The 72,089-nt window shown below is 38.9% G+C and overlaps 1 protein-coding gene across 2 annotated transcripts; it reads right to left on the bottom strand.

Moving 5' to 3' along the window:
• Window positions 1-15,887: 15,887 nt before the first annotated feature.
• CCDC11 (Cilia- and flagella-associated protein 53) lies at window positions 15,888-37,456 on the bottom strand. Of its 2 annotated transcripts, XM_051210849.1 has the most exons (11): window positions 37,390-37,456; window positions 34,157-34,381; window positions 33,928-34,107; window positions 31,537-31,932; window positions 31,247-31,504; window positions 31,095-31,204; window positions 30,856-31,054; window positions 30,731-30,824; window positions 23,581-23,796; window positions 22,124-22,714; window positions 15,888-16,437 (listed from the first exon to the last, which is right to left on the bottom strand). In XM_051210849.1, exons 10-11 carry the CDS (start codon window positions 22,272-22,274, stop codon window positions 16,058-16,060), a joined length of 531 nt encoding a protein of 176 aa, XP_051070865.1. In that variant the 5' UTR covers window positions 22,275-22,714; window positions 23,581-23,796; window positions 30,731-30,824; window positions 30,856-31,054; window positions 31,095-31,204; window positions 31,247-31,504; window positions 31,537-31,932; window positions 33,928-34,107; window positions 34,157-34,381; window positions 37,390-37,456; the 3' UTR covers window positions 15,888-16,057. The 2 variants fall into 2 exon arrangements, with proteins under 2 accessions (XP_051070865.1, XP_035586500.1); XM_035729399.2 differs by lacking the exons at window positions 31,095-31,204; window positions 31,247-31,504; window positions 31,537-31,932 and having other exon boundaries at window positions 22,124-22,340; window positions 30,856-31,059.
• Between the last annotated feature and the right edge of the window lie 34,633 nt (window positions 37,457-72,089).

Genomic DNA, 72,089 nt, shown 5'->3' with positions numbered 1-72,089 from the left:
ATTATACGGCCCTCAAAGTAGCCATAGTAATTTGATACATCGAAGGAGTAATTCGCATTAGTTGCCGACCGCGAGGTGGTTCGTCACAACATTCCGTCTATCTCAATGTTGGGGTGATCCAGAAAACTTCTTGCAAAAGACAAGAAAGGCTCAGGAAACACTAAGAAGCATTTTATCCGATCAGCGTTCACTAGAAGTTTGGCCAGAAACATCAAGAAAGTGAAAAGTCACATTTCGAGTTTCTGATCGGCTGATTACTATACTGCTACTGTTTGGTAGCATTCCATAATTTTCGGGAAACCAAAGGTCACCTAAAATACTATAAAGGCCCTATATTTCTTGTACATAAACTAACCTTTGAAGTAAAGTGCTTTTCGCATACTTTGCCCCTTTTCTCTAGTGTTCCGGTCGCTCCGTAGTTCTGGCTTGAGGGTTACGAGAATAGCTTAGGAACCAAATATAGCGTTCAATTAGCAAGACTTATCACTCACGTAGACCCTCAATTACTCGACGTAGATCATCTTCGTTAGTGATCTACAGCACTAACAGAAAGACCTAGTCATTAACTCACTGGGATATCTGCATGAATATCCTACCTTTTATTTTCATTGATTTGATCTATTTAACAATCCTGCTTGTGAAACATCTTTTCTGCAAACCACTAGTGTATATTATTCATCATGCTTGCAAAAATGGCTCGTATTTACTAAGTCGGAAATATATATTATCAATATTACTATTAATATTACTAACTATAATCTTTCTGTACGTACTCCTGATTTTTCTGTACTAGAACGTAAATGATCTATGACCACTGCAAAGAACATGTCCTATAAATGTTTCTTAAGCCGCAGCAACTAACCTGCTGGCCAGTAAAATCAAAAGCCAGAAGCGAGATGTGAAGATATATTTGATTGACTATCAATATATCGAGGATCGTCTGATCTAATCTGGCTAGCAATTGCAGGGGATGTTGAGCAAGGCGTTCTCACTCGTGATCTGGTGCGGATGCATGACCGATCAGCTTCAGCTATGTGAGTCCATTAAAACTAATGTGATCAGCACCTAATGATGAAAACTTACAGAGCTATATATTTTGAGGATTGATTTACCGCTACATATCACTCCCCCCAGTGGGGTAGTAATGACTCCGAGACGTAACCAGACAGAAGTTGGTCGTTGGTGAACACTCTTCTGATAGCTTGCTATGTTTAGCAGCGTCTGGTCGTCCTTCCTTATTATAACGGACCACGAAGTACAATATAGTAATTAAGAAACAGGGTACAACGATAATTTCGGTTCCTCGTAAACTTCATCGTTCTTTTTATCTTCTTTTCCAGCCGTCCTGAAAGAGAAAAAAGGGTATGTAAGTGCATGTCGAAATACACTCGTGCGTGCGTAAAAACACAAAGCGAGTGAGAAAAGGAAAGTAAACTCATGCGCATGTGTTAACGTAAAAACGATTTTTACAAAATGGCCATTTTTTTCTTGAAATAAATATATAAATATATAAGCATATTAAAATTGTTCTTTTATATTATATATAATACGAAGAAAAATAGAGATGAAACAAAATGTTAACTAGTGTCTTACGTGCAATAACCGTTTAAATGTTCTGGATACCTTACTCTTCTTCCAGAACGCGTTGTTTTCTGTCTATTTTCAGATACTTCCAGAGTATCATCGTGCGTGTTGGCTGTCGGATGAGGTATCACGAATGTAGGAGTCGCGTCATTCGATTGTATCGAAGGAAAATGGATGTGGACAGTGTTTCCTTCTAAATACGCTACTTTGAGGCGATCAATGATGATGCTATCGTTGGTTCCGTTCTTATCGACTATATAGTACTTGGGTTCGCGTTGACGAACTTCGAAAGATCCCCGTATGCTGATTCGAAAGGTCCTCGATGCGAGTCTCGACGAACGAAAACGTGTGTACTATATCGTAAGTCAGGTTGAACGAAAACATCAGTTGATTGAGGTCGAGTGAAAGCACGTTTAACTGAACGCACTGCGTTTGTAAGCCTGTTCGTGTAGGAGGTTAAATCCATGTTCATTGAAAAGGATGAAGGATTCATGAATTCTCCTGGATGTCAAGGTGTCGTTCCATAAACGAGTTGAGCTGCAGTGTATCCAATGTCAACTTTCACTGCACTGCGAATACCAAGTAAGACGAGCGGAAGAGTGTCGGTCGACTGTGAAACGTTTGCAGCTGACAGTGAATCTTTTAGTTGTCGATGAAAACGTTCTACCAATCTGTTTGCTTGCGGGTGGTAGGCTGTCGTTCGGAAGAGAGTGATTCCTAATAGTATGGTCAGAAAATGGAAATGTCCAGATTCGAACTGGCGTCCGCAATCTGTAGTGATGGTTGAAGAGCAGCCGAAGTTTGCTACCCGTCGTTCGACGAAGGCGCGGACCACTGTTTCAGCAGTGATGTCCTTGATGTTTATTGCTTCCGGCCATCGAGTGGAACGGCCTACGCAAGTCAAGAGGTAAGAATATCCATTTGAATCTGGTAAAGGTCCTACCAAATCCAGATGAACATGGTCAGAACGAGCATTGGGAGTTCTGAAAGAGCCTAAGGGACATTTGTTGTGTCTAATCACCTTAAATTTCTGACAGCCTATACAGTAGCGTGCTCGCTCCCTTATGTCTTTATTCATAACAGGAATGCCAAACCGTTCTGCTATAAGCTTGATTGTTGCATGAACGCGTGAACGTTTGTGCAACGTATTGAAGACGTCGCGCCGTTAATGTTTTGGCACGATTGAACGATCCCTACCTGTAGATGTGCCTCATAATGGGCCTCCTTACCTATTCTCATCTGTTTGGTGCGCGGCTTAGGGGTTGTTGAGGATAACTCGTTCTGAAGATCAGTGTCTTCTTTTTGAAGCTGGGCGAGTTTGAGAAGGTCGATTCCTTGGAAACTTTTCAAGGAAGTTATGCGAGACAAGGCGTCTGCGACTTCATCGTTTGCTCCAGAAATATGTTGAATGTCTGAAGTAAACTGCGAAATGTAGTCCACTTGTCGAGACTCTCGAGGGGAGTATTTTTCTGAAGATAAGCCTAAAGAGCAGTTAAAAGGTTAATGATCAGTAAAAAGGGCGAATTCTCAGCCTTCGATAGAGTGTTGAAAATGCTGCACAGCACAATACATAGCTAGGAGTTCCGTACCGAAAGTGCTATACCTGGATTCTGTGTCTGGCAAGCGTCTCGATCAAAATGCTAAAGGTTGCTAGGGGTGGTTAAACCATTGTTGTAAGACTCCTCCGATCGCTTAGTCGGATGCGTCCACTCCAATACTAATGGGTGCTTAGGTGTCCTGATGGGCAAACATGGTTGCTTTGCGATAAGCTACTTAATTGCGGAAAATGCTTTTCTCACAATGTCGTCCAATTTGATGGATTTTGCATTTTCACGAAGTTGGTCGGTTTGAGGTTTCATAGGGGATACGCAGTTTGATAAGAATTGTCTATAGAAACTTACCAATCCGTTGAACGCGCGTAATTGTTTGATTGTGGTCGGTTCTGAATAATCCGGAGTGGCTGCCATTTAGGTTCTCAGAGGTCGGATGCCTTGAGGACCAACGGTATTTCCCAGAAGATGTGGACGCCATGCTATTTTGGAGGATATTTTGAATATTACTCAGTATATCTGAATAAATCAATTGATATTCACTTTTAAATACGATATTTATTTAAGATGCATGCTTTGAAGCAATAAATTTTGTAATTTATAGATCATGCCTGTAAAAATGGCGTGTACCTGCCATTGCAGAAATATATTATTGTTATTTATTATTATCTAGAGTCAGTTCCGATTTGACATTTCTGGATGCTTACGGCAATGCAGTGCTTTCGCACTCGTCTGAGGACAGAATTCACTGTCCGGACTTGCAATCAAGCAGTCATCAACGTGCGCGTGTGGAAGTTGGGACCTCAGAAAACGTCATCTATGAACATTATGAATGTTTGGGCAGCATTTCTTAGGCTGAAAGGCGTGTGATGATAGGGGTTTTAGGAATGTCGTCAGCAGCCATGGGAACTCGGTTATAGGCTCTGGCTAAGTCGATTTTAAAAAACACTTGTGCCTTTCAAGTTAGCTATCAAATCGTGAATATGAGGAAACGGGTAACAATCAAGAATGGTTTTCTCATTCAATCGCCAATAGTCACCAGTTGGACGCCAGTGGTTGCTGACCATTTTGGGGATCATATGCAGGAGAGATGCCCATGGGCTATTTGGCGACCGAATGATTCCTAAATCTATCATGTGGTCGAATTCGTTTTTAGCCAACCACAACTTTTCTGGAGCAAGTCGGTGCGCTTTACAGAATACAGGTGTCCCAATAGTAGTGATGTGATGTGTAACATTGCTGGTTTTATCACATATTCTGATGATTTGTGTCCTTCTAATTCTGAAAGGTTTATTCTAACCCTTTTTTCTGAACTAGAATCCGAAATCCCCGAAAATGGTTTTGAGTCCGCTACAATGGCTGATTTTCTGGACGCTGATGCACTAGGTTTTTCTGAAGTTGCGCCTAAAATGTTTGATGCCCGAAATGATGGCCAACTCGAACACTGATTTGTAGACCTGTTTGGACGCTGACCTAAATAATAATTGGAAAATTATTTTTGTATCTTGAGTGTATGGTCAAAAGTATGTCTCTTTTGACGTTTATAAACGTTTAACGCCTTCGTGGAGTGGCAATGCTTGTATTCACAGTTAAAACCATATATTCAAAGATATGTGATCTCAAATTTAGAGAAAACGTACGTACAAAATTTCGTATCAATACAATACAATTGAACATAAACTTGTGGTAGATAAGAGGAGTGAAATTAGAGGACCTTCATGCGAGTAATGTACATCAGTTGTGTGATCGAAAAGGCATAAACAATATTTATGCCAGGGGTTAAGTATTTTTTAGATTATTGCCAATTATTCTGGTTTACATATGACCTGATACATCGAGATTAAAAGTAACTACTAAGCTGTTCTATTGTTAGCATTACTGATATTTTCGTATATTTAGTGGCGAGTTAGAAATCATATTACCCAGGGTTTATTACATTTGGGGATTTAATGGAAAAAGGTAGTTTTATATTACAAATAAGTGGAAAATATCGCCCCAAGATATAGTATTTCCTGACAGCAAAACGATATGAACATTTTGGAGAAATACCTCAGAAATAACGTGAAACTAAATACGTAAATTAGATAGCATACTTTATTATTTTTATTTGAACATATTGGTACAAGAAGGCACCAAATACATATACGCCACACAAATCTCATATGATTTGTGCGAGGGCTGTGATACTGCCCGGGTGCCCAGACCGAAACAGATGGTTTTCTTAGGGGGCCACTCCCCGAGCCTTCGACCTACAGGTCTGATCCACAAGTCAGTGAAGCATCATAAGGAGATGCAATCCCATGGTAGCCGGTGACCAACGATTGGTTCATACGCCATTTGTTCACTCAGGATATTGGAGCCCATGTGCACCATTGGTTTGGAATCAGGGTTTTCCAACTCACCTAGGTGAACTCTCCGTGTCCACCAACCCGGTCAAAACGCCGGACATTCGCTTTTCGTCCTCTCAATTTCGTAAACAACACCCCCGCCACGAGAAGGCAGTGAGTAGTACTTCCCTGGCATAGGCTATATACGCGTAGGCATGTGAGAGCATTTCGAGAGGGTGAGCGGCCTCTGACCACTATTGGTCGTACCAGGTCATACACAACTGATACAACATTGTAACATACTGATCTTATTTATTTTTCAAGAGTCTTTGATCTCATAATCGTCTTATACGACTTATGATCACCAACAGGCTTTGTTTCAATAGACTGAAGCGATTCAAAACTCCACTGCAGTTGTATATATAAATTTGGCAGGTTGTAAGCTACTAATAAGAACCAAGCAGTATACAATGCATCCCCCGAATTATATCCTTCGGTTGTAATCAACCTAGGACATGATATAAATGTAAACCAGATGAATAACCAAGGAGTTAGAGCAACAGTAAGACAAAACATACAGAACATATTTCGGGAAGGAATGGAGTTAGGAGACAGACAGCACGGAGTGATACTGGAACTCGGGATGTAGGGGGAAGTAAGAAATAAATGCATCTGACCCTGTGAGACCAAAGTCACATTTAAGTCTGATCTTCCTGGTTTTCTTCTAGTCCACTCCTATCTAAAATAATATTGAAGACTGAGGTTGTTGGTGGTTAAGAATATGTAACACGTGTTCCGGTCAGCCCATTGAATGAGATAAACAACCTTGTAAACTATTCTGTCATATTTATCAAGTAACCTGTAACTGACTTCAGTATTGTTTACTCCGTTTTTCTATCATATCTGAGTAATGCTTTGAAGGAACATGTGACAAATACCGCTAAACTAGAGAAACATCACAATTTTAGAATGTCGGAGTAATATGAAGTGCATTCCAAAAACATTATACTCCCTGTGCGGTTGGCGGAGAGTTACCTCGCCTTACTTACTTACACCTGTTACTCCCAATGGAGGATAGGCCACCGACCAGCATTCTCCAACCCACTCCATCCTAGGCCTTCCTTCCCAGTTCTGTCCAATTTTTGTTCATTTTTCTTATATTTGTCTCCGTTTCTCGGAGTAATGTGTTTTTGGTCTTCCTCTTTTCCTTTGGCTTTGAGGATTCCAAGTGAGGGCTTGTCTTGTGACGCAGTTGGGTGCTTTCCTCAATGTGTGTCCTATCCATTTCCAGCGCTTCTTCCACTGGGATCTGTTTTGTTCTCTCCCGTAGTAGGTTGTTGCTGATAATGTCTGCCCAAAAGATCTGAAGTATTTTGCGTAGATAACTGTTAATAAACACTTGTATCTTCTGGATGATGGCTTTCGTAGTTCTCCAGGTTTCCGCCCCATACAGTATAACTGTCTTGACATTTGCATTGAAAATTCTGACTTTGGTGTTGGTTGACAGTTACTCTAAGTTTCAGATGTTCTTCAGTTGTAAATATGCTGCTCTTGCTTTACCGATCCGCGCCTTCACATGTGCATCAGATCCACCATGTTCATCAATGATGCTGCCTAGGTATGTAAAGGTTTTTACATCTTCCAAGTCTTTCCCGTCAATTGTGATTGGATTGATACATGCTGTGTTGTGTCGCAGAATCTTGCTTTACCCTTTGTGTATATTGAGACCTACTGTTGCTGAGGCTGCTGCCACACTGTTCGTCTTCTCCTGCATTTTTTGTTGCGATTGCGACAGGAGGGCCAGATCATCTGCGAAGTCTAGATCGTCCAGTTGCATCCTAGATGTTAACTGTATCCCGTGTTTGCCTTTAGATGTTGGCGTCTTCGTGAAGCAGTCTATCACCAGGAGAAAGATAAAGGTTGAGAGGTGTGCTCAATTCTGATATTAATAATTTCCCAAAAAACAGTTTGTTACTTGAGGCATGCCAGTTTACAGGCGAGATCAAATTGTTACAAATAGTACGATTTTCACTGCAGTAAATTACTCAGTTCGGTTGATATTTTATAAGACATGAATATAAATGCTTTTAGTCAGCATCACAGTTGGCGTGCTTAATGAATGTTGTGTTTCGGCGTGCAACCGACGGTCGAGAATGGTTCTATTGAAGTTGGTGGCTTCTAAAAATCGCGATTTAGTGAATTGTGTAGTTTGCTTGTAATAAGATTACTTGGTAGGAAGTGAAACCAATTCAACGTTCTAAACAGCATTTAATGAGGTATTTTGCATAATGAATCAGCATCAATACCATTAGTACGTGACATTCCACTAGACCATAAGGAGTCGTAATTGAACAAAATGTCCTGCCCTATAGACATGGGTGGATTGAAGTTATCTCCCCACCATCATGTTTGCTGGTCAGTAACGCCACCCTCCCTCCTTTTGTGATGTTAGGCTCTCTTACGTTTGTGGTAAGTATGAATACTGCTTTAATCAAAGCCTATAGTTGGAATACACCGTCTCCATTAGTTCCATATTACAAGCAAATCATATGGTTAAAGCATTTGTATTATGGGTTAAATGTTCATTCAGTATATCACAATCCTATGAAGATAACTAATGGTTTAAAGAAAGTAAGGACTAATAGTAAATCAAAGGATGTGAATGAGTAAATAATTGTAAAAATGTTTTCAGTGTAAGAAAAATAAAACACTGAGCAACTCACAAGACTTTAGAACATTTCGAGCTTTGTATGATCGGCCTTAGTTGATCAGCATCCACAAGATTAGTGAGTTATCTGTCTACTTGCAATAGAAAAAAAGGCATGACGCTTAGGAAGAATAATGTATATTCAACCTGTAGAGAGATTTGGGAACTGAAAGTGAGGGTTAGGAGCATAAGGCCATGATTAATAAACAATGAATAATAGGAAAGGATAAGCAATATGTTCTGTGATTTAGTTATATTCATATTAATAACAGTCGGGCTCGTTATATTCTTGTTCTGTCTAGATATTAGGCGGTCAATAATAAAGTGCCTAGTTGGTGGGCGGCAGTTCGAGGACAAGTTGAAGCGCTTTAGATTCTAGAAACAGGGTTACTAGCTTTTTGAATCTGGTAAAAGTGTCACAGTTACGGATAGGCATTGGCAGTCTGTTCCACAATAAACTATACCGTACTGTAAAAAACTTACAACGCACTTATTTTTGGTGTTTTACGGCAAGTAGTGTATATGCTTTTTTTTAGTCTGTAGGCTGAGTCGTGGGTCATAGTCAGGTAGGAGGTTAGAAACGAGAGTCCATATATCGCTTTGTAGAGAAATATTAAATTCTTCTTTAGCCTACGGTTCTATAAAGTTTCTAAAGAGAGGTGCTTACATCTATCTGTGTAACCGAGATTGGAGTTACATCTCAGCAGTTGACGTGTGCCCAACAACCTATTTTCATTTCAATGACAAAATCTACGAACAAACGAAAGGGGCACCAATGAGATCACCAATATCAGGGCTGATCGCAGAAGCAGTGATGAAAAGACTAGAAGCCGCGACATTACCAGTGATCAAGCCAAAAATTTGGATTCGGTATATAGGCGACACGTTCGTCATCATCAAAAATAATGTGCTGGAAAACACGTACAAGCTGATCAACAACGTCTTCGATGACATCAAGTTCACAATGGAACAGGAGTCAAACAACAAACTATCATTCTTGGATATCTTAATCACTAGAATCGACACAGGAAAACTGGAAACTCAAGTGTATAGGAAACCGACCCATGCAGATCAAATTCTCAACTACAATAGCAACAACCTAAGAGCTCACAAAATCAACTGCTTACACACTTTGTTCAAAAGAGCGAGAACACATTGAAGCACACTGGCAGCACGAAAAAATGAAGAGAAATACCTAAAGGACGTATTTCAAAAGAACGGCTACCCAATCAACTTTATCAAAAAACACCAAAAGCACGCAGCATCAGAACCTAAGTCAAGCACAGAAATCAACAAAAGGACCGCCCTACCATACATAAAAGGCATATCAGAAACAGCAACGAGACTGCTAAAAACCTTCGGAATAGGTGTAGCACACAAACCGACAAAATCTCTACAATCAATTCTATGCAAATCAAAGGATGAAATAACAAAGGAAAACAAATCAATTATCATCTAAAAAATAAATTATGCCAACTGCGAAAAACACTACACCAAACAAAGTGGATGCCCCCTTCACCTTCGCCTACATGAACATCAATTAGCAGTCAAACGCCATGATGCCTCCTCACTTACATCAATACACGCGGACAACTGCGGACACTCGTTCGATCGGAAAAATGTGAAAATCTTGGGCAGAGGAAATTCCAGAAAACCAGAGAATTTTTAGAAGCCTGGCACTCAGGTCATTCAGCAATCAACAAGCACATTGATATCGATCCAGTTTATCGACCAATCAAGAAAATTATGCACAAATATAGGAACAAAAATCAAACCAGTGGGGGCATAATCAAAACAAGGAAGTAAACGATGACAAATTTAAGGTCAATAAGGACCAATGAAGGTCGAGGTGTACAGAACAAGCTGTGAAACGCATATGGAGAAATTCGAACACTTCACTTCTATCTGAAGTTTGTGCTGATGATGTCGTTCAGAAGAACGATGAAAGTTCCACGACCAAGCCATCCAACTCAGAGAACAAAACTCAATCAAAATGGATCTATCCTCGACCACCAGTTGCACACTCGTAACGCAACTTTCATGAAGCGCGCCAACTGTGATACTGACTAAATCCGTCTACATTCATATCTTATAAATTATTAACCCAGCCGATTGATTTACTACAGTGGATATTGTATTATTTGTAACAATTTGATCTTGCCTGTAAACTGGCATGCCTCATGTAACAAACTGTTGTTTGAGAATTATTATCTCTGTTTTACTGAAGTTATTGGCCATGATTTGAAACTAGGTGAGTACAGAGCTCGTTAAACTAAATATAGTATCTGAGTATTAGTTGTTATTAAGTATTAACCCGGTTAATACAAGGATCAGAAACTATGAGTATATAATAAATTTCATATCTATTTAAGATTGAAGTCCGCGATAGGAATAATATGAACTGGTGTCTGTCAAAAAAAATTTCCAGGGTGAAATGTGCTCGATATACAAGATAGGATGACAGCCTCCGTATGATACACCCTAAAAATGAATTTCAAGACCACGTGAAATACAGTTACCACTTTCAAATTTCGCGATAGGATTGTGGTAATCTACAACCGAAAAAAAGAAGTTACGCAAACAGACAAATTGGTGTTTCCGTCTACTAACCTCCATTTGCGCTTTTCGATGAGCAGGTTGTGGTGTCATCGAAGGTCTATACTAATGATTGGTATAGAAACATCTGTAACAACGAAAATCCTGTGTATGGGTTTGCGTAAACTCACGTTAAGATAGACGTACCGTTTACCATATGTGGCGATAGGTTTTACGTTTTTCATCTCGACGTTTAAAACCAGCTCGTGCAGTCGATCGTTAAAATTCACTGGAAAAACACTAACTTCTGCCCCCGTGTCTGCGAGGTGGCGAAATTTCGTTATCAAATCAGTGACGTATAACAGACGGCTGGGATCGCCGAATACGGCTGCCGTTAACGCGTTAATGTTTTACTTGTTGGTCGAATTGGAGTTCGAAAAACTGCAGGGTTTTCTATAATTCCGAAAAGATTTACCGTACTGATTGTGACACCAGCACCAGTTGTGGTCTACAGACAGATCGTTTTCGTGAATAACTTTGCGGGGTTTCTGATCGTTTACGGTCATTACGAATTGGAAGGTAACATGTCAGCGTATGACATAGTTCCGTTATGTCATTTTGTGTCGCTTGAGGTTGTTCTTTGTCTGAATAAACCTCGGTGTTAAAAGATTTGGTAATCTCTAAGATGCGGTTGGGCCGAGATCAGAACAGCTTGCACCTGTTGAGGGAGTTTAGACAAGTAAGTTGTCTAAATAGGCCATCATCGAAAGTTCTTTAACCAATTACTTCTCTCGTTCTTAACAACATGTCTGTCGCTGAACCGTGGTGCAGATCGATATTATTAAGGTGTTAGTCTAACCTTTGTCGATTGGTTGGGTCTCCGCGTTTTAGAGTTTTGTAGGGTTCCGAAACACCACTAATTAACATACTAGGTGTTACGTACTTGTTAAGTTCGGGCGGTAGTGCCTTGACTACTGCTAGGAATTATGCAAGGGTATCGGTTTCGCAGTGCTCGTAGTCTCTAACTTAAATACCTTAAGTGTCTGTTCCATCATGGAGAATATGAAGTACCCGAATGATATATCCAAAAAACGAAAAAATATCACAATATATAAACATTAAAGTAAAGCAATGATATATGAAATTCCAAAAAGGAACAGACAGTTTGCAAGTAATTGTACCAGATCACGTCAACTCACCAATGAAGATGTCACAGGTATTCGTAGTTTGACAACTCTTCAACCGGTAATAACTTATATAATTGAATCGTGCCCACCCAGTAAAATCAAAGGCCAGAAGCGGGGAGGTTTGAAGATATATTTGATTGACTATCAATATATCGAGGATCGTCTGATCTTATCTGGCTAGCGATTGCAGGAGATATTGATCAAGGCGTTCCCACTCGTGATCTGGTGCGGACGTGTGACCGATCGCCTTCAGCTATGTGAGCCCATTAAAACTAATGTGGTCAGCATCTAATGTCGAAGACTGACAGAGCTATATATTTTGGGGATTTATTTGCTGCTACACTGTAGACTGGGTGTTTTCCTCATCAGGAATGTTAACCACCAGAGTTTCAACACTTCAGTCAAGGGTAAGAACTGAGCTAACAATATCTGTAATTCACAGTGTCCTCTTCATATAATATCAAACTCAATGAGGGAACACTAGCACTTGACAACTTCTTTATCAGAATTAGAAACCCAAATACTTTATCTGAAAAGTTCATTCTCTACACAGTCAGGATGAAGCTGGTTTTCAGTAAAGTTTAGATGTTCCTAATGACAGATTGATACACATTTTGTGAAACCATCGCTTACATAAAAATATATACGTTAATAATTCGATATGCTTGAGTAATGAAATGTTCATAGTTGTAGATAGAACGCTAGCACTTGTTATTAGGTACGATAGAGGCGGTTGCCTACATATGGGACACGACTCGTATAAGGTAGAAGCCACATAACTGCAAATCTGTTGCTTAAAACAAAAGAGAGAAGTCCAGTGGCTGAGAGAATCTATTTTAATAATAAACGATCCTTAAATTTTTGCAATGCAGAAACAGGTGTATTCCTGATTATTGTGTCAGGCTCATACTAATTACTGCCACTAAACTATAGTTCGTAAATCTGCGGAATAATTGCAAAACAGTTAATAATAAACTGCAAATTGTAACGAAGTGAAATGATTCTGAGTAGGAGGGCGAAAACTGAATTAGAAATCCAGAAACCTACTGAATAAATTCCATAAATCATCATATGGATGTGAAGTGTTTTGAAACGCTAATATTTTTAGCACATTCTTTATTATTTGTTTACTATTTCTGTGACCAAATGTCAGGATTTTAGTCGTAGAATAAAAGTCGGTATCAGAATGTACTATGTTATCTTAGTAGTATATCATAGCTAAAGCGATTCAAAACGTGAGTTTGAGAAATAGCATGCATGAGAGAACAACCTAAGTTTCATTGAATAGTCGCCTCGCATCCAATTATAGAGAGCCGGAGACAAAAAAATTATCTCTTACACAAGCACGGATGAATTTAGTTTGCTAATAACTAACCCCTAGTGGTCAATGAAATCACCTTTTCTCAATTTTTCGATGCTAGGCTATTTCACGGTCATTGTTGAATAGATTATGTTCTACTCAAGGCCTTTTCTTTTATACCTAATTATGAAAACTATTTCTTCAAGTACCATGTTTTAGGTATATCAAACGATTATGGCTTACGGGCTACGGGTTGAACATCGATGCAGTGTTGTAAATTTCTACGTGATAACGTATGAGTTTTCGGATAAAGTATTAGTTATCAGGAAAACATGATGATTGATAGGTGTATAATGGAGTAGGTGGAACGATACGGGGATGTAATACCTAACAATAAGACAATTAGCAACGAGATCAACACAGAAGTGAGTTAATAAAATGAATATGAAAGCATTAAACTAGTGGAACATTGACAAGAACAGAGTCACACCACTTTGGAGTTGATAATGTTTTTGGTCATCTGTTTAAGTGATAGTATTAAGGCTTAACAAACGTAAGACCTTTATTAGTTGAACGGCGTATCCGTATATCATAGTAATTTATGAAAAGACGATGTATGATATCTAAGGAAAGCATGGCATATAGTGTTTGAACTTGGAAACGTATAATATGAACTGCAAAAATTAATGTAGGATCGGAAAACTGTGAGGAGATTGTGCGGCAGTCTTGAGCTACCTGACGTTTACTGAGTTACAATATCAGATCCAACGTGGGTATATCAGTAAAAGTAGCTTAACTTAAATATGGAACAATACGTAGGAACGAGAAACTTAGTAGCCTTATTTGTAAGAATTAAGATATACTGGGAATCAAATGTAGCAAAATCAATTGCAACTCGAAATGTCAGGAAATGAGACAGATGTACATACAATGACTTTGAGACTTAGTCTTTGTTAAATTATAGTGATAATATGTCGATAAAAGAAAAGCTTCATCTTGCTAGATGAAAGCGCCAAGGACAAGAAGCCTCAAGCTGTGGTGCATACGCGTGGTTAGATGATCACTCAATGTACTTGATCAATTATTAATCGAAAACTTATTACTAGGTTCAGTAAATTCAGATCAGATAGTTGAGTATCGAATGAAATAGGTAAACTATTCCACGATTTCTGTATTGAACAACAAAGTAATTAAACCTTAAGAATAAGTGGTACTAAAGGGACAGTGAAATTTCACTGAGCCCTATCCAACTCCTCCAGCAGTTGGGTCACTGAATATCGACAAATCGTTGCTCTCGTCAAGGTCGATGACATTCAACGCGCACTAGTTAATCGTACGCCGTTGTAACGGTATTTAAGGTCATCGTGTATGGTGTTGTTGATGTATTCTGTTTCCTTTTCTATTGCAGGGCAACCGAGAGTAAATGCTTTAGAAGAAGAGCAAGCTCCGCATGCACTGAACCTTCAGGGTGACTCATTAGACTGTTTTGTAAACTAGCTCTCCCTTCTGTACATAACCCGCAAATTTTAATTTTCATATAAACAACTGGTGGTTTCCATTCTGTGTTCTCTCTGGTATGAAGTGCTCGGTTAACATTGTGTGTGTTGTGATTTTAGGTCTTCCCGCCTATCAGTGACTGCTGATTACATGTGTTACACCATGGACTGGCCTGTGCGGTAGTGATCTTACATTCGCTTGTATCTACCTTAACTAATGTATTTCTGTAATAACGTCCTCTGTGTTGTACAGTCTTCAAAGCATCTACAATGCCTTGATACGTCAATGGGGTAGTCCACGTATGGTGCTGACCACGAGTTGTGACTTCGACGTTAGCTGGTTCGTCGCACCATTCTCGACTAACTTGAGTAGGCCACCGATATAATATTCTGAATATGGATTTAAAATAAAGCTTTTCTCTTCCAAAACACAGTTTTTGAAGATGCAATAGTTCAGATAGTACCCCAAAAATATTTCTACTTGATCCAAACGCATTTTATTCACTCAGAAGGTATCATATCTTAAATACCAAAAACAAAAGATTCTCCGGATACAAAAATGACTTGAGGGGGTTGAAAATTATCTAACTAATATAAAACGAGGGAAAGTCAAAGGCCTTAAGTAATATACAGGATTCTACAATGCTCTTGTCTGTATCACTTTTATAATTTAAAGATATCAACCCAGACAAATCAGAAGTCAGAGATGGATGCGTTCAAAGATACATCTGTAAGGTTTTCGAGACGTGGAGAACCGTTTGATCTAAGCTGGCTAGTAGTTGCAAGGGATCCGTAGCACGGCGTACCCACTCGTGATCGGGTGTGGGTGCGCTTTTAGCTAGGGTGTGTTCAGTAAAACTACTGAGGCCAGAATCAATGTCGAAGACTCACGGAGCTCTTTATTTTGAGGACTCATTTACTGCTACAGCCGGACCGCCAAGTTAGGTGAAGTCAAGCTAAACAGTTATTGCACATTGTGAATCCAACGTAAGATTGCGTACTTTGCGCAGTCACACTATTCATGTACAACCCCAGGATATTAACACCCACACTAAATCTCATCCGGCTAATGAATATGGGATGACACCATTTTGAATTTGAAATACGGCCTGTGACTGAGATCGTACTATCACTAGATATTCGGTCGATACTTCACCTATAACATAGTGACCAACCATTTATAGGTATGGAAAGCAGCATATAGAATAAATGATCTTTTTTCATTTTCATTGAGCAAATTACTCAATGATGCTTTAGTAAAATCACGTGGTTTAACATGTTTCAATTACAACAACAACGGCAATAGTAATAATTCCTCTTAGATTTATGGTGAAAACAGTCAAATACGTTGGATAATATTAATTTTCTGGTTTAATACCTTGCACTTGCAAATTTCGATATTTGAGGTTCACCATCCCACACTGGAATAGACCAGTGACCAGTAGTCAACAGTTTTTGCCATAGATGTCTGTTGTAGTCAGTTTCATTTGAATTAACGATATTATGCACAAGTTCGGTGAGCTGTTCCTCTGTTTTCTTATTCTTCTCAAACTCCCGTGCATTGTCAGCTATTAGTTGTTGGTATCTAGTTCGCTGGTCAGCAATTTGTCGTTCTAAGGCGTTACGATATGTCTCAACATTCTGGCGTCGCAACTGCAGCTCATACTTAGAATCTAACTTCATTCGTTCAATAACTTCGTTCAGTTGTTTCACTTCTATGTGTTCAAGTTTTTCTTCATCCTGCCTTTTTCCTGAAAAAAAAAAAACCAAATAATAAGACATTAAAACAATTAGTCCCTTTGATGAATTTCGATAATGATATTAGAAGATGTCTTCTAATATCAGCTCGAATAGTATTTCAAACCAGATCACACCTTTAGCGTGTGACTAGCGGAAGTAAAATGTGATTGGCCAATGAGAGCAAACAGACACTAAGATTGCCAACTATCAAGTATGTGGTCTCCTTCCTATTGTTAATTTTACTATGCAATCACTGCCCGACCGAAGATGCTACCTTGACGCGGTGGTCGGGCTTGCCTATCGTGATGACCCAACCGAGCTATATTGGCTAGAACATATGTTCCTGTAGGTTCTACCATGCCAAGCAGGTTGATTGGTGAACGGTAAGACTAAAAGCAGCAACTCAAGGTCTGAGGGCGAAGTCCTACTGCTGACTGTAGAGAGGTGTGACAGCAGTAAGGTGTTTCCCTCGAACAACCAGCATGGCAGCGATGCTGCCTTCCCATAAGGAGGGTGGGTTAGAAAAGGTCGACACTAAAAATGTCACACCTCACCTTACCTCACGGATTTCCGTCTCCGGCGGTAAGGCCCTTTGAAGAACGGAGCTAACACATTAAAAACCCTCCACGAAAAGGCCGTGCGAGACCGGCCTCAAGCAGTTGTCCCTTGGGCTCTGCGGTCACGCTCCCAGGTCTTTAAGACCAACACTAATCCAATTTCCATTTCAGGTTCCTCAAGAAATACCCTTCCACGGTGTGGGCAGCCGGGAAGTGACACCAGCCCTCACACCCGTAACAACACACGAGACCAAGTTGGTCACATTCAAATCCTTCATACACCTCCTAATACCTCTCTTATCTCCATGACTAACCCTCCTCACGTCTCTTTATCACCTCCCACCGCTCGAGCAAACGATTCGTGTACGCGGAACTTTATTCCTGGTCTCCTGAAACCACGCTCTAAACTACACGTAGGAGCTTTTAACGTCTGAACACTGTGCCAAATAGGACAACAGGCTTCCTTAGCTAGGACTTTAGAATCTTGCGCCATCGATGTGTGCTGCGTCTCCGAAACGCACATACAGGATCCAAGTAGCGTCATTCACTTGACCTCATCATGCCAAAATAAATAACCGACTCGATTCACATTTCGTGTATCTGGAAGCCCTGATTCTGCTTCCCTTAGCCTCGCCGGCGTAGGTATAGCATTGAGTCTTAGGGCAGAACTAGCCCTCTTAGAGTGGATCCCAGTAGACAGTCGTTTGTGCGCTGTCCGACTGAACGGAACAGTAAGAATCTGGAAAGATAGGGACACTCGTCATTGCCTCTTCGTCGTCTCTGCCTATTCTCCCACTGACTGCAGCTCAGATGATGTAAAAGATGAGTTTTACAGAAAGCTTTCGGACCTTCTCCGAAAAGCTAAGTGCTCGGATGTAGTAATAGTGTCCGGTGACTTTAATGCTCAAGTAGGTAAACTAAGCGATAGGGAAAGACACCTAGGTGGATCTTATGGTGTCGTGGCTCAAAGAACAGGTAATGGCGACCGTCTGTTGCAGCTATGCTCAGATAACCGCCTGTTCCTTGCAAATACTAACTTTAAGCATAAACAAAAACATCTTTTAACGTGGCGACCCCCTAATTCGTCCCAACGTTGGACCCAAATAGATCACATCGCTATCAGCCACCGATGGAGGGGCTCGATAGAAGACTGTCGCTCATTCTGGAGCACATGCTTACATTCAGATCATGCTCTAGTGCGAGCGCGTATTTGCTTGCGTCTTACTGGACGTAGGAAAGACACTGCAAGGAAACCTCTTATGATCCTGCTTAATGATAGTCAAGCTGTGAGTATATTTCGGGAACAACTAGGAAAACAGTTAGGCAGTCATGTATGTGATGCCCCCCCCCCGATGCAGCATGGAATGATATCCGAAAAGCTGTGGAAACAGCAGTGATATCTGCTATTAAGGTAAACCAGAAGGTTAGGGAGCATCACTGGATCTCAGCAGCATCTATCTCACTGATAGATGCTCGGAAACTCATTCCACCTGGCTCTGAACATAATGAGGAGCGGAGTTAGCTTAAGCGCAAGCTGACAAGAAGTCTACGCAATGATCGCGAACAGTGGTGGGTAGCGAAAGCAAGAGAGATGGAAAAGGCAGCGGCAATAGGTAATAGCAGACAATTGTTCAGACTCGTTAAGGAAACCGGAATTAGGAACCCGACCGTTAGCGAAACAATCTCAGAGAAAGATGGACATATTATTCATTCTCAATCTAGGAGATTGGATCGATGGGCAGGACACTTTAGGGATCAGTTCAACTGGCCTTCAGCCACACTTCGGTTTCTCACGATCTCCAGTCAACCTGAATGGCAAGTTAGTGTAGATCCTCCGACTCCTTATGAATTTGAAAAAGCCATAGGAAATCTGAAACGAGGGAGAGCAGCAGGCCCTGACAGGTTTACTCCTGAGATTTTTAAGGATGGCGGTCCAGTATTAGCAATGAGATTAACCGAGGTCTTAGGTAGAATTTGGGAACTGGACGTAGTCCCATCTGACTGGTCTCAATCACTGATTGTGCCAGTCTATAAGAAAGGACAAAAGTCCTCTTGTGATAATCACAGAGGAATCAGTTTGACAAATATAGTGTCTAAAATATTAGCTTCAATAATGCTTCGACGCCTAATCAAAGCTCGTGAAGAGCAGATTAGAGAAAACCAGGCCGGTTTTCGACCTGGACGTGGTTGTATAGATCAGATATTCACACTACGTCAGGTTCTAGAACACAGACACACATTCAGACGCCCCACAATGGTAGTATTTCTCGACCTTAAGGCGGCATTCGACTCTGTTGATCGTGAGGTTCTATGGCAGTGTTTGTCACTGAAAGGAGTACCAAAGAAGTACATTGACCTTATAAAGGCTCTCTATTTGAACACAACTGGTAGAGTGAGAGCTTATGGCGAGCTGTCATCAGAATTGATTACCTCAAGTGGTGTTCATTAGGGCTGCCCACTCTCCTCATTCTTGTTCAACTTTGTGGTCGACGTACTTTTAGAGATAACACTCTCCTCATCTAAATTTACAGGGGTTGAACTTCTACCGGGAGGTTCACTTGTTGACTTAGAATATGCAGATGACATAGTTTTATTTGGTGAAGACGCTGACAAAATGCAGAGTCTTCTGACCACTCTAAGCAACAATGCAAGCATGTTCGGGACGCGATTCTCCCCCTCGAAATGCAAAATGTTGCTTCAGGATTGGGTTACATCGACACCCGAACTAATGATAGGGAGTGAAGTAGTTGAGTGTGTCGACCGCTTCACTTATCTTGGAAGTCTCATCAGCCCTTGTGGTTTGGTGTGCGACGAAATCTCAGCACGGATACAGAAGGCTCGACTAGCTTTTGCCAACTTGCGTCATTTATGGCGTGGGCGAGATATCCGTCTATCAACCAAAGGACGTGTTTACTGCGCAGCAGTTCGTCCCGTCCTACTTTATGGGAGTGAAACATGGCCGGTAAGAGTAGAGGATATTCGTAGGTTACTAGTATTCGATAATAGGTGTCTTCGAAACCTTGCTCGTATATCATGGGACCATCGAGTAAGTAACACAGTTGTTAGGAAACGGGTACTAGGTAAGGATGGCAAATCAATTGAAGTAGTGAAACTTCATCAGTTGAGATGGCTGGGACACGTGTTACGTATGCTCAACGACCGACTACCTCGACGTGCTATGTTCAGTGGTATAGTAGATTGGAAGAAAGCTAGGGGCGACCAGATCAAAACATGGCACAAGTCCATGAAGTCACTGACAAGTGAACTGAATCATGTTGGTAGGTGTAGACTACCTGATTGGGGACCGCGAGATGATAGCAACCGATGGTTAGAGACCCTGAATGGCATGGCTCAAAATCGTTTGCAATGGCGCAGGTGCATCCACTCTCTGTGTTCTCCCAAATTCTAATCTTCTGAATTCTTCATGTCCCTTTTTTCCTCTTTCCAAATTTATTTCACTGTATTATACTCTTTAAATAACATCTCCAAACCCTAATCTTCCCGATTACTGCTTATACTGTTACTACCTCTACCACTACGGGATTTGAATCGACAACTGCATCTCTGTGCCAAGGTGGTGTGGCAACTCGAACTGATGTACGTACGTACGAAGTTCTACGTTGTTACTGACTGACTGATGCAATCACTGACTATTGATTGCTTGTAATTGTGTTGAGTAAAGAATTGTTTAGCTCGTACTATGGCTTCCTATTTTTGGACGTAAATCGTGTATCTGGTGTAAATTGATTCAATTTATGTATAAAGTATCGACCGAATATCTAGTGATAGTACGATCTCAGTCACAGGCCGTATTTCAAATTCAAAATGGTGTCATCCCATATTCATTAGCCGGATGAGATTTAGTGTGGGTGTTAATATCCTGGGGTTGTACATGAATAGTGTGACTGCGCAAAGTACGCAATCTTACGTTGGATTCACAATGTGCAATAACTGTTTAGCTTGACTTCACCTAACTTGGCGGTCCGGCTGTAGCAGTAAATGAGTCCTCAAAATAAAGAGCTCCGTGAGTCTTCGACATTGATTCTGGCCTCAGTAGTTTTACTGAACACACCCTAGCTAAAAGCGCACCCACACCCGATCACGAGTGGGTACGCCGTGCTACGGATCCCTTGCAACTACTAGCCAGCTTAGATCAAACGGTTCTCCACGTCTCGAAAACCTTACAGATGTATCTTTGAACGCATCCATCTCTGACTTCTGATTTGTCTGGGTTGATATCTTTAAATTATAAAAGTGATACAGACAAGAGCATTGTAGAATCCTGTATATCTGTGTCATCTTTACGGCTATTCAGCTTGTATAGGAAGATTCAGAAAGCGAATAAAGTCTTGCCACTTGAACGTTTTGCTTAGACACATAGAGTATGAATCTGGACGAGAAGCAATCGACTACTGCTTGTATTAGTACTGTAGTTTGTAATGGTCAACCCTAGTTGTCTATATTTGACTTGAATGTAGGTCGTCAAACAACCTAATCATTGACAAGTCCTCCAAAGTAGGGATAAGTTCAGCTTCATAGACAATTCAACAAGGGTCCAGTGATATTTTACACGTCCTACAAATTGATCACTTGAGACAGTCAGAAGATGCATACCTATTTTTATTCATGAAATACGTAGAAGTGTTGTGACTGAAATAGATTTGATACCTTTTAGCCAGATATTTAGTAAAATCTGTAACCATAGTTTTTCATCTTTTGGCTATATTTTAAATGAACGCTAAACTAGTGCAGTCATTTATGTTTTCCAAAACAAATAGTGAGTCACCAGTACCCTGGATAATTAATGGTTCCATTTTCTCAAGGACTTAACAAAAAAACTCAGACGTTTATCCATTGGGATTATTATTCCTACTCAATGAAACCTGTGTCATCCTAGATCCACTGATATTATTTTTGCAATATGATTTGTAACCAACATGTTACTTTTACCAGGAAGCTTGAAACTGATGGCAATATCATGGAGTAGTTGTCAATATTTGTTGAATCTAGAAAACGTTTCTGCACATTTACAAACATTCTAAGGATATTTTAAGGCACACAATAGACAAATTAACAAATATTTATCTAATACCATTTTGGGATAATATAATAAAATACTATATAAAGACATACAACTAACTTCTTTCCATTATTTGTTGTCGACATACTTCGTTTACATCATTTTTCAAATTTTCTCTAGCTACTAGAAGCTGCATTTTCTTATGGTGACCAAGATTTTGTTGCTTTGCAATATGTTCGTCAATACTTCTGCTAATTTCTTCCTCATACATCTTTTCGGCTTCTTTTGAATTACGAACATGCTCTAAATACTGTAACGCCTCTTTCTTTAAAGTAACCTAAAAGTCGAATGATTGAATTGGTTTTTTTATTTGGGCTATTTAAAACCAAGGAAATTTTTTTTCAGTAAATCCTATTTCTGATTACCTTCACATTGTCAGGTCAGCAATTTGTAATCATACTTTAAAGAAAAGAAACATCTCTCATTCAGCACGTTGTCTTCAGTAATCGAATAAAATAGTTTGCTAACACAATAATTAATTTCCGGTCTTGTTTACATTATGATACTACTTAAGAGGTAAGGTCCCCCTGGAATTTGCCGCAAGATTTTCTTCCATTTGCATAAGACATTGACCATACAGAATCTGGGCTAAACATTAGAACACCATCGACACCGAATTTCATATTTCTCTCTGACTAAGATACAAAACGTCTGTGGTAATTACAAAGAATAAAGAAATCAATAGAAAACGAATAGAATTGTCATAACAAGCCAAAATTAGTAGTGTTTGACTACCGACTACGCCTAGTAGTGTATAAATAATGAATCACGAACCGGATTTTCCCAAACCTACAATAGACGGTCTCTAAAGATCACTGATTTGTTGAATTTAGAAACAACTGGGAAAGATTTTTGGTGTGAGAACATCCAGTTAATTTGCCGGGAAGGTAAGTAAATAAGTCCAACAGTTATGATGGGAATGGATCTGAGCTAACGATAAGAAAGTTAAAATCAGTTCATGAAGTGTAAACAATTAATGTGATGGTGATTTTACCTAATCTGTATTAGCAATCATGTGATAGAAGTTAATAACCGATAGCTATATTTTTGGACGTTGAGTTGTAATATTGATCGAGGTACATAGTGTTATTACACATTGTTTATCAGAGAATTCTAAATACATGCAGAGAGTTTTAATACAAGGTGCTTGACTATCTTCCCAATATACAAAAATGTTTAGCTGACAAAACATAGCAGCGTCTAAATGTTCTACCACCACATCAGTGTTAAGTATTTATGAAACAAACTTATCTCTCTGCAAGTACATTCACTGCCTAGAATTTATGAAGCGAAATGGATTTCGACAATAAATTAAACGTTAATAATATACAATACCAAACACCAATAACGTTTACGTTTCATAAACTTTGTAAATGTGCTAGAAATAGTCATATTTTTTTTACTTATTTAGTAACAAACGTTTTTGATTTTATATACCTAGTTTATACACACCTAAACAACTTTGTTATTCATTGTCAATAAAAATATGTAAAAATACATTTCCTGGAATACATTACCTTGTCCCTCTGCTTTCCACTCCTCTCTTTATCTACTTGTTGGTTTAAAAGGGTTAGTAAATTGTCGTACTGAGCTTCTTGGTTGCGTTCTTCTGATTTCCTCAATAGTTTTTCCTGTAAACACTTGTTCAAGTCCAGTTTCACCTTAGAGAACCTTAGTTTCTTTTTTGTTACCTCATCTTCTTTTTCTTGCTTCAGTTGCTTATTTAATTCTTCCTAACAGGTTATGATAAACAGAAGACATTATTTCCAGAGGGACGCAATATTTATTTACGTCAGTGTACACTGGATCGGAAGCAATAGGTAGTAAAATTTGTAATTGCTAAGTCTACTAAAATTCAGCTGACTTCTACACGGCTGCTCAGTATATAGTACAAGCTGACAAAACCATCAGAATAGTAAGGTACTGTATGGGAAGTCATTCAGTCAGCTACAACGTAGGACCAGGCACATATATGCCACACCTAATTAGCACACCAAGATGAACACCAAATTCATAGAAGTAATCACTTCCATGGTAGCAATATATAAAAGAAAGATTGCATAAAAGGATATATTTCAGGAAGAAAGAATTAGTTCGTAGGAAGTGAAGTATAAAGTAATTTTTATCTCACGGTTTAAGGGAAGACAAAAGGTGTATACACCTACGCTAATTTGATCGATTCTGAGCCATGTCACAGTCTCCAGCCATTGGTTATGATGGTCACGCGGACCCCGACCAAGTAGCCTGCATCTACCAACATGGCTCAGACCAGAAGTTAGTGACTTCAAGCACTGATGCCATGTCTTGGCTTGGCCGCCCTTAACTTTCTTCCAGCCATCCCCAACACTAGTCAGCATTGCGAGTCGTGGTAATCGGTGTCCAGGCATACGTAACAGTGGCCCAACCACCTCAGTCGATGAAGATTTACAAAATCACTTGGCTTACCATCATTCCCTAATACTCTGCGTTTAACCTCACTATTGCTTATCTGGTGATCCCAGCAGATGCGAGCAATATTTCTAAGACATCTGTGATCGAATACTACTAACTCACGAGTACCTTCTACTCTTAATGGCCACGTTTCGCAGTCATAAAGTAGAACAGAACGAACTGCTGCGTAGTATACTCGTCCTTCTATTAATAGACAGATATCTCGCCTTCGTCATATGTGACGTAAGTTGAAAAAAAGCCAAAAGAGCTTTTCGAATCCGTGCTGAGATTTCATCAGACACCGACCCATTAGAGCTGATCAGAATTCCAAGATAAGTGGGGTTGTCGACGTGTTCGACTAATTCACTTCCTATCATCCGTTCAGATGTTGACGCAGGCCAGTCCTGAAGCAACTATTCCTATTTAAAGAGGAAGGAACGCATCCCAAACATCCTGGCATTAATACTCAGTACTACTAAGAAACTGCATTTTATCAACGTCTTCATCAAACAGGACTGTGTGTTCCAAGTCGATAAGTGGATCTCCTGGAAGGAGACCAATGCCCGAAAATTCAGACGAAGAGAACGTTATTTTCAGCAGTAGGTCTATGATAATGGACATCCTTGACAGACATCAATTGAAGTTTCAAAATCAGATGTCAGTTTGTCATAGGTTCTGATTCGACTGGTAGTGTTCAAGTAGAGAGCCTTCACAAGGTTTATGTGCTTCTGAGGTACACCTTTCAAGGACAAACACTGCCATAGAACCTCTCGTTTACAGAGTCAAATGTTCCCAAGCTGCCAACTTTGGGGAAAATGTGGTCCATTCTGGGGAAATAAGACGCAAACCCCAAAATTTTCCCAAAGCTGGCAGCTTGAGTTGCTTTTAAGCCAAGAACAACTATCATTGTCGGACGCTAATAAGCATGCCTGTGTTGTAGAACCTGACGAATGGTGAATATGTGGTCGATACAGCCACGACCAGTTCTGAAACCAGCCTGATTTCCTCGTGTTTGCAGTTCACAAGTCATTGCTAAGTGCTCGATAATTATTAAGGCTAGTATTTTAAATGCTATATTAGTTAAACTAGTTTCTTTATGGTTATCACAAGGTGATTTGGATTCTTACATATTTAGATGATTAGTGATTGCGACCAGCACATGAGACTACAACCAATTCCAAGATTTTAGCTAAAATATTAGCCAACCTGATCGCTGAAACTGGACTACCATCCTTAAAGACATCTGGAGCCAATCCATCTGGACCAGCTGCACTTCCTCGTTCAGATTAGCTATAGCTTTTTGGACTTCAGCTAGAGTTGAGAGACCTACTTCAATGTTCCATTCAGGCTGTTTGGGAATGGTAGATAGTTGTAGAGTAGCTGAAGGTCAGCTGAACTGCTCCTTAAAGTGTTTCGCCCATCGTTCTAAACGTCTGGGATGAGAGCTGATAAGCGTCGTCTTTTTCTGAGATCGTCTCACGAACGGCTTCTTAATTCCAGTTTCTTTTATTAGTCTGTAAAGCTGTCTTTTGTCACGTACAGCTGATGCCTTTTCCATCTATTTTGCTTTCGTTGCCCACCACTGCCCACGGTTGTTCCTTAGACTTTTGGTTAACCTAGGTCTGATTTGCCTTTGTCGTGTCCAGAGGCTGATGATATGAGTTTACGAGAATCTATCAGTGCAATAGGCTTAGTAGAGATCCATTGGTTTTTCGTAACCTTTCGGTGTTTCCACAGCTGTTCGTATATCTTTCCGAGCAACATTTGGGTGAGCCTAGTTTTTAGAACTACCTAAGTGTGACTTCAGTTGTTCCTAGAATGTACTTTTGGTTTCCCCTTTACTGAGTTCAACTGTAATGAGTCTTCTTAATGTGGACTTTCTGCGTTCAGAGAGGCGCCAACAAATGCGGGCTCGTATCAGAGCATGATCGGAGTCCAAACAGGCTACAGCAGCTCACGTCAAATTGAGCTTGTTCACATTTAATTTGGTTGAGCCCTTTTGTTAACTTATTTAACGGACAGAATCATTCGTACAATAAATTATCTATACTATTGTACCTTTATTATTGTTGCACTTGTATGAATATGTATACCTGAGTATTGCTTACTGCCTACGCATACATTCATTCTGCTGGCCTTACTATTAGTCGCTTAGTTGATTTCCTATGTATATATATGTACATTTTAATTCTGTTCATTGACTCCTCGCATACTTGCTCATTCGACTCGCTTCGTTCGCTTACTTTTCGGCACTACTATTTCATGTTTGCTTAGCGTACCTGTAATTTTGGTTATCTGTGCGTGGTGCAATAATAAACTTGATCAACACTTCGTATTGGCCTTCTGATGAATACACCGTTGGGGCGTTATCTAGTGATGGTTATCAAGACGAACTGTATACGAAGTTTAGGGACCACCACAAGGTATTCCAGAACGAGCGACAATCTCCTATCGAGCCTCTCCAACGGTGACTGATAGCAATATGGTCTATTTGATTCCATCGCTGGTTTGGTGCACTAGGTTGCCATGCTAGACGATGTCTTTCCTTATGCTTAAAATTAGTGTTTATTAAAATAAACGATTGTTTGAGCACAGTTGCAGCAGACGATCACCATTATCTGTCTGCTGAGCCGGAACACTAAAATACTCACCTAAACGTCATTCTGTTTTGTTTAAGCTACCTACCTGGGTATTAAAGTCATTTCCTACGAGTACTATGTCTGAGCGTTTAGCTTTTTGAAGAAGTTCAGAAAGCTTTCTGCATAAGTCATCTCTCACTTCATCTGGGCTACAGTCAGTGGGGCGTAGTTAGAAACAACGAAAAGGCAACGACGTGTGTCCCTATCCTTACGAGTTCTTACGGAGCCGTTTAGTCGAACAACAAATAGGCGATTGCTAACTGGGATCCATTCCAATAGTGCTTGCTCTGCCCTCGTGCTATGCCTACACCTGCCAGTCCACGAGAACTAGCCATCAGGTCGCCAGATAAACAGAAGGTGTGTGTCGTCAGTTCTCCGTTTTGGTGAGGTGAGATCAAGTGAATGACCACATTGGGATCCTGTATGCGTGTTTCAGAGACACAGCATATATCAATGGTACGAGATTCTAGGGTTTTGACCAAGGAGGCCTGCTAGCCTATTTAAAATAGGGTGAGTACGCTGAAGGCTCCAATGTGTAATTAGGAGCAAGGTTTCACTAGACCTGGCACAGTGTTTTTCTCACTAGAATCGTTGGCTATGGTGACACTTGAGGAGGGAATATAGAGTTGAAAGTTGACATAATAGGAATTGAAGAGGGAGAGTGATTATGAATTTTCCTGATTGGCTGATAAATTGGATTGATTTCAGTATGCTTGTTGATTGCTGATTGACCTGAGTGCCAGGCTTCTAAAAATTTTCTGGAATTTCCTCCGTCCAAGATTTTCACATTTTTCCAATCGAATGAGTGTCCGCGTGTATTGATATAAGTGAGGAGGCATCATAGCGTTTGACTGCTAATTGATGTTCATGTAGGCGAAGGTGAAGGGGGCATCCACTTTGTTTGGTGTAGTGTTTTTCGCAGTTGGCATAATTTATTTTTTAGATGATAATTAATTTGTTTTCCTTTGTTATTTCATCCTTTAGTTTGCATAGGATTGATTGTAGTGAACAACTATATTTTCTCCATGACTGATTATGAATAGAGTGATCTTGAGTTCTGTTAGGGGTATGAGGGGAGTTATCACTTCCTGGCTGCCCACACCGTGGAAGGGTTCCTCTGGAGGTACCTGAAAGGAAATCGAGTTGGGGGTGAGTGTGACCTCAGTGCCCAAGAGACAACTGCTTGGGGTGGGTCATATACGACCTTTTTGTAATTCTCTTGTTAGCTCCGTACTTGTTGGGACCTTACTGCCATAGATGGATATCCGTGGGGTAAGGCGAGGTGTGCATTTTTAGGATCGACTTTTTCTAACCCCATCCCTCCTTGTGGAAAGGCAGCATCGCTGTTGTGCTGGTTGTCTGAAAGAAACACCTTACTGCGTCACACCTCTTTACAGTCAGCAGTACGACTTCGCCTTCGGACCTTGAGTTTGTTGCTTTTAGTCTTACCGCTCTTCAACCGACCTGTCTGGTATGGTGGGACCTTCAGGAACGATTGTTCTGGCCAGTATAGCTCGATTGGTTCATCACGACAGGCAAACCCGACCACCACGTCAAAGTAACAGCAACGGTCGGGACTGTGTGGAAAACCAGTATAAAAGCCTAATATGGCCCATAAATAATCTATAATGTTCATTTATTTATCAAAGTAAACAGATGGTACCCCGTAATTTTGATTGGTAAACAGCATCTTTTGAAATCATTCAGATGATTTGAATGTTTGACCAACTTTAAATAAGAAAATAAACAATCAACGAAAGAAATCCTCTGAACAACTAGACAAAATTAAAACGTTTTAGTGAAGGAGATTTTCTTTTGAACGATATCATTTGCAAGAGCTGTACAATCGATTTTACAGTTACTTTCCATATATAGTGGTCGATGATAAAAATTGGGGATTATTAAATCATTAAAAGAGGCACTAAGGATTTATTGAAATTTGAAGGGAAACAGTCATCAAAATAAAATATATGAATGAGATACAAAAGGTTATTCACTGAATGATTATAAGACTAAAAATATGAACGAACACGTGTCAAAAGCAATTTATAAAATAGGCTATATAACGAAGATCTGAAAGTTAACTTTCCATTTGGTGAATATAGAAAAATAGAGAATAGAAAACACGTTTATAAAAAAACAACCATAGCCTGGTGCCGTTGATCTCAGTCAATGGTATACTCTGGCCGATATAAATAATCTCAGCCAATGTAAGGATAACTGTCATTAGTCTGCCGATACTCAAGATTGTCTTCTGTCCCAAGCCTTCAGTCCAAAGAGAAGACTGCAGACAAGCCCACATATTATATTTTAATAAACCAGTTCAGCAGCTACCTCAGGTACTCATTAGCCTATGTACATGACTAACTAGACTACATCGCACCTTAACGCAGGAAATCATAGCTGTTTAACGAACTGATAGAAAGTGGCTATGAACGGAGCAAACTATGAATAATCGATTAGTAATGATTTTGGGATAATAAAACATAGTAATGACTAGTGAATCAAATGGAAGCTCACAGTAAACGAAATGTAGAAACATAATGGTCTAGTTACTTAGTACTTATAAAATAAAAATACAAACAGTGATAATCCTAAAAGTAGTCCCAAGAGTTCTGACTTCTCCGATACTCTTTCCGTTATAATAAAAATACAATTTGTATCTCATTTGGATAAAAAGTCGCCTTCCATGATTCGAATAATAAAGTTAGTAATGTCTCTGCATCTGTATCTCCTCTGAACTCAATGGACGGTAGGGATTCTCCCAATTAACTATTCTGGCTTCAGGTTGCTATCAATGAACTTTAGAAGAAATCTATAAATATTTGTTGGTTTTTTTCCTATTTCACGTTAATCGTGTCTTCTGTACATATTCCTCAAGCTCACAAAGATAGAGAATTTATTAGATTTTTCTTCCTACTCTGCGAAACCCAACTTTGGAAATAAGTATATTCCCCACTCCGAATTGGCTTTCTGTACATCAATATCTGAAATGAACCTATTAGTCTTCTGATCTGGAGAGTGAAATCCTGTATAAATCTATGACTCCAGTATGAATATAATCGACTGATTGAATAATTTGAACTGTTGTTAATGACTCAGTAGCTCCCAATTTTTATTATGGACTTTATGTATGAAAAAAACTATAAATTCAATTGTGCAGCTCTCGTAAATGGTATCATACAAAAAATTTCCTTCAGTGAAACATTATTTTGTTTACATAAATAACCCTTTGTAATAAATCATTTAAACTTGAATATCTAATCATTTTAAGTGCTACTAATGAATTGTAACGTATAAAGAACCTGAAATACGTAGTTTGCACAAACAACTATTATCAGGATGTTTGCTTACTAAATGTTGATATTCAGTATACTTATAACTGATAAACCGTTGTGAAAAAGAATACTAATTTGCAGATATCTTTCTCACTGAGTACTTAAATCTAATGTGGTGAACGTTCAACTACCTGTTTACTTTGAACGGGATTTCAGCTGGATTTTTAAGAAAACTTTAACTATTAAATGAAGTAATCGAACTGACATGTTGACTAAATGCTTATTTGTAATAATAATAATAATAATAATAGCTAATTTACCAAAGCGTTTGCTTGTTTCAGCTTCTCCGCTTTTTCTACAAGTTTCTCCTGCTCTTTTCTTTCTATCTGTTGTCTTAAAACATTTGCGATCCGCCTGAAAATAAAGAAACTCAAAAACAAATTACTTTTTTCCTTCTACAATCATCTGCGCATCAGCTTCATTGGACATATCCTTTGAGTGAGTTAATACGAGCTTATCCAAATAGTCATTTTGACGTTTCTCTAGAAGATTTTGCTTCTGTTTCATTTCAATTTGGATTAAAAGATCACGAGCGATTTCTTTAGCTCTACGTTTACTTAATTCCTGACGTAATTCAGCACATTCTTCTCTGGTAAAAATTTTGGAAAATATTAAGTTCCCTACCAGGCTTAAACCATGATTACGCAGTATGAAGTAACGGGAAATAAATATTCACATCTGTAGCAATTTTTTTTAAAACTTTACTGTGAAGAAACCACTCCGAAGTTCACAAACTTAAATATAGACATCGTAAATACATACGAAGTTCAACGTACTTTCATTATTCATTTTTCACCAACACTCTGAAATTACTTGAGTTTTAAACCCCTCTCCCAACCTTAAGACAAACCTGCTTATCCGTTAGCATGTGGTTTATGTTTAAGAAGTCATATTGTAAAATCTACAAGTTTGATATTGAAGAATAGTAACCTATTTATTTTTACCACATAGTCAGTTTAAAACAGATTCCTTGTTCTTCTAAAACATCGCTGAGTGTTTTGTGACACTTTATCTGACTCCAATTAGATCGTTTGCTGGTTGTTATTGAAATATAAATCTCAGTTACCCTAGTATGTTAATACCAACATAAGTCGTGTTAGGAAACAGCGGAATTAAATAGGACAAATATGAGAATGGATTCTGAATATGCATATTTCATGCAGTAATTAATTTGAACAGAAAATCAGTGAAACAAAACGAAGAAGGAAGAGTTAAGGCGATCGGAGAAGGCAAGTGAGCCAAGCGTAAATTGATATTTATAGTCACACAAAAATAAATTACAGACACATGATGAATATGGTAAGTAATTAACACACATACGATTATGTAAAAATGTCAGAATTAATAAGCAATAAGTGACAAGGTCAAAACGTGGTTTAAGAAGAATGAATAGATTGGTCTGTTCAGAAGCCAGAATGGCCTATGTGGGCTTGACATAGAATCAGCCACTAAAAAGAATCCCCTGTAGGGAACGTGAATAATTACAAAATAAGTCTATATTGACTATCTCCACAAGTGTATTTTAAAAAATAGTTTACCTTCATAATGAATTCGCCAATATATGGAGGTTACTCCGGTATATTTAGAATAAAAACATTTTCAACAGGGAGTCCAACAGAATGAGTTTACTTATGCATTAAAAAAGTTTACTGAAGCTTATTAAGTTGTTTGGATTGATTAGGCTTAACATGACGACTTAGTATCAGTTTATTCTGATACTCATTGGAACGAAATATAGTTGTTCTAACTTTGTTTGTTTATTTGAAAGTTATCTCCTCTAAAGAGTCATAGTGGTAGGTAAAATGTCAGTGTAAGTATTTATTTTTGCCTTACGCACACGTTTTTCCAACAAACTCGTGTCATCCATGTTAGTGTTCATATATTTTCATATTTGTGGGTTTTTGTTGAGTTCTCTATCAAAAGTAACATTACTCTGGCTATTTTATGTTTGTAAAAAGCTATTGGTGGGAATGCAAATGATTTTTAAGCGGGAAAACCTACATCAGTCATTACATCATGAATCTTATCTGGAAAGTAAAAAATTATTTAAAACTTGTAGTAAGCCACCTAACGCGCTCCGAAACGAGTCCATTCGTAAAGTTTAAGGATCGTTTTTACCAATGACTAAAACGACTGCAAAGAATAACGGAAACCTCCAAACAATACATAGAGGTCTCTCCATATTCCGGGACTTAATTGGGATACAATAACTCTTCAAGAAATTCTCGTCTCTTGCAATGAGATTAATACAAATCCACCAGATTTGAAATCCAACGCACCTACATCGTTCAACTTCGTTTGTTAGCAGTACAACTGGACGATTATTAAAAATACTTGGTGCTTATTGATTTTACTTTCGACTGACCTGACTCCACAGTTCAAGTTTTCTCATGGAAATTTCAGGATGTTTATCTCACTAATGACCACTGGGTTATTATCTTACACGCAGAGATTTTTAAACTTGAAGGTAGTTTAATCTCTGTATGTGGTTTTAATATGTGAAACGTCGTATTTAGATCAAGCGGTTAAAAGGTATTGTGTTTAATATGAAACTAAAGAATCCTGAGAACAAGCACGTTTGGAACCATCAGCGTACCGTATTCCAGGGTTTTAAAAGGCCTCTAAGCTGACAGAATTGTCATGCGAATAAGTTTGGCTTTGCTGAGCATTAAAAATTAGGAAACTGGCTTAGACATTTCAAAATTCTGATATACTTCCTTTTATAAAATAGTCCAGATTTCAACAGCATAAGTTAGCTATCTCGATACAATCACACTAAAGCTTATTCTTAGTAACGCAGGTGTAATTGTTAAGTCTATTAACCCTCTCTGTTGGATCTCACGTTGATAGAGTTTTGTAAGATCATGGAAACGTAGCGTCACATATCACGAATCTAATGCAAAGTATTCGAAGATACCCTTTGATACTTCCAATTTTCACTAACAGTTCATCTGTATCGTATTTGATTTTATTCCTATTTCTTAGATGCTTCTTTAATTTAATCTGTTAGCATGGTTGGCGTCAGATTTCAGTTTTACAGGCCATTTATTTCGTACAAATATTCAATTTATATCACTATTAGAAAGAATCTGAGTTATCTCTTTGTTAATAAATTTGACTGAATTTATTGATATACAAACATTCAGTGCTGACTGTTTCGATATAAGCATTTTGACAAGTTTTTATAGATTGTACAACTTGCGGCTAGCAGTCGAGTCTAGGACTTGCGTTTAATCCTATTTAAGATTCGTTAGCTATTTTTACATCTATTCCAGTGTTGTAGTTTGTACCAAGACTCGAACCTGATACATTTGCTTACGAAAACCCAAAATGATATTCTCTAAAAGTTTGAATATATACCCGAGTCTCTAACAATCCTACCATTAGTTTCTTTACAAACGATAAAATACATCAATAACTGTAACGCAAATCCAATTATTAAATATTTTTCACTTACCGAAGACGCTGGTCATACTTTTCAAGCGCAATTTTTTCGTCTGTCTCTTTCTTTTTTTTTTCCAGCAATTCAGCTTGTGCTCTTAAATACTTCAAACGCTCAGCTTTTTCCTCACTTGCTGTTTTACACTCTTTTAGAATTTTGTTTTCATCGTTCGTCAGTACAGCTTTTAAATGCTCTCTAGAAGTTTCAGAGTTTAATATCATTTTATCCATAACTGTTAATTTACTTTTTCTTATTAAGTTCTTCAGCTTCCTTGGACTTCGCCTTTCGATAGCGTCGAAGTGTCTCTGCATCGATTTGATTTTCAAGCTTGCCATTTTCCCATATAGCTAGCTCTTTTAATTTGTCTACCTCACTAAGCGCTTTAGATAATTGAGATTTAAACTCGTTAATTTTATGTATTTTATTCCATAAATTGGCTGACATAAGTCCACTGTTCTTTGTTTCAAGCCTTTATGCACAAGAATTGTAATGACAAGTAAAATATACTGCGTTCTGAGAATTACATGAGAATCAAACTTCCAGTAAGAAGATAAGACTTAAGGATTATTAATCTTGACTAAGTTTCCTATTTAACAAACACGTTCTTAACAACTTGCATGTTTGTATTAATCTTATTTTCCTCTGATTAAATAAAACAATTTGGCTCGATGAGGTCTAGTAAAAATAATTCGTTAGGTTGTTCGCTATCGATTTGTCAACAAACTAATATGACTGGTAAAAAATGTTATCAGTTACTAATAAATATGGCCTTTTTTAGAGTCAAAGAACGATAATTCAAATGGTGGTTGCTGCATAGGATGGAAAGAATCTCAGCTTTGGTGGCTATTTGGTAAATTTTTCTTACCCTGTTCAGTCATCAACCAATCAACAGATAGTTTACATCAAATTACACTGGCTGCAGCTTTGTGTACATAACCTATCTTCCTACTCTGGAGTGTATTCCACTCGCCTAATCAATATTACCCTCTTATTCCTATTTGCCTTAATTTTGAAGCTCGGTCAAACCACCAGCTATCTAATTGACCATCTCAGTTTAGGCATCACTGCTCGTCATTGATCTACGTATCCTTCATATCATGGCTCTTCGGTTTTAGGGGTGAATTTTGGTGAATACTTATCAACCTTTTAAAAATATCATAAGTTCAGCCCAGTCACACTCGTTTTAGAGATAGTCCTATGATAAAACACTGGTTGTTGAAACCCTTCCAATAAGTTCGTTAACGTTGCCAAAGCCGGAGCAGTAAGTGCGTTACCACTGATCACTTCAACCCAAAATAACAGACTTCAAAAAATATAAGTATTAAATGTTTTTTGAGTCGACCTCAAAATGAGAACTGACAAAACTTCACTAAACCTATAATCTTACTTGGAATTTGAGGCAGATATTTTTACCCGAAATGAATACATAATTCTTGATAATACAAAAGAGTTTTTGTTCTTAGACTGGTGACTGTTACTTAATAAAACATTGTAAACAGTAATATGGGTTGGTTTAAAGGTAATTACGCTGTTAGGGTTTTATTAGCTAGTTGTACCACAGATGCATATTCATAAAACTGCGCATGGACAAATTCGACTCGAAGAAGCGCTTATGAGTAGTTTTTACTGTAGCTAACTTTATACACTTTCTGTAAGCTAAATAATGCTTAAATTATGGACAGACTTCAAATCATCTACTGACTGGTCATAACATTGATACATGAAACCAAAATATCACTGCTACGAGAAAACCTTCAGAACTGACAATACAGCCGACTTATAGGTCAAAATTTCCATACTTTCCCTGAATGTTTCTCTATACAGAACATTTTTGGGTCAGAGGCTGGCTTCCTCAGACTATTACAGCTGAAGAGCATTTATTGTTGACCTAGCCTGTTTCGTCAAAATATAATGCATTAAGCTTACTGTCTCCGTGATTTACAAGTTTCTAATTCATCATGGATTTATGCCTCATGTTTAATCAGCTCAAAGTTCTACTCACTAAAACACATGATTTGTGCCTCCTATGTGAAAGTTTCATGATGGTGTTCATTTATCTTCAAAAATCGATTGCTACCCAACCTCATAACCAGTGATCAAATGTAGATCGACAAAAATCATGTTTCACGTAAATGCAAACCAGTACCACCTCAAGTAAAATGTCTATTTCAAATGACATCGATGATAAATAATAAAATCTGTTTAAAAATCGGTACCTAAACATTTAGTTTCTACCTCACGTTCCCTTACCAAAATCTTAAATTTAAGGAGTCCTTAGGAACTATACATTAGTCACAGCCGGTATTGTCAGTAAACCACCAATGTGAAATTATTAAACCTTAAAAAGTCTTTCAGAATCCTTAAATTACAGTCAACAGTTTGACTTCTAAGAAATAAATGTTGAAATCCATAATGTGTCAGGAATGCTAAAATCACAAGTTTGAGGAATGTAGGACTCAATAAACTTTCTTGATAAAGATCTACGATAAACCAACTTCATCGTCTGAGCTCTTGTTTAGACACATGGGACTGACAAATAATCTCACACATACAAGTTATTCAAACAACTCTGAAGGACCCGTTATTTTTCATTGTTTAATATCTCCGCCACAAGTTTGTACAAATCAATTGATTTCTTTGGACTATCTGCTTGTTATTTTAGTACATTTCCAAGTATTCAATGATGTCTAATTGGCAGTAGTCTAGTCACTCAAATGCGCTAATTATAGTCTGCTTGGCAGATATTTATGGATTTGTATGTCTTGTGATTTCAGTATGTTTGTCTCAGCGTGATAGAGATTCTGGATACCAGCGCCTAACACAATAGTTGAAATATGGAAATAATAAAATGGTTATTCGAGTGCTAAGATCTTTTCAAAGCTGAATACGCACTTCACTTAATTGGTAATGTTTAAGAAGACGGAATCGAAAGAATAAAAGTGGAAACAGAGATGATAATGAGAGGGATAAAACGCTGTTACTGGTATGCGGTTATGATAACCGTGGCAAACATTCGGACTTGCAACAGACACAGCCTGTAGAAGGTGGATATGGTAATTCGTGGTTGAGTAAGTGCTTTTAACGTCTTCTCTGACAGTTGCTTACTAATGACGGTGTGGTCACTTTTGATGCTCGATTTCCCAATTTTGGGGGTTTTGTGTCAACTCCCCAAAATTTTATATAGCCGTTTCCTCAATCTCCCTATTTTAAAATAGGGAGATTGAGTGGGAGAGTATTTCAAATGAAGTGAATTCTTGGTGAAAAGTATGAGGATGTGCATGAGTGTCCGCTCTTTGATTAGGGCTGCCTCGAGGAGCCAACTGATGACGTTTTGGAAATATGCTCGTGTCATGTTGGCCTGGTGACTATGATGTGTTGTACACCATTCGCAGAATTTATTTCTAGTTTAAACATCTTTATGGGTCAGACATACTGCAGAGTTTAGATATGTCAAGCTGTGATAAACCGTACACTCACCGAAACTCTAGATCTCAATTTAGGGTGACCTGAGATCGAGAAATATTTAAGTGGGTCAGAACTCCGTTTCTATAGCAAAGCGCAGTAAAACTAGTGATCTCAAGGTCACACAGTGCTATTGCTCCTTCATTCAGTTTCAGTCTCATTTTGGAAAGGACAGGAGGCTTGATGGTCTGTGTTAATCCCGGCAATGTTTGTCTCTCAGTTGATCCAACTTTCTTTTTAAAGAGTCGACGGATGGAGCCTCAACCACGTGCTGAGGTAATGAATTCCACTCTATGATGATTCGGTGGGAAAGTCGATAGTCAGCTGACAGATAATTTGTTCTGGGCTTGTGAACCTTTTTGGATTGTCCTCGTAAATTCTTTGTCTTGGAAGACAAGAAAAAGGAGAGCATATCAGGTGCAAATTTATCACTAAGGAATTTGAAAACTGTAATCAAGTCGCCTCTAATTTTACGGTGTGACAACGGTAATAGGTTTAGCTTGGCCAAAGGAGCATCATACGGAAGCTTCGCTATTCCGGGAATCAGCTTATTTGATGTTCTCTGAACCTTTTCCACAAGCTCACTATCTTTTTTTAGGCAGGGGCTAGCCGTTTGCATGCAATACTCAAGCTCAGGACGTACGAACACTGTATACAAAGTCAAAAACGTTTTAGCGTGGACATGACTAAAAGCTCTACGTATTGACCATAAGGTTCTAAAACCTTTGGCGTCTATTGCACGGCAGTGAGCAGTAGTCTTTAAGTCTTGACTAACGATAACTCCTAAGTCATTATATGTCTGGACGACGGGTAGCTCAGTGTTATTCATCGTGTATGTATCTGTACCTTGATGACCGATATGCATCACAACACACTTGAAAGTATTTATCGGCAACTGCCATGTTTGAGACCATTCAGATAATTTCTTCAGGTCAGTTTGGAGTTCTTAGCTATCACCCTCACATCGTATCGTTCTCCATATCTTGACATCGTCAGCATATAGCAAGACCGATGATGATAGGAGACGAGGAAGGTCATTTACATACAAGAGGAATAGCACTGGCCCCAAAACTGTACCCTGGGGCACTCCACTAAGCACAGTTCCCCAGCTAGATAACTTTGAGTTCACCCGAACCCTTTATTGACGCCTAACTAAGAAGTCTTTTATCCACATAAATAGATTGCCTCCAATCCCGACATTTCTTAACTTATATAACAGCCGATTGTGCGGAACCTTATCAAAAGCTTTGCTGAAATCAATGAAGGCTACGTCTACAGGTAACTTTTGGTTCTTAAGTGTGCACCAGCTTTCACGAGCCACTAATAAGTTAGTGAGACAGGAGAAACCTATTCTGAAACCGTGCTGCTTCTCCGAAAGGATCCGGTTTTCATCGATGTACTTAAACAGCTCCTTCCGAATAATCTTTTCTAAGATTTTAACAACCACACTAGTGAGGCTAACGGGTCGGTAGTTCTCAGGTTTGTGTTTCGTACCTTTTTGAAGACAGGACTTACTATGGAGCTCTTCCAGTCTTTTAGTAAACGACCCTGCGTTGCGGATAGATTAAAGCATATACTCAATTGTTTCGCAACGAAGTTAGATAACCCCTTTAATAGCCTTGAACGCAATTCATCGGTCCCCGTGGATTGACCTATGTCAAGCTTATTTAGCAGACCAAACACACGAGTTCTTTAAAGGTCACACTATACAGCGTATGTGTAGGGGATTTGTATGCGCTGATGGGAAGGGTGCTTCTGTGGTATATGCATTACTAAAGTAGTTCGAGCACGCTTGAGCTTTACCAAAGTCGTCCTCCACCAGAGATGCGGCAGTACTGTCTCCCCATGGTGCAGGAATATTTCCTCTTCTTTTTGTCCTTTGATTTATATAGGAATACAAGCATTTAGGACATTCCATGGATTCCTTAACACTTTTTCTTCTCAGAACTTTCTAGACTTACGGAGGGTTGAGGCACAGGTATTCCGGGTTTTTGATACTGAGATTTTGCTCATCAGTCCTCAGCAACCTAAATCTATCCCACATTTTTCTTCTCTTACTGAGAAGGATGCGGACCTCCCTACTGAACCATGGTGGAGAGTTTCTCGGCCCTCTTGGTACAGTCCACAGGGATGTAAGGTGCGGTAACTTTCAAATATAAATTTCGAAATGCGTCCCAAGACGTTTCAATTGGAGACTCTGGGCCTATTGTCCAATCTGCTAACGATGCTGAGTGCGTGATATCTGGTATGTCTGTTTTCAAGACGTTAGGATTGGATTCAGCTAACGCGTGTTCGTGATTGAGTTATATGAAAGTCGAAAGTTAAAACTGCGTGATCACTTTTACCTAGGGGTGGCATGTAATGGAGGTTCGCAACGTCACCCTCATAGTGAGTCAATATAAGATCTAGTAAGGATGATTCAGTGTTCGGGTCGTACCTAGTCGCTTCTTTCACATGTTGCACTAGGGCACATGTGATAACCCCATCAACTAGTTCCTGCTCGAAGGAATTTTCTGACGATTCAGTTGGCAGATTTTCTCAGCCTACCATAGGTGCACTAAAGTCCCTTAGGATTAGACATCGACCACTTTGTGACCAAGTATTGAGACTGCTTAACAGGACTTCATTTACCTCACAGCTTGGACTGCGGTAGACCAAACCAATCAGCAGTTTTTGCCCCTTGCATTTCAAGCGGCAACTAATTAATTCACGCGTCTCACTCTCATGGGATGCACTGTCGATAATGGCAAATGGGATAGCGTTCCTAACGAATAGAGCTACTTACCCTCATTTACGCTTTTGTATTCTGTCGACCCTTACTAACGTAATATCCTCGAAATCAGGTTTCATACTACTTATAGACTGTGTCATTCAGGTTTCTGTGACTGCGATCATGACTGGCTTTGTAGAGTCAATCTGTACACCTAGTTCCGATCGCTTATTGAGTAAGCTTCGGGCATTAGTGTAACAGATCCGAAGCCTATTTAAGTGGCTTCGTGCTTCACCCATAGTGGCTTCGGCATCATTCTCTGTCTATGCCTTACAACCCGAAAATTTAAAATTTTTATATTCTTTTCGCCAGCGTCTGGCCTAAGTTGTAGTTCTTTTTCGGCTTCCCGTCTTTTTACGCGGTCTACCAACGGCAAGTCCTTATGGACAGAAACTCCTAAATCCTTTAATTTGTGTCCATTCTGTAAAATTAATTCGCGTTCATTCGAAGATTTGAATACTACTTTGAGAAGTCTGGATTGATTGGGCTTCAGGTTCGCTAGACTACCCAGTCTGTACACCTTTAACAAGGTGACTCCGGGGGTATTTTGACGCATGAGTTGACTAAGTAGCTGTTTTATCAGCACAATGTCATGTTCAGAATGGGTTTTTGGTTCAGAGCTTTCACTTTCCTTGATTCTACGGAAAATAGCTGATCTGTCACTGTGATCAGCCTTCGATTTCTCGACTACTTTTATGGGGCAGGATTTCCTTTTATATCGTTGTGTTGTTTTTTCCTTACAACCTGTACCCATTCGTCAACGTTGCTTGGAGAGACAACCACAGTCACGTCAAACATACTGTAGGATTCCGGAGATTTGTCGATGACCTGAGAGGTCAGGTTATGTTACCCGCCAGAAACCGATTGGGCCTTGCGATTGCGGCTTCTAGGCTTTTCCTGCTGGATACCATTAAGAAGACAGGGGAAAGAAGAAACTTCTTTTCTTGAGTTTTTAGTTAAGACAGACCTCATAGAAGACTATTTCTCCTCCCTTGTTTGGTGTGAGTCACCTGTTTTCGAACCCACCTGAGCTTGCTACATACCAATTTGCGTGTTGACAGAGCGAGTACTGTTCGATGTGTCCCGACCGCGCTTGTCAGACTACTTTTTGCGGCACTTAGCAATGAGATGGTCTCGGTTAGCAAGCTGTTTGCATCCGAACAGCACTGTTGACAAAGTCATATGCAACCGTCTTTACTGAATCGTTTGAAAGCCGCAGGCGTTAAATTCGTCCATTTATTTACCGCTACATATCACTCCCCAGTGGGGTGGTAATGACTCGAGACGTAACCAGACAGAAGTTGGTCGTTGGTGAACACTCTTCTGATAGCTTGCTATGTTTAGCAGCGTCTGGTCGTCCTTCCTTATTATAACGGACCACGAAGTACAATATAGTAATTAAGAAACAGGGTACAACGATAATTTCGGTTCCTCGTAAACTTCATCGTTCTTTTTATCTTCTTTTCCAGCCGTCCTGAAAGAGAAAAAGGGTATGTAAGTGCATGTCGAAATACACTCGTGCGTGCGTAAAAACACAAAGCGAGTGAGAAAAGGAAAGTAAACTCATGCGCATGTGTTAACGTAAAAACGATTTTTACAAAATGGCCATTTTTTCTTGAAATAAATATATAAATATATAAGCATATTAAAATTGTTCTTTTATATTATATATAATACGAAGAAAAATAGAGATGAAACAAAATGTTAACTAGTGTCTTACGTGCAATAACCGTTTAAATGTTCTGGATACCTTACTCTTCTTCCAGAACGCGTTGTTTTCTGTCTATTTTCAGATACTTCCAGAGTATCATCGTGCGTGTTGGCTGTCGGATGAGGTATCACGAATGTAGGAGTCGCGTCATTCGATTGTATCGAAGGAAAATGGATGTGGACAGTGTTTCCTTCTAAATACGCTACTTTGAGGCGATCAATGATGATGCTATCGTTGGTTCCGTTCTTATCGACTATATAGTACTTGGGTTCGCGTTGACGAACTTCGAAAGATCCCCGTATGCTGATTCGAAAGGTCCTCGATGCGAGTCTCGACGAACGAAAACGTGTGTACTATATCGTAAGTCAGGTTGAACGAAAACATCAGTTGATTGAGGTCGAGTGAAAGCACGTTTAACTGAACGCACTGCGTTTGTAAGCCTGTTCGTGTAGGAGGTTAAATCCATGTTCATTGAAAAGGATGAAGGATTCATGAATTCTCCTGGATGTCAAGGTGTCGTTCCATAAACGAGTTGAGCTGCAGTGTATCCAATGTCAACTTTCACTGCACTGCGAATACCAAGTAAGACGAGCGGAAGAGTGTCGGTCGACTGTGAAACGTTTGCAGCTGACAGTGAATCTTTTAGTTGTCGATGAAAACGTTCTACCAATCTGTTTGCTTGCGGGTGGTAGGCTGTCGTTCGGAAGAGAGTGATTCCTAATAGTATGGTCAGAAAATGGAAATGTCCAGATTCGAACTGGCGTCCGCAATCTGTAGTGATGGTTGAAGAGCAGCCGAAGTTTGCTACCCGTCGTTCGACGAAGGCGCGGACCACTGTTTCAGCAGTGATGTCCTTGATGTTTATTGCTTCCGGCCATCGAGTGGAACGGCCTACGCAAGTCAAGAGGTAAGAATATCCATTTGAATCTGGTAAAGGTCCTACCAAATCCAGATGAACATGGTCAGAACGAGCATTGGGAGTTCTGAAAGAGCCTAAGGGACATTTGTTGTGTCTAATCACCTTAAATTTCTGACAGCCTATACAGTAGCGTGCTCGCTCCCTTATGTCTTTATTCATAACAGGAATGCCAAACCGTTCTGCTATAAGCTTGATTGTTGCATGAACGCGTGAACGTTTGTGCAACGTATTGAAGACGTTGCGCCGTTAATGTTTTGGCACGATTGAACGATCCCTACCTGTAGATGTGCCTCATAATGGGCCTCCTTACCTATTCTCATCTGTTTGGTGCGCGGCTTAGGGGTTGTTGAGGATAACTCGTTCTGAAGATCAGTGTCTTCTTTTGAAGCTGGGCGAGTTTGAGAAGGTCGATTCCTTGGAAACTTTTCAAGGAAGTTATGCGAGACAAGGCGTCTGCGACTTCATCGTTTGCTCCAGAAATATGTTGAATGTCTGAAGTAAACTGCGAAATGTAGTCCACTTGTCGAGACTCTCGAGGGGAGTACTTGTCTGATAGACAGCTATGTTTGGAGGCTACGGTTGCCGTTAACGTGTTTCATCTGGGAAGTTTCTCGAATTGTTTTTCGTGTCGTTCGATTTCGATTCAGGAAAATTGCACGGTTTTCTGCAAGTTCTAGAAGAATTCCCGTAGTGTTCATGATCCCAGCACCAGTCGGAGTTGTCCGTCTCTCATGGTCTACCAACTGATCGCTTACGTGAGGTGCTTCTTCTCGGGGTATGTGACCGTTTACGGTCATTACGAAATTTAAGATAACGTGTAAATGTATGACATAAGCTTGACCCAGTTACACCTACGAATATGAATCGTACCCACCAAGTGAAATCAAAAGACAGAGGCGAGGAGGTTCGAAGATATATTTGATACGCTATCAATACATCGGGGATCGACTGATCTAATCTGGCTAGCAATTGCAGGAGATGTTGGGCACGGCGTTCCCACTAGTGGTCTGGTGTTGATGTATGACCGAGCCCCTTCGGCTAGGCGAGCTCATTAAATCGAATGTCGAAAACCTACAGGGCTATTTATTTTGGGGATTTATTTACCGCCACTCGATTATTATATGTAAGGAATGGCCTTCTAACGAAAATTATTACGGAGAATAGCGCTTATTTGTTGAGCTTCTTTATAAAATTCTCAATAAAAGTGATTCCTAAGCATTAAAGGATATTTATCCATATTCTGCAATTATTTTATTTGTGTAGGTTAATTAAAAGTTAATCAGCTTTAAAAGAAGCGTCAATGCACAATTTTTGGATAGAAAACATGTTTACTAAACGCTAAAAATTTTTACCTAAAGACATAACCCGTTGAGCAGTGATCTCTCAAATAGTTCATATTGTCCGACGGTACAAATTTTTCTGATCGAGATATATTTCGCAAGCAATGAAATCTGTCAAAAATGTATCACTGAACACCTATGGAATACAAGATATGTGCTTATTTACATTAACTTAATCACAAATGTAAAAAGTCATGAGACACGTAACAGTCTTGAGTATCGACCACTGTTATTATTGCCAAGTTAAATCACTATAAAACTCAGACACTTAATATCAAACTGCAGCTATTACGTTTTGATAACATCTGCTCACCATTTGTAGGGTTTGAATTTACATGAACTCATGACTCAGACGAGGGAAACCGGGATATTTTGTGATTTATTTCTTACAGCTTTAACTTCTGGCCTTATCAGACAGACAGTAAGATGTCGACTTTGCGTACGTTTACCATGTTTTTAACATTATATGTACGATTTATTTTTGAGCAACAATAAATTACATGAGACATCCTAATATACATCTGAATTCAAATTGTTACAATCAATTTCACAATGTTCATGTGCATGGTTATTAATTTTAGTTGGCATGTTATAAAATATATAAATTATTTTTGGGAACCAAAACTCAGATGTTGATACAGCAGTCTTGGAGTAAACACAAATAAATAGGTGAAAAAAGGTAGCCATAAATCTCCAACCGGTTTTTTGATTGAAAGTCGTTTGAAATTTAACCCACTTTGTTTCCAATGTCTTATATATATATATATATTTCTGCATGTGCAGGTACACACCGTTTTTACAGGCATGATCTATAAATTACAACATTTGTTGGTTCAAAAAATGTTCCCCAACTTATTAAGTTTATAGTTTTTATAAAGTGGAATCGTAGAGCGCTTGCTGTAAACTATGACCTTGAAAGACGCGTACGTCAATTTTGTTCCAAACGTCAGAAGTTTCACAGCTGTGCTCTCAGAGCAAGATTCTGAAGAAGAAAAAAAGAGAAACAGAAGAGCAGCAAGGCACTTGGATATGAACGCCAAACGTTGCTTAACATTGTGTAGTAGAACGGACAGAGGTAGAATAAATTCATATTATCTCTTGTTAGAGTGAAATGAAGTCAGAGACTCCATATTAGATAATGTAGTAATAAAGAACAATGAGTTGTGTCGTTTAACAAGTTGGAGTAAGCTCACATGAAGGAAGGGAAGTCAAGGCTGGTACAAGGAAAGAGGTTTATTAGAAGGGTGTTTATATAGAGGGTGAAGTGTTAAGAATACTAATGACTATATCTTTTGTTATCTAACTTTTTTCCTTTTTTGTTCATCCGATGCCAGCCACACAATCCTAGTGTAAAAGTCCGAGTTAGCATGTTATAGGTTGTCTTAGTAGAATAGCCAATCCAGCATAATATTGGAAACGTGAGTCTGAGTGGTGAGCGTAGGAAAACAATCTATATCACAGATTGATTGACTTATTCTCAATCATAAAGAGCCTGATACATACAAAATGTTCTGCCCCCACAAACACGGGTGGATCGAAGTTATCGCCCACACCATCAATGCTTGCTGGTCAGTAACTCCACCCTCCCTCCTTTTGTGATGTTAGGCTCATTTAAGCTTATTTTTGTATATACGTCATGCCTCACGCAATCCTCTGTGTTTCACATCCTATTGGAAAGCACTATTTTTATAAGTACCATTCTACAAGCTTATCAGGCAGTCACAAGCTATGGACTGTGTGTAAGGCATCGATGCAGTGCTTTTTGACTATAGTATGATCAGTGATGATTGAAAATCGGTGCAAGAGGTGTACAAAGCTATTTGGTTATTAAACGATACCTCATATGTGTAGATTCTCTGTTAATAAAATCAATTTAAACATGTTATGTTGTACGATGTATGTTTTGTACGAGTGTTCTTTGTGGATGTATGTGAAAATGCCTCCGTGCATGACGCGATATTTCCTTGTCTTTCCCTAAATGTAAAGTTGGTATTCGTTATACAGTCTATATTACGCACACTTTTAGCTCACACCTAATCAACACCGTTCACTCTACTGATAATTTAAGTTTTTTCCTGTTCATCATCTAGTTCCTCAATCACCGCCTAAACAGGCCCCTAAATGCTCTGGTACGGCTGAGGTGGGGAGAGTCCTCTCGAAATACTTTCACATGGCTGCGTGTATACAGCCAGTGACAGAGGAGTTCTACATACTGCCTTCTCATGTTGGGGGTATTTTCTAAGAAATCAAGAGGACGAAAAGCGAATATCCGGCACGTTAACTGGGCTGGTGGGCATGGAAGGTCCACCTAGGAGAGTTGAAAAGCCCTGATTCCAAACTAGTGGTGCACATAGGCTCCAAGATACTAAGCAAACGAATGGCGTACGAACATTTTTTCGGTCATTGGCTACCGTGGGACCGCGTCTCCTAACGTTGCTCTACTACCTTGTGGATTATACCTCTAATAATAATAATAATAATAATAATAATAATAATAATAATAACAATAATAATAATTCGTTCTCAAATAACAGTTTGTTACATCAGTCAGTCAGTCAGCTACAACGTAGGACCAGGCACATATGTGCATCGGTCCAGGTTGCCATACCGCATCAGCACAACAAGATGAACACCGGATTCATAGCAGTGGTTAGGTCAAAGGTAGTAATATATAAGAGAAAGATTGCATATAGAGATATAGTACAAGAAGAAAGAATTGGTTCGTAGAAAGAAAGATATGAAGTGATTTTAATCTCTTAGTTTAAGGGAAGACAGGGAGTGTATACACCGACGCCATTGTGATCGATTCTGAGCCATGTCAATAAGAGTCTCCAACCATTCGTTACGATAGTCACGCGGACCCCAACCAAGTAGTCTGCATCTACCAACATGGCTCAGACTAGAAGTTGGTGACTTCAAGCACTGATGCCACGTTTTGGTTTGGCCGCCCCTAACTTTCTTCCAACCATTTCCAATACCGGATAGCATTGCACGTCGTGGTAATCGGTGTTCAGGCATACGTAACACGTGGCCCAACCATCTCAGACGATGAAGATTCATAACCTCATCAACTGATTTACCATCATCCCTTAATACCCTGCGTCCAACCTCACTATTGCTTACCCGGTGATCCCAGCAGACGCCAGCAATATTTCTAAGACATCTGTGGTCAAATACTAATAGCTTACGAGTGTCTTCTACTCTTAATGGCCATGTTTCACTGCCGTAAATTAAAACAGAACGGACTGCCGCGCAGTATACTCGTCCTTTTATTGATAGACGGATATCTCGCCTTCGCCATAGGTGACGCAAGTTCGCAAAAGCCAAACGAGCTTTTCGAATCCGTGCTGAGATTTCGTCCGATACCAACCCATTAGGGCTGATCAGACTTCCAAGATAAGTGAAGTTGTCAACGCGTTCGACTACTTCACTGCCTATCCTTAGTTCAGGTGTTAACGCAGACCAGTCCTGAAGCAACAACTTGCATTTAGAGGGCGAGAAGTGCATTCCAAACATTCCGGCATTGTTGCTTAGTGCTACCAAAAGACTCTGCATTTTATCGGCGTCTTCACCAAACAGGACTATATCATCTGCGTATTCTAAGTCGATAAGTGGACCTCCTGGAAGGAGATCAATACCCGAGAATTCAGTCGACGAGAATGTTATTTCCATCAGTAGATCTATGATGAAGTTAAACAGAAATGGAGAAAGTGGACAGCCTTGACGGACACCACTTGAGGTTGCAAAAGTAGATGACTGTTCACCGTAATCTCTGACTCGACTGGTAGTGTTCGAGTAAAGAGCCTTCATAAGGTTTATGTACTTCTGAGGTACGCCTTTCAATGACAGACACTGCCACAGAATCTCTCGGTCAACAGAGTCAAATGCTGCTTATAAGTCAAGAACAACTATCATTGTCGGACGCCGATAAGTATGCCTGTGTTCTAGAGTCTGACGAATGGTGAATATGTGGTCGGTGCAGCCACGACCAGGTCTGAAGCCAGCTTGAGTCTCTCGTGTTTGCAGTTCACGAGTCTTAGTTAGGCGTCTGATAATTATTGAGGCTAGTATTTTAGATATTATATTAGTTAAACTAATCCCTCTGTGGTTGTCACAGGATGATTTTGACCCTTTCTTATATATTGGGACGATAAGTGATTGTGACCAGTTAGATGAGATAACGTCTAACTCCCATATTTTAGCTAAAATATTAGTCAACCTAATCGCTAAAATTGGACCACCATCCTTAAAGACCTCTGGAGCCAATCCATCTAGACCAGCTGCCCCTCCTCGTTTCAGATTACCTATAGCCTTTTGAACTTCTGCTAGAGTTGGGGGACCTACTTCATTGTTCCATTCACACTGTCTGGGAATGGAGGGCAGTTGTAGAGTAGCTGAAGGCCAGTTGAACTGTTCTCTGAAATGTTCCGCCCATCGTTCTAAACGCCTGGACTGGGAGCAGATGAGTGTATCGTCTTTTTCCGATATAATCTCACTTACACTTGACTTATTAATTCCAGTTTCTTTTATTAGTCTGTAAAGCTGTCTTGTGTTCCCGATAGTCGCCGCCTTTTCCATCTCTTTTGCTTTCGTTGCCCACCACTGCTCACGGTCGTTTCTTAGACTTTTTCTTAACCTAGATCTGATTTGTTGTCGCTCTTCATCATGTTCGGAACCTGATGGGACGAGTTTGCGAGAATCCATCAGTGTGATAGACTTTGAAGAAATCCACTAGTTCGTTGTAACTCTGTGGTTTAAGTCACTAATAGATTTCATTGCTGTTTCCACAGCTGTTTGTATATCTTTCCAAGCAACATCTGGGTCAGCCTCGTTTGCAGAACTACCTAAGTGTGACCTCAGTTGTTCGTGGAACCTACTTTTGGTTTTCTCGTTACTCAACTCAGTTCTAATGGGTCTTTTTAATGTGGCTTTCTTTGCGTCCAGTGAGGCGCAAGTAGATGCGTGCCCGTATTAGGGCGTGGTCGGAGTCCAAGCAGGTACTCCAGAATGAGCGACAATCTTCTACCGACCCTCTCCAACGATGACTGATGGCAATATGGTCTATTTGAGTCCATCGTTGGTTTGGTGTAGAGGGTCACCATGTTAGACGATGTCTCTCCTTATGCTTAAAATTTGTGTTTGCTAAAAATAAACGATTGTCTCAGCACAGTTGCAGCAGGCGATCACCATTATCTAATCGTTGTGCCGGAATACTAAAATACCCACCTAAATGCCTTTCTGTTTGGTTTAAACTACCTATCTGGGCATTAAAGTCACCTGCCATGTGTACTATGTCTGAACGTTTAGCTTTCTGAAGAAGTTCAGAGAGCTTTCTGTAAAATTCATCTTTCACTTCATCTGAGCTTCAGTTGGTGGGAGCGTAGGCAGAAACGACAAAAAGGCAACGACGTGTGTCCCTATCCTTCCGAGTCCTTACGGAGCCGTTTAGCCGAACAGCACATAGTTTATTACAATATTTAGCTGGTATATATAATTCGTAAGGTCTATTAAACCTGTACGTTTTAAGAGGTACACAGGAATCTAAGCAAGAGTTAACAATCAGATAGACTTCGTCGATGGCATCCATGAGACTATTACACGAAAAAAAGTTATCCCAGTCTGAAAGGTCTACCCCCAACTCAGTCCAAACTAGTGGCTCCTGTCACACTTCGTAGATTGTTCAAAACCCGATAAAGATTGACTTGCGAGGACTAGGCTGGTTTTCGTTCTTGTTGAGGATGTGTTGGTCATATCTTTACACTACGCCAAATGCTAGAACACTAGCGTGCTTATTACAGGCCAACGATTGTAGTGTTTCTTGATACCAGGACTGCCGTCGATTCGTTGGACAGGGCTGTTCTCTGGGGTTGTCTATTGAAGAAGAATGTGCCTGGGAAGTTTATTAACAACTTAAAAGCCCTATATACAAATAACTCAGGCAGAGTCAGTGCATACAACCAGCGGTCTCTACCGTTTCATTTAAGAAGCAGGGTCAAGCATGGTTGCTTAACCTCACCATTCAACTTCAACCTTGCCACTGATGGCGTACTGAAAAAAGCTCTGGTAGACGTAGGTGATGGTGGTGTGGATCTATTGCCTGAAGAAAGGCTTTTCGACCTTCGAGTATGCGCATTATACTGTCTTGCCGTACGATGATACCTAAGCCATACAATCCGAACTTAGTTAGCAGTCAGTTCCCTTAGTCACTGTGTGTGCTTCGTAGCGCAGAGTACATTTACAAGACTGACAAGACCTTGATCCTGCACTCACTCCGGGTTGCGGGCAGATAGAAGTATTTGAGACGTTTGCATGTCTGTAGTGACTCACATTTATCACGAGAACACGACTGGTTTAATAAAAACGCTTATTATTATAACCAGCTGTACCAGTGTTTGTTTTAACGTGCTTTTGTTTGACTGTGCTAATGACAGCTATTTTGTGCTTCCATTCATATACTTACACTTTTGATTGTAACTTCGCGCGAATTCGGTTACGTTCTGTAACCAGGCTTGTATCCTGGCACGATCTCGGTATCCTTTCGATGCCACGAGATCGCCAGCAAAAAAACATCGACTTGGTCCATTAATTGCCTTCTGGTATTTGGCTTCTCGGAGATTTTATGGGTTTCTTTGGTTACGTTCAACCTACGCCTTCTGATTTGTTTGGCACGTGTTTCTTGGTAGCGGTGTTCATAGTTAATCTCAACACGACGCCACGCTACATGTCTATGTAGATGTGTAAGTGATCGCGGTGGCGCGAGTTATGAGGTCGGTTCACGTATAGTGAATCCCAGACTGATTTATGCCAATCTGGGTCATCTTTGGCGTCTTCGTAATGCTAGTCTGGGCTTAAAGAGTTGAACCTACAACGTGTTGGTGAGAGCAGTTTTGCCCTATGCCTGTCAGACCTGAACTCTTTGATTTGATAATATTAGAGGTCGACTCTGTGTTTGATCATCGTTGTCTCAGAAAGATTACTGACATCCAGTAGCAGCACCATGTCAGTAATGCAGAGGTTCGGTGTCGCGTGTTCGGGCACAATGACGATAACTCCGTTAGTGTCACAACTTCGACCTCGGTGGCATGGACGTATTCTGGGAATGTCGTACTAGCGGATTCCACGTCATGCTGGGACTGGTTGGAAAAAGCGGAGGGTGTTCAGTGTGTCGTGGCATGAAAGAAAGCTGCACAGGACTGGCACCTCTTGGTCCTTCACAACTTCCTGGTTGAGGCCCTAGAGATGGTGTAACACAGTGACTTGAGACGTTATCAAACCTGGCTCAGGATGAAAGCCCCTGGCGATCCTACTGTAACTTTTTGTACTCTCTTCGCAAAAATGAACGTAACTTTTTTGACTGAAACGATTGCTTCTGACTGCATTTTTCCTAACTGAACTGCATCTCCCATTATTATCATTTTACTGTCATATACTAATTTCTGTTTGTTGACGTTCTCTCTTTTATGCACACTTTACATTTTCCCAACCTCATTTTTATTATGTGGCGCATATGTATTTAGTGCCCCTGTGTGCCGATATATGTGTTCAAATAAATAGATAAATAAATGCCTTTACAGGCCAAAAGCGTGGTACAGCGATATGAGGCCAGGCGACTGGAAAGGATTAACAAGAACAGAATCGGACCGACTTATGTTATTTTACACAAAGAACTAAGGTAAAATAAGGCTTCTGATATACAGATGACTTCAATTTTTCTATTATTTTTATTTTCAATCTGGTACTTAATGTTTCAAACGTAAGGTGTTTGGCAAAGTAGAGCAACTCTGTGTCACTGTAAGCTATCACTGAGTAGACTCGTATTCTACTATTAAATTTAACAAGATATTGGTTTACATTAATTACTTTTTGTAATACGTGAATTGTCCTTTGTACTGACTATGTTTCATTGGCATACTTATTGAATTAATCACACATTTTATTCTTTCTTCCTTCATTCTTCTTTAAAGTCAACTCTACATTCTTCTAAATACTGCAATGTATGCTGCTGATGTCTGTCGACATCAGTAGTATGTATCATGCATTACGTTTTTCCACAACATGTCGACTAAGGAGTCATAAATGTACATGATTTCGACTAAAAGTTGACAGCAGTGACAGAATACATGACTACTCTACGAGAATGTAACTACGAAATGTTATTGGGTATCATAAACATAGTACGAAATTATCCAACGCAATTATGAATCTTGCCTGAGTTACTCTCACTTACAAGTAATGAAAACTTGAAGTAGACGGTAGTTCGAATTGCATTATATACGAGGTATTGTTAATCTAATTTTTGGTTTAGTGCTGGCCCTGAAGATTCGCCCATCCATGGTGCTAGTGAATACTAAATGATCAGTGAGTCACAGTTGACTACCAGTGCATCGTATTCAAAGTTTCTTCATAGTGTTGGATTTACAACGTTGGTCGACCGAATCCCCAGATTTAGGCCGTCTATTAATGGCTTGCAACGCATATGCATCAGTGTTACATTTTAAAAATGTCATATGCCTTCATCTGTTTTTCTTAATACTCTGTTACATTAAACAGTGGCATGTATTAATCTCAAAGTACGTGATTACGATAACCTTTTAAGTGAAGTATTGCATATGGTATACAATAGTTGTTGGGGTATTTTGTATCTACCCGTAGTTCTGTCGAAGTGCCTACGATTCGAAGTCGGCCTGCGTTGTCTGTGAATTATCTGTTAGTCAAAATAACAGAGGATCCCTACAGTTAAACGCCAGGAGGTTCTAATTCTACTTTTAAGTGTCAGATGATCGTTCTGAACTTCGGACAAAAAGGTTTAAGAAGATCGACATCTTACACCAATTGAGTAAGTGAGAAGGAAGATGCTCCGAAAAATTAACAATAGATAGTGCGAGAAGATAAAATAATTACCCTCCACCATGAACCTTATTCGGTGGACTCCATTTTTCTCGGTCGTACACCACACCCTTAGACCTGATTCTCCAGGGTCAAAGGACGCTTTAATAATTTATCATCATTTTTTACACAGAATGGTTTGTTACACATTACCAAGCTAACCCAAGACTCCTTATCGTTATTATCACATATGTGTTACATATTGCAACCGCCTAAAATTAGACGCTGGTCATGAAAACTAAAAATCTGTCATCCCAACGTTATTTGATGATGCTTAAAAGTTCAGTTTTTAATATCAACATGATGACTCGAACTTTGATACTAGGACTGTGTGGCTGGCATCAGATACAAAAACTAAAATGTCAGACAATAAAAGACATAGTTATTAGTCTTCTTAACACCTTACTCTCTTTGTACATTTTGCGTTTTAATAAAAAACAGCCTTCCTTATTCCAACCCTGACTTTCCTTCCTTCATTTGAACTTACTCCAACTCGGTAAATTTCACAACTCATTGTTCTTTATTACTGCATTTTCTCGTGGGGAGCCTCTCATCACATTTCAATCTAGAAACTGGAGCTAGTATGAAGTTAATCTAATAATTTATCATACCTATATCTGTTCCACTACAAAGCGTTAAGCGTTGTTTAGCGTTCATACCCAAGTGCCTTGCTGCTCCTCGGTTTCTCTTTCTTTTTAGAATCATGCTCTGAGGGCACAGCTGTGGAACTTTTGACGTCTGGAACAAACTTGACGTACGTGTTTTCTCAAGATCATAGTTTACACCAAGCGCTCTGCGAGTCTACTTTATAACAACTATAAACTTAAAATTTTGTATTGCATAAATACTTATCACGACAAGAATTCTAATACAATTATGCCGAGGATGGATCTACTTTGCAACGTGGACGCATCGCCACTTTGGAAAATGTTTGGATACTGTACTCAGTGTAATACTAAAGCATAAACCTGATCATTAACGCTCCAAGACATTTGCACAAACGTACTGTTATTCACTTTTATTGATTATATCTATTTAACGACCATACATGGGAAGCATACTGTGAGACAACAAATGTTGTAATGTGTAGATCATGTCTGTAAAAATGGCGTGTATCTGTCCTTGCAGAAGTTTATTGTTATTATCCTACCCATCTGTTGAATTCTAGTGTTTTACCACGGAAACTGAAGCGTTCATGACTTAAGAAAAGTTATTCAATGAAACCTGTGAAAGTATCCATATGAAAATTAAACAATTTTTAGTGTGACACGATATTCTGTTTCTATGGTGATGACATGATAACAAAATCTAGTGACATTTGAAGGTATGGTTTTCGATCTTTTCGTACCCGCAAGCTGATAAAATATTACGTGGCCAACATTTTGTGGAGGCATACATCAAATGGGGAACAAATGTTTCTACTGATGACTCAAAAATTTAAATAATTAAATTACAAAACCCTCATTCCTCTACAGAATGAATGAAAAACTGGTGGTCTTTACTGTTGTCAGTTTGACACAACAACATGCGTAGTAAATTTGACTGTTCTTTTGATTGACTTACTACGCTTAAAACCCCATGAAAGGGCTTCTCGTCAAATCGAAGCACTTCGGGATCAATAACCCACTACATTCACAGTTTGCTTTATTCCTAACAGAACGTAAACGAACGGTAAAGTACAAAAACTCTCATCACCAAGACCAAATAACTAGTAGAGTTATCCAGGGAAATGTATTAGATTTACTCTTGTTTCTCATGTATATAAATGATATGTATAAATTCGTGACTTTTAGAAGGCCAAATTTGTGCGCTGATGATCTTAAAATAAAACACAGTTTTAAGCTCTACGTGATCGTATATTCCAAGTTCAAAGTGACTTGAATAACCTGTCTATAGCAAAAATGGAAGTTGACATTTGTTCACGACAAGTGCGGGGTTGTGAATTTTAAGGAATGTCCTCATGAACTACCATTTCGCATCGATAAATGTAGAGTTCAGACCCTCAAATCAGTGCATCATCTAGGTATTAATTACAAAGGAAAACTAAAAGTTGAAGAACTTGCCTCCTTTACTATTTCCAAATCGAGACGAGTAGTGGGATTCATATTACAGAATTTCTTCATAGCAAAGACTAACCCTACCCTTATAATCCTATCCTTCACAATCAAATTACGAAACTCTAATTTTCACAGTCGTATTATTTTTCCCATGAAGTTATATTTCCTTTCTTAGTTTTTATTTAAAGTAGGAAGATAGCTCACTAACTCTGTGGATTCTGCTTGACTATGGCGGACCATAAGAGGCTCACAAAACCCTAAACTAATGTGAGTTCCTTCTAATGTTTTGTTTTCTTACTTACTTTTCGTCGTACTCATACATTCTGCAACCCCAAACTGTTTTTCCATATTTTTTGATCCGCTATCTGTCCTTATCAGCTCAAAACCAAATACCGTGTGGTCAGCATCTTATAACGTATATCATTAGTTAAGTTTATAGCAGTGTGATATACTAAATGGAAATCTAAACAGCAATAGAGAAGCTCCAGCTATCTGATTTGGTTGTAACATGGCAATGGTAGAGACAGTGTATTCCAACAGGGTGCGGAACATGGAGTTTAGATTAAAGTAATATTCATTCATACCGCAAACGTAAGAGAGCCTGACATAACAAAAGGAGGGAGGGTGGCGTTAATGACCAGCAAACATGGTGGTGGGGAGATAACTTTAATCTCCCATGTCTGTAGGGTAGGAAATTTTGCTAAATTACGGCTCCTTATGGTCAAGCGGGATGTAACTGACCAATGATATTTATGCTAACTTATCATGCTAAATACCTTTTCGACCCAAGTCTGTAGCCTTGAATTGGTTTCACTTCTTACCAAAAAAATCCTATTACAAGCGAAACTGAACAATTAGGCTAAAACAGTCCCCTTATGACTCTGCAAATCTTTAGAAATGAAGATGAGCTGTAATAGATTTGGAAAAATAGGATATAAAGAGAGATTAACCATTTACATATTTGAATATGGTGTTTTCCGTACTACTCTTTAAAACTACACAAAATCCTGAACTGTCAGCCGCTTTGCAAAGCGCCTCCATTTATACAGTTCATTATCCGTTCATCGCCGTACTTTGACTTGTTTACTACTAAGATGCACTTGCTTAAATACTGAACAATTACGCTAAAATAAAGCCCCTTATGACTCTACAAACCTTTAGAAATGAAGATGAGCTGTAATAGCCTTGACGAAAAAAATAATATGAAGGGAGATTAGGCCGTTTGTGTATTTGAATATTGTGTTTTCTGCACTTAATACGGTTTATTTCGGTTATTTATTGACTCTGAATAGGTGGCCTACTGTAAGTCACGGAAAATAAGAAATAAAATTTTCCTACTCGTTGGGATAAAACAGAAAAATATGGTTGTTATTAACTTTCTACCGAATGTTCCATTAATTTGAAACTACCAAGTTCAACATTGGCATTGACCCCATATCTATGTGACGTGCTTGTATATACACTTTAACGTCTATGCTCTTGTTACTCGATGTTATGGTAAGGCATCAGGTAAATGATATTATTCAGTATGCGCAAATGGATAAATCTAAAACTCCTCACTATCTCTGATCTCATAACTGCAATTCTGTCACGCCGTAGTCCTATTCAACAACGACTAAATAACGAATATTCATTGAACGAATATTCTTCTGGTTGGATATACAAAGTTTCCACTATTACAACAATAATACCACTATCTAGAATCATCGGTGTAAAGGAGTTAATACGAATTACTTTGTGTCCTGAGCAACAATGACATGACAAATTAAACACATAAACGCACGCAAGCAAACTATAGGCAAACTCAAGAGCACAATAATGAATTTGTTGGCCATCTACAACTAAAAACTATCTCAACCACTCGGAAAAGGTAAAAATATCATACAAATGCAAATCTTCATCAAAAGTCAATATTGGTAGTGAGAACAACAATCCTAAAATTCAAACTTCTGAATATACTCTATATTCAGTTCGTTATTCCTTGAAGTATTCCAAGAAAATGAACGGTAGAAAATAGGTAAAAAATATTCGTCCTTACGAAAGCCAAACTGTTGTCCTTAAAGTTGCGCAACTAATAAATATTTCATTTTGATCAAAATCGCTTCTTTGAGGAATTAACCTGGTGCTGATAGCAATTTGATTCCGCTTTAGTTCTCACACTTGTCGAGGTATCCTTTCGTTGGTGTCTTCCCAGTACGTCGGCATAAGTTCTTTTCCTAAACATTTTCTAAAGAGAACATGTAACATACCTGTAGTTGTCTCCATGTTTTGCACGGGTACTTGGCTTGATAAACTGTTTGGTCCTGTTGTCCTTCACTCTTGAGTTGTTCTACAGTCACGCTGATTCATTCGATTGTTGGTGGAGTGACATCTAGAGGAAAGTCTGTAAGCGCTGCCCCAATGGCCGGCAGGCCTAGTGAGGCTAGTCTATCCAGAAATTCTTTGGAGTGTTCCACCCATCTGTTGCTCTGTTCTTTAGTCTCAGTGATTAGCTTACCATTTTTGTCCTTAACCGGTCGCTCTGGTTTATTACATTTCTCTGTTCGTTTCTTCGTTTTATCACATAGTTGTCTCATGTTTGCTTCTGTTGCAGATTTTTCTGCCAATTCTGTCGGATCTTCCACGTGTTTATGCTTGCTGGCTCTAATGCTCCTCTTTACTCTCTTGTTTGCTTCTGTATAATTGGCATGTGTCTTGTCTTTCAGCCCTTGTCCATCTGTTGTTAACTGCTGTCTCCTTGTCCTGAGTCTTGTTCAGCGCATCAATAGGAATCCATTGCTTATGATGGTGTTTCTTGCAGCTTGTAACCTATCAACATGTTGAAGCAAATGCTTCCTTAATCCCTTTCCAGTTGCTCTTCATAGTAGTTTCTTCTTCTTTGAGTGGATTTTGTAAGGGTTAGAACTTATTGCTGAGAGCTATCCTGGATTCGTTATGTTTGTCAGTATCTCGAAGAAAGACTGTAGTGCTGTTTATCCAGTCCTGGTCCTACCAGTCTCACAAACTGTTAAGAGGTTCCACGTACCTGTGTCAATTATTGTTCTGGTGTTCAGAAGGAGCATTAGTCACGTGACTTCCTAAGAATCTCAGCTTCCACCATGAGTCACCATGATTCTTTCAAAGGAAAGATCCTTCAACTTTCAGGGCAGGGTTTGGACGGTGCGAATTGTTTTTTTGGTTCAGTGTTATTTTGGCAAGGTCGTCTTCTACGGGATGGGGTTGCTGATCCCATGTCAAACCCTCTTCCTTCATGCGGGCTTCAGACCGGCACTAATCCTAGAGGAACCACAGGCTGGGTTTTGAATTATTTTTTCTCGTTGGCGCTTTTTGGCGGGTTAGATTTTATGGGATGGGGTCGCTAACCCCATACACAACCCTCCTCCTTTATCTGGGCTTGGGACCGGCAGTAGCCGAAGATGGGCTCCAGGCGGATGATCTCAATCAAAAATGCAATAATCTCCACGACCCTATACTGATAGTTACCGTGTGCTCACTAGTGACTAGCTTCGTGAGGGAATTTTCGGAGTTCTAGCGAGAAGCCGTGACCAGTGGAGCTAATCCTTGTCGGGTAGAGACAGGTATCTACCTCAGTGCAATGGAATATGGTCGCGCAAGTTCGTGGATTGGTTGAGCCTAGGACGATGGACTTGTAGCGGTAAATAAATCCCTAAAATAAATAGCTCTGTAAGTTTTCGACATTGGATGCTGACCATATGTTTTAGTGGACTCATCTAGCTGAAGGCGCTCGGTCAGGCATCCGCACCAGATCACGTGTGGTAACGCCGTGCTCAACATCAACCGCAATCGCTAGCCAGATTAGATCAGAGAATTCCGATATATTGGTCATCGCCAAATATACTCTTCCGGTCTCCTCGACTCTGTCTTTTGATTTCTCTTGGTGGGAACGAAATATATTAGAAGGTGTTACTGGTAGAAGCGTTGTCAAACACTGAATACCTGTGACATCATCAGACTAACTGGAACTGATGGTAATCTAAGAAACACTAGATAGACTCCATTCAAGGGTTTCACAGGAAAGTGAACCATCTACTGCCATGCCTTCAAATACGTGTGCCTCAAATCGTCGTAAAATCGGAAGTGTAGATGCTTTAAAATAGAAAACCGAGCAGACATTGGACCACTCAGAATTTCGAGGATTAGTAGTAGGTATTCAAATGAGTGTCGGAAAATTGCTATCATTCTCTCTAACAATGTTCCAGGTTGAAGGAAGCACATTTCCGCCTTGGAATTTGACTAAATAAAATACCATTATGTCACACATGCCGAAAGCCAAGAAAGGTTTGATGAAGCACATTTTTAGGACAAATTTCATAATACAATAATACCCCTTCCAGCTGAACATAATTTGTGACGCCGACTAGCCCTTCTGGATAAGAGGCTGTAGTGGCATTGGACCATAACCACACAATCCTCAAAGCTGAACACGAGACAACTCGGAAAATAGATATTCAATATTTAACGCGGAGAAATGCCGAACGATGGAGAAGACGGGAAGAATGTGTTGAATGAGTTTGAGTTGATCGAATGGCATGGCTCGTCCTTGCAGGCGTGGTCCCTACTGAATGTTACCTTATATCTTTTATTCATACTAAATATATCGTCCTATCTCTAGCCTAAGCTTGTTCTACATCATGTATTGGTGATTGTTACGATACGATGATTTGGTGCAGACGATGGTATGACTTCTACGTAATATCTTATAGATTAGGCAGTTACGCCATGAGAAGTCCACAATTTTAGGATTAGGTCTATTATTAGTGCAGCACTAGAATCATAGTAGACCATAATTCTACAAGGCCACGTAAAAACAGAGCGCAACAACCTAGGCCCAATGGTTGTTTCTGCAATTTTTGCCTTTGATTTTATTTCATATTCGGTGTTCGCTGACCATTGATGTACAACATAAGAGTGATTGGTTATTCCTCTGTTAGTTGACAGAGTTCATCGCATCCCTGATATGGACATTGGTGTGGACTATTTAAAGGAACATTTCTCGAGTATGTAGGTTTTTTCAACATGTGTTTGAGGTTTTTCTCATTTGTTAAGAGTTTTGTATATTAGAGGTCGCAAGTTCGTACATGTCATTTTGGCCATCGTTCAAAGCTAACAGTTGCTTTAAAATTCCTAAGAAAAGACTTATTAAACGGAACTATTGAATAATTGTCTCAGCGGATGATTACCCACCTCCATCACCTTTTGTTCTTCAGTTTCATCAATCTTAGCCACTTCCTATTTGATCAATTGGTAACAGCTATTCGTTTCCTAAATATTGTTGAAAATCTTTTTTATTTTATACTGGTTCTATATACCATTCCAGAAGTAATACTGAAATTGCGTTTTTACTTCGTTACGGATTATAACCTATATTATTCGGATTTTAAGCACTTTAGATGAAAATAGTTCTTTTACTTGGATCGTATGAAATTTTTTCACTCCTGGTCTACGGGAATTACTAAGATGAAAAGTCGCATCATATATCCTACTCGAATTACATTTAACCGCTTCATTTATGGCGTCATAAAGAATCTGTTTATTAAGAGTTAGATCGGTCTGGCACTTGAAATAAGATATAACTTCCGACTCTTTGTTTTAGTTTTCCTGTCTTATACTATATGATGATCAACGAATTTGGGGTGTAAAAGCGTTTAGGTAAAACAGAAACAATCTAATATAATACGTGATTTCGCCACAATCAGCCTAAAGATTCTCGGGTAACCTACAGTTTGGGTACCTTTCTCATTATGAAACCTAGTGGGTTTAAATCAGAATTACTGTTGTCTAGATTTTGAGAACAAGTGTTGGGATGAATTATTTACCTTAAGTGTTTCAAAATGCTTATTGTACTAAGTTTCACGCGACTCTAACTCTTGCCTTGCCCCATGGAACTACCAACTCATATAATGTGCACTTCTCGATTCTAAGCTTTATAGCGTGCCGTAAGCCTTGGATATAAAGCACTCAAATATCAGCGGCCAGTTCACATGATTAAATCATGTTTTACCATGTGTCACTATAGAAAACCGTGTGGTATCGCCAGATCCCACATGAGAACGTGACTTAGAGCTAATTATACAAAATTACAATTAATAAAGATTTAATAATCAACCCTTAGTATTACCAAACTTTATCACTGGAATCCAAGATAAAATACATCCGGATGGTGGCATATTTTGAATATGTAACTTTAGAGGAAACCTCTCATCTTGACGATTCCTGAACGTTCTACGTTAATGGATAGCTGTATAAGATACCTGTAGCTGTTTTCAGTAATCCTTGTATACTCAAGGTAATGTTAGTCGATTGATTGCATATTTCACCACCAGTCGTAAATTATCACTTTGAAAACAAAAGGATAGAGCCACTGATGATGAACGATTGACTGAAATTTTATTTATATCCACTTCTTTTATCAATGTTAAAAGACTGTAACTCTTTTGGTTCACAAAGCGCTTGTAATTTCAATAAACCACATCGCCGCAAAATACTTCACTAAGAGCATGAACATTGGTACCCTGGGATTTTATACAGCGTACTTTGTTTGCAGACTAGTAGATGAAGCTATTCACAATATAACATATTCACTACCTAACAATTCTACCGTGTACATAGGCTAACATTTTCGATAGGCCAGATCTTCGCAACTTAATGAAAACATGCAGATTCATTTGCAATAGATATTCAGAATGCAGTTTAAAACGAAGAACAATGCTATTAAACAAACTTGTTTTAAACAAAAACCCTTGAACCTTTCATAAGTATGAAGACAATAAGATAATTTAAAGTCAAATGCGTCTCTTGATAGTATCTTCAGCTTATACTAAAGAGTATTCAAAATCTTTGATGACATTAAGGTCACTTTTTGATGCAACAAACGTTGGAACAGCTGGGGCTTGTAGTCACGATGGTGGGGTTCTTAAGTGTCAGTACACGATTAATGGACGTTAACAGAGTTAATTTCCAAGATTTTAGATTGTTTCACTAGATAACAAACGAATGAAATAGTTGCATGTTTCTGTAACATAGTATTGTGAATTCGTTAACATCAATTTTTACAAAGTTTGCTGGATACTTTCTGCTCATCGGCTATGATAATTAGGAGTATTCAAATTGATTTGCTAACTGAGAATTCACGAAATGGTTCAGTATGAAGGTGGAACTAGATGAGCACAACTGAGTGTAATATATTTGGGATACGCAATAATCGCGAAATCAAGTACAAAGGTATCATCAGAAGGTATGAATACTACATGGGCTCAGACTTAGGAACTACTGTCTTTCACGGGTCACACTAAGTTGTAAGGAAATTTCGCTTTCTTTCTTGAAGTGGAATTTCTAGTTCAGTTTCGCATCTAGATACATGAAGATTGGCATGAAAAATTCGGCTTAATTGCTCATCTGAAAGCCAAGTAACATTGAACAAGAATAATAAACTATAGTAGGTATGTTCAGAGCCGAATTTATATGTAAACTGCTGACTGCAGCTATAACCAGGATAAAACTACGCTATAAAAATAACTTCAGTAGCTTATCAGGCAACGAGAAAAACGTTTGGTTATGAAGCATTTAGTTATGAAAAAAGACTATGATGGACTAAGGTCCAGCATGGTAAACAAACGAAGATATGTTAGAATGAACGATCAAGACTCCTCATAGAGTCAGAAGTTATGGACCAGCTTCTGAGAGTGCTAACGTGTGGCTACGGTTAGTACTGTTAGAATTAGTAATTAGATTTAAGAGTGTTGAGGTTAGCGTCATTAGCGTCGGGGATGTCTGAGTTCGGGCATGTGATAAGCGTTCAAAAATACTTTAGACTCACAACACAATTGACTTCCCTATGAATCTTATCATCCACATTCAGATACTATCTGCATGTGGAACACGTGTTTTGATATAACCAAAGTTAAATTTTATCTATTTTTAATAAGGTAAATGCTATCGTCCACGGAGTTTTAGACTTGATAACAAGATTTATAGACGAGATCTCAAATGCATTTGCTTGGCTGATGGTCGTTGCCTTAATGTAACCCACTATAACTGGGAGAACATTAATTTTTGCTGAGATTATTACTAAATCACGGCAACAAATGTTTGAATTCAAGTAGCGCGAGCTACGTATCATTGTCAACTGATGAATGTACTGTGTTGCCTCCATACGAAGGCCATCTGTATCCGAATATACGAACAGATTTTCTTGCGCGTAATAATGATATATTTCTAGCGCAAAAAATAAACGCCACTTATACAAACATGATCGATAACTTACAACACAGGTTTGCAGATAAGATATTGCCTATATAAGGTTGTAAAATAGATAACGTCAGTAACAATTTATGATAGAATAGTCATGCAGATATATAAACAATTTATTAAATAGGTTTGTGAATTGGTACTGTAGTGTGAGTCCACAACTGGTACATCGTACAAACGTTAGCCTTGGAGAACGCGCATTTGCTCCAAGTCTCCTCTTTGCGTACTACACGTGGTGCATAAAAAATGGAGGTAAACAGACGTGGCGCAACCAAATGTTTATTGATTTCAAAAATCAACAGTTTCTCAAAGTGCTTTAGTTCCCATATGACTTTATCACCGTAGTCTTGATTCATGCATTGCTCTTTTTTATTTCTGTTTTCAAAAGTCAGCCCTTAGATCTGCGCTTACGCGTTTGAGAATGCATGTAACAGGACGACTTGGCAAACAGTGAAACCAACGTAAGGTGGCAAACACTAGTTTGAGAAGTGGCAAACATGGGAGAACAACCTTAACATCACCGAATAGTTGTCTCATTGCAAATCATAAACAGCTGGATACAACCAAAATGTTCTATTAAATATTTTAATGATCCATTTGTAATGTTTACTCTAGATAACCAACTACTTTATAATACATGCGTTTCCTTTACTTTGGAATTTCTCAAAAATCGAATGTTACAAATCTAAATAGGTTCACGAGTACACAGTAAATACTTGGTTGTAACGAATACGTTCCCAAAGTCTATCCAATAATCTCTTGAATACATTTGTGAAACAAATCTTTGATGCCCGTTGAAACAGAGTTTCTCATGTCGAAAGAGTCGGTAGCTGGATGAAAAGCATTCATGGACCGGCCGTTTTCGGTGACAAAATTAATTTTACTCTGGGCATAATCTGGTATGTTAACTCAGTCCTATGGAATGATAGAAATGGGAGACTGAGCTCAAATCATCTGGCACCATACGACGGCGTATATTACGGGAGATCAAAATATTATTAAAAAAGGAAGTGCATTCCTCTCACCCACTGTGTTCAAACAAATGCTGTTTACTGTGCCATTAACTAGCGAAAATATAATTTACCCAAACCCTTGGAAATCATGCCAACACAACTAATCTTGGGTACCTTAATTAGGAATTGCCTTTCAAACAACGTAATTTCTCGGTTAACCAAAATAGTATAGATTTCTTGACTTAGTCGACAATTGAAGTCTCCTGGCACTATTATAGAGGGTTTGCCTATTTTTTAATTCTTTAGTTGTTCGTTTAGGTTTTAGATGAATTTTTCCTTCCCTATTTTCATCATTATAAGATTTATTCCGAACATATTGTCCCATAAGTTTGATGGTGTGCCCGATGTTCTTGTACTAAACTTTAACGGTGACTATTATACCGTCTCCCACACCCAGATAAGTGAATATTACTACTGTTTAGTTATTGGTGATAAGTCACAGATTTTTCAGTAGTCGTTAATATTAATATTTGAGTCATCAAGGATGGTTTTACCTGTCTAGGGCCTTGTAGGTCATACGTGTTTTCGTAACCACTGTTGTGTGGTACTGACTCTCAAATTTGATTTTTTTATTTTTAATTATATTTTTGTTTTGAGCCCTTTATAATTGTGCTTTGTTTCTCTTTATGCCTTTTAATCGGTTTGCGTGTATTGGCAGAGTAGAGGATTAACTCGATATCAACCCTCCGGTTTACTGCTTGTGATGGTTCATAGGGCCATGTCTCACTATTCAAGAGGCACGACGTATAGGTGCCAGCCTGTTCTTGTAGCATTCTGACGTATTCACCTTTGTGAGAGGTATCGAGACGTTTTCAAAGAGACTTGAGTATATTAAGTGGAATCCCGAACGTTTGAAGAACGTCTATCAACCTTATAAAGTGGACAATGAATTATTTTTGTCATCGAGGCATGAACAGAAACGCTGGATAATCTGTAATCATCCGAAAATTATCAGAAATTCATAGCAGCTGTATATTGTGGAGGAGAAGCTATTGGGCGTATAACGACAATTTTTTACATACACCTAAGGTTTGGTTGACTGGATTTCAAGAAGTTCGTGGGTGAGGTTGTGATTTATAGACAACCTTTCAGAGACGCCTTAGTGACCCTGGGAATGTCCACCTACTAACTAGGGCTAAATTAGTATCATGAAGCAGTTTGAAGAATAAGGATTATGACTTACGGTTGATGTTTAGGGTTCGGAATTAGATTTATGAATATCATCACACACTGACATAATCTAAAATGCTGAAACTCTATTTAGACATACGCGTGAACGAAGTTCGAGCCAAAATAAAAAATCTGTTACCTCGAATCTGATCGATTCGTCGGTAAATTATATTTTCGCTAGTTAATGGCACAGTAAACAGCATTTGTTTGAACACAGTGGGTGAGAGGAATGGCACTTCCTTTTTTAATAATATTTTGATCTCCCGTAATATACGCCGTCGTATGGTGCCAGATGATTTGAGCTCAGTCTCCCATTTCTATCATTCCATAGGACTGAGTTAACATACCAGATTATGCCCAGAGTAAAATTAATTTTGTCACCGAAAACGGCCGGTCCATGAATGCTTTTCATCCAGCTACCGACTCTTTCGACATGAGAAACTCTGTTTCAACGGGCATCAAAGATTTGTTTCACAAATGTATTCAAGAGATTATTGGATAGACTTTGGGAACGTATTCGTTACAACCAAGTATTTACTGTGTACTCGTGAACCTATTTAGATTTGTAACATTCGATTTTTGAGAAATTCCAAAGTAAAGGAAACGCATGTATTATAAAGTAGTTGGTTATCTAGAGTAAACATTACAAATGGATCATTAAAATATTTAATAGAACATTTTGGTTGTATCCAGCTGTTTATGATTTGCAATGAGACAACTATTCGGTGATGTTAAGGTTGTTCTCCCATGTTTGCCACTTCTCAAACTAGTGTTTGCCACCTTACGTTGGTTTCACTGTTTGCCAAGTCGTCCTGTTACATGCATTCTCAAACGCGTAAGCGCAGATCTAAGGGCTGACTTTTGAAAACAGAAATAAAAAAGAGCAATGCATGAATCAAGACTACGGTGATAAAGTCATATGGGAACTAAAGCACTTTGAGAAACTGTTGATTTTTGAAATCAATAAACATTTGGTTGCGCCACGTCTGTTTACCTCCATTTTTTATGCACCACGTGTAGTACGCAAAGAGGAGACTTGGAGCAAATGCGCGTTCTCCAAGGCTAACGTTTGTACGATGTACCAGTTGTGGACTCACACTACAGTACCAATTCACAAACCTATTTAATAAATTGTTTATATATCTGCATGACTATTCTATCATAAATTGTTACTGACGTTATCTATTTTACAACCTTATATAGGCAATATCTTATCTGCAAACCTGTGTTGTAAGTTATCGATCATGTTTGTATAAGTGGCGTTTATTTTTGCGCTAGAAATATATCATTATTACGCGCAAGAAAATCTGTTCGTATATTCGGATACAGATGGCCTTCGTATGGAGGCAACACAGTACATTCATCAGTTGACAATGATACGTAGCTCGCGCTACTTGAATTCAAACATTTGTTGCCGTGATTTAGTAATAATCTCAGCAAAAATTAATGTTCTCCCAGTTATAGTGGGTTACATTAAGGCAACGACCATCAGCCAAGCAAATGCATTTGAGATCTCGTCTATAAATCTTGTTATCAAGTCTAAAACTCCGTGGACGATAGCATTTACCTTATTAAAAATAGATAAAATTTAACTTTGGTTATATCAAAACACGTGTTCCACATGCAGATAGTATCTGAATGTGGATGATAAGATTCATAGGGAAGTCAATTGTGTTGTGAGTCTAAAGTATTTTTGAACGCTTATCACATGCCCGAACTCAGACATCCCCGACGCTAATGACGCTAACCTCAACACTCTTAAATCTAATTACTAATTCTAACAGTACTAACCGTAGCCACACGTTAGCACTCTCAGAAGCTGGTCCATAACTTCTGACTCTATGAGGAGTCTTGATCGTTCATTCTAACATATCTTCGTTTGTTTACCATGCTGGACCTTAGTCCATCATAGTCTTTTTCATAACTAAATGCTTCATAACCAAACGTTTTTCTCGTTGCCTGATAAGCTACTGAAGTTATTTTTATAGCGTAGTTTTATCCTGGTTATAGCTGCAGTCAGCAGTTTACATATAAATTCGGCTCTGAACATACCTACTATAGTTTATTATTCTTGTTCAATGTTACTTGGCTTTCAGATGAGCAATTAAGCCGAATTTTTCATGCCAATCTTCATGTATCTAGATGCGAAACTGAACTAGAAATTCCACTTCAAGAAAGAAAGCGAAATTTCCTTACAACTTAGTGTGACCCGTGAAAGACAGTAGTTCCTAAGTCTGAGCCCATGTAGTATTCATACCTTCTGATGATACCTTTGTACTTGATTTCGCGATTATTGCGTATCCCAAATATATTACACTCAGTTGTGCTCATCTAGTTCCACCTTCATACTGAACCATTTCGTGAATTCTCAGTTAGCAAATCAATTTGAATACTCCTAATTATCATAGCCGATGAGCAGAAAGTATCCAGCAAACTTTGTAAAAATTGATGTTAACGAATTCACAATACTATGTTACAGAAACATGCAACTATTTCATTCGTTTGTTATCTAGTGAAACAATCTAAAATCTTGGAAATTAACTCTGTTAACGTCCATTAATCGTGTACTGACACTTAAGAACCCCACCATCGTGACTACAAGCCCCAGCTGTTCCAACGTTTGTTGCATCAAAAAGTGACCTTAATGTCATCAAAGATTTTGAATACTCTTTAGTATAAGCTGAAGATACTATCAAGAGACGCATTTGATTTTAAATTATCTTATTGTCTTCATACTTATGAAAGGTTCAAGGGTTTTTGTTTAAAACAAGTTTGTTTAATAGCATTGTTCTTCGTTTTAAACTGCATTCTGAATATCTATTGCAAATGAATCTGCATGTTTTCATTAAGTTGCGAAGATCTGGCCTATCGAAAATGTTAGCCTATGTACACGGTAGAATTGTTAGGTAGTGAATATGTTATATTGTGAATAGCTTCATCTACTAGTCTGCAAACAAAGTACGCTGTATAAAATCCCAGGGTACCAATGTTCATGCTCTTAGTGAAGTATTTTGCGGCGATGTGGTTTATTGAAATTACAAGCGCTTTGTGAACCAAAAGAGTTACAGTCTTTTAACATTGATAAAAGAAGTGGATATAAATAAAATTTCAGTCAATCGTTCATCATCAGTGGCTCTATCCTTTTGTTTTCAAAGTGATAATTTACGACTGGTGGTGAAATATGCAATCAATCGACTAACATTACCTTGAGTATACAAGGATTACTGAAAACAGCTACAGGTATCTTATACAGCTATCCATTAACGTAGAACGTTCAGGAATCGTCAAGATGAGAGGTTTCCTCTAAAGTTACATATTCAAAATATGCCACCATCCGGATGTATTTTATCTTGGATTCCAGTGATAAAGTTTGGTAATACTAAGGGTTGATTATTAAATCTTTATTAATTGTAATTTTGTATAATTAGCTCTAAGTCACGTTCTCATGTGGGATCTGGCGATACCACACGGTTTTCTATAGTGACACATGGTAAAACATGATTTAATCATGTGAACTGGCCGCTGATATTTGAGTGCTTTATATCCAAGGCTTACGGCACGCTATAAAGCTTAGAATCGAGAAGTGCACATTATATGAGTTGGTAGTTCCATGGGGCAAGGAAAGAGTTAGAGTCGCGTGAAACTTAGTACAATAAGCATTTTGAAACACTTAAGGTAAATAATTCATCCCAACACTTGTTCTCAAAATCTAGACAACAGTAATTCTGATTTAAACCCACTAGGTTTCATAATGAGAAAGGTACCCAAACTGTAGGTTACCCGAGAATCTTTAGGCTGATTGTGGCGAAATCACGTATTATATTAGATTGTTTCTGTTTTACCTAAACGCTTTTACACCCCAAATTCGTTGATCATCATATAGTATAAGACAGGAAAACTAAAACAAAGAGTCGGAAGTTATATCTTATTTCAAGTGCCAGACCGATCTAACTCTTAATAAACAGATTCTTTATGACGCCATAAATGAAGCGGTTAAATGTAATTCGAGTAGGATATATGATGCGACTTTTCATCTTAGTAATTCCCGTAGACCAGGAGTGAAAAAATTTCATACGATCCAAGTAAAAGAACTATTTTCATCTAAAGTGCTTAAAATCCGAATAATATAGGTTATAATCCGTAACGAAGTAAAAACGCAATTTCAGTATTACTTCTGGAATGGTATATAGAACCAGTATAAAATAAAAAGATTTTCAACAATATTTAGGAAACGAATAGCTGTTACCAATTGATCAAATAGGAAGTGGCTAAGATTGATGAAACTGAAGAACAAAAGGTGATGGAGGTGGGTAATCATCCGCTGAGACAATTATTCAATAGTTCCGTTTAATAAGTCTTTTCTTAGGAATTTTAAAGCAACTGTTAGCTTTGAACGATGGCCAAAATGACATGTACGAACTTGCGACCTCTAATATACAAAACTCTTAACAAATGAGAAAAACCTCAAACACATGTTGAAAAAACCTACATACTCGAGAAATGTTCCTTTAAATAGTCCACACCAATGTCCATATCAGGGATGCGATGAACTCTGTCAACTAACAGAGGAATAACCAATCACTCTTATGTTGTACATCAATGGTCAGCGAACACCGAATATGAAATAAAATCAAAGGCAAAAATTGCAGAAACAACCATTGGGCCTAGGTTGTTGCGCTCTGTTTTTACGTGGCCTTGTAGAATTATGGTCTACTATGATTCTAGTGCTGCACTAATAATAGACCTAATCCTAAAATTGTGGACTTCTCATGGCGTAACTGCCTAATCTATAAGATATTACGTAGAAGTCATACCATCGTCTGCACCAAATCATCGTATCGTAACAATCACCAATACATGATGTAGAACAAGCTTAGGCTAGAGATAGGACGATATATTTAGTATGAATAAAAGATATAAGGTAACATTCAGTAGGGACCACGCCTGCAAGGACGAGCCATGCCATTCGATCAACTCAAACTCATTCAACACATTCTTCCCGTCTTCTCCATCGTTCGGCATTTCTCCGCGTTAAATATTGAATATCTATTTTCCGAGTTGTCTCGTGTTCAGCTTTGAGGATTGTGTGGTTATGGTCCAATGCCACTACAGCCTCTTATCCAGAAGGGCTAGTCGGCGTCACAAATTATGTTCAGCTGGAAGGGGTATTATTGTATTATGAAATTTGTCCTAAAAATGTGCTTCATCAAACCTTTCTTGGCTTTCGGCATGTGTGACATAATGGTATTTTATTTAGTCAAATTCCAAGGCGGAAATGTGCTTCCTTCAACCTGGAACATTGTTAGAGAGAATGATAGCAATTTTTCGACACTCATTTGAATACCTACTACTAATCCTCGAAATTCTGAGTGGTCCAATGTCTGCTCGGTTTTCTATTTTAAAGCATCTACACTTCCGATTTTACGACGATTTGAGGCACACGTATTTGAAGGCATGGCAGTAGATGGTTCACTTTCCTGTGAAACCCTTGAATGGAGTCTATCTAGTGTTTCTTAGATTACCATCAGTTCCAGTTAGTCTGATGATGTCACAGGTATTCAGTGTTTGACAACGCTTCTACCAGTAACACCTTCTAATATATTTCGTTCCCACCAAGAGAAATCAAAAGACAGAGTCGAGGAGACCGGAAGAGTATATTTGGCGATGACCAATATATCGGAATTCTCTGATCTAATCTGGCTAGCGATTGCGGTTGATGTTGAGCACGGCGTTACCACACGTGATCTGGTGCGGATGCCTGACCGAGCGCCTTCAGCTAGATGAGTCCACTAAAACATATGGTCAGCATCCAATGTCGAAAACTTACAGAGCTATTTATTTTAGGGATTTATTTACCGCTACAGATCACTGCCCCCCTAGTGGGGCAGTGACGACCCTAAGACGTGGCCAGCCAGAAGTTTAAACCCAACGAGTTTGTCGTTGGTAAACACTCTTCTGATAGCTTACTAAATTTAGCAGCGTCTGGTCGTCTTTCCTTACTATATGGGACGGAGGTACAACATAGTAAAAAAGAAAATGTACAATGAAAATTTCGGCTCCTCGTAAACTTCATCGTTCTTTTCCAGCCGTACTGGGAAAGAAAAAAGAAAGTGTAAGTGCATGTCGAAATACACTCGTATGTGCGTAAAAACACAATGTCGGCGGAAAAAAAATGGAAAAAAAACTCATGAACACGTAATAGCATTAAAAAAATTGTTTTTTTTTGTTTTGTTTTTTTTAAATAGAAATAAAAATATATAAGCATATTAAAATTTTTTTTTTTAAAATAATATAAAATGTCGAGAAGTGCCTTACGTGCAATAGTCGTTTAAATGTTCTGGAAATCTCACCCTTCTTCCAGAACGCGTCGTTTTAAGTTTATTTTCGGATACTGTCGAAGTATCATCGTGTGTGTTGGTTGTCGGATGAGGTATTGTAAGTGTCGGAGTCGTGTCGTTCGATTGTACCGAAGGAAAATCCACGTAGATAGGATTTTCTTCTAAATACGCTGCTTTTAAGCGATCGATGCTGATGCTATCGTTTGTTCCGTTCTTATCGACTATATAGTACTTAGATTCACG

This window comes from Schistosoma haematobium, chromosome ZW, assembly GCF_000699445.3.
Source record: "Schistosoma haematobium chromosome ZW, whole genome shotgun sequence".
NCBI classification, from domain to species: Eukaryota; Metazoa; Platyhelminthes; class Trematoda; order Strigeidida; family Schistosomatidae; genus Schistosoma; species Schistosoma haematobium.
Note: the sequence above shows the minus strand (reverse complement) of the source record. Positions and strands in the feature narration are given on the sequence as shown.

Bases quoted from the DNA above. Each gene is read 5' to 3' on its own strand.
- CCDC11 (XM_035729399.2), bottom strand. From the start codon at position 34,356: ATGTCAGCCAATTTATGGAATAAAATACATAAAATTAACGAGTTTAAA. The intron at 31,060-33,927 runs GTAAGTGAAAAA...AATTTTTACCAG, and splicing joins AAGTATGACCAGCGTCTTCG to AGAAGAATGTGCTGAATTAC. The intron at 23,797-30,730 runs GTAAATTAGCTA...ATAACCTGTTAG, and splicing joins TGAAACAAGCAAACGCTTTG to GAAGAATTAAATAAGCAACT.